Below are 72089 nucleotides of genomic sequence, written 5' to 3'. Positions count from 1 at the left end.
ATCTCCTATATCTTCATCCTCTACAAAATCTTCCACATCCACTCCACGGAGGCCAGGTCCAAAGCCTTCAGCACCTGCAGTTCCCACATCTTGGCTGTTGCTGTTTTCTATGGATCTGCAGCATTCATGTACCTGCAGCCTTCATCTGTGAGTCCCATGGACCAAGGGAAAGTGTCCTCTGTGTTTTATACCTGCATTGTGCCCATGCTGAATCCTCGGACCTACAGTCTGTGGAATAAGGATGTCAAATTGGCCCTGAAGAAAATTCTGGACAGTGGAAAATGTAGATGAATAGACTCAACGTTGGTGTCATATCAAAAATACCTTTTCTGAGATATGTAATGTTTTCACTTTGTTGTTCAAATTTTTGAAATTCAGGATCATTTTCCCATACAATACATTCCCCAAATTCCCTCCAGGCTAATTCCTTTGAGTTTGTGTTATATTGACTATATAAGGAGAAATATCAAGAATAAAGTCACAGACTCTTGAGAATTAAAGAAGTTCCAGTGTACTATAAAAAGAATACAAACAACAAGAATCACTATGATGATCATCATAATGTAATAACATATTACTATTGAGATAGTATAAAATATCAAACTCTGTGCCCAACACTTTATATTAGACAACTTTCTTTAATATTTATGATATTCTTTCAAGGCAAGCCCTAGTATTGTTTTTGTTTGAAAGATGAATAAATTGAAGCTTGTTTAATTTGAGTAAATAGCCATAGTCTCAAACATAATAAAGACAGAGACTAGAATGTCTGGCTCCAAGAACTGTGATTATACCCAAAGTAATCTATTGGCCCCAGGTTACTGTGGGTAAGTGTAAGGCCTTCCAGGTAATTTCTTTCTACACATTAAGTTTCTATCTCCTGTGAGATTGTATTGCTTTTCACTAGATCTCTCCAATGTGATTTTTGATTTTATTTCATTTGATTTAATGAAAATAATCAAAATATTTCAAACTTGTGTTGATCAAGCAAAAAGATCAAATGCAGAGTGACTGCAGAAACTTATAGTAAGACTAATCAAAGCGATTCAAATTATCATGTTTAATGCCAACAATTTTACACAAGTAGCCCAACACATTATTATCTCTAGGGGCTTCCCTGGTAGCTCAATGGTAAAGAATACAGCTGCCAACGCAGGAGACGTGAGTTCAGTCCTTGGGTGGGGAAGATTCCCTGGAGAAGGAAATGGCAACCCCTCCAGTATTCTTGCCTGGGAAATCTCACAGAGAGAGGAGCCTTGTGGGATACAGTCCACAGGGTTGCAAAGCGTCCATCCAACACAATCTTGCCATTAAACTACAACAATAAATTTACGTTAACAACTACTCCTATTATACAGAGTGAAGTAAGCCAGAAGGAAAAACACCAATAAAGTATACTAACGCATATATATGGAATTTAGGAAGATGGTAACGATAACCCTGTATACGAGACAGCAAAAGAGACACTGATGTATAGAACAGTCTTATGGACTCTGTGGGAGAGGGAGAGGGTGGGAAGATTTGGGAGAATGGCATTGAAACATGTGAAATGTCATGTATGAAACGAGATGCCAGTCCAGGTTCAATGCACGATGCTGGATGCTTGGGGCTGGTGCACTGGGACGACCCAGAGGGATGTATGGGGAGGGAGGAGGGAGGAGGGTTCAGGATGGGGAACACATGTATACTAATTAAACAAAAATTTAAAAAAAAAAAAAAAGAAAAAAAAAAGAAAAATATATAACATTCTACTAAAAAAAAAAAAAAAAAACTACTCATAATAACCCCAAATTATGTAAGTTGTATTACTTTCATGAGGTTCACACCCTTTTGCCACATAAATTATAAACAATTGCCATTTCTTGTCAGTTTTATCTTGGAAACATCACTTCTCTCCCCTCATATTGCTCCTTTTTAACTTCTGGTCATTAACATCTGGTAGCTATAAATTCACATGAAACTCTAGATACTCAGTTGTCTTCTGCCTCTTCTCAGTTCAAAGCGTCTTACTCATTACTGACAGATCAAAGTTCTTTGGGTAGTGTGCTGCCTTATTCACCTGTAGTGTCCAAATATATGGCTATATATATATATATATATATATATATATATAAAACATAATTTTATTTACCACCCATGTAGTTCATTATCCACTCATTCATCAATGTCAAACATTCATTTTCAATTATTTCATATTATTTGACTTAATTTTCATATTATTTGTCTTATTATTTTCATATTATTTGACTTAATTTACATCAGTACTATAAAAGAAGGTTAAAATGGTTACAATTACAACTTCTATCTTAGGCATGATTCCTAGTCTGTTATATATAGTCAGAATATGTGTATATATATATATATATAAATCAGCTAAATCATACATAAACCCTGTCAGAACTGAAAGAATGGCTCTATGGGTATCTTCATATGTTTAATTTCTGAATAATTATAGAAATGATCTGTTTACTTCTTGTTTACATTCTTTCTATATCTGACCATTACCAAACTCCAACTCTCTTTCTCACTTCTTTTATTTGGCACACTGAAGCAACTTCAGTTGTAGTCTGTTCACTTATAAGGTGGCATTCCCGACACAGTATTTTTCTCCAAACATGTCAGAATCCTGCAGCCACAGAAAATCCAAAGCTAAAAGATTTTTGATGCATGGGCATGGTGGATTTTCCTTGAATCTGAAAGAACTCTAGTGGGAGGTATTCAAAACAAAAGGTCCTCTAGAACCTTGTTCCTCAGAGTGGTCTACGGATGAGAAATAGTGGCAAAAATCTGAGAAATTTTATTTAAAATGTATAGTCTCAAACCATACACGAGACTTACTATCAGAATCTGCTTTTGATCAAGATCCTTAGGTTATTTCCATGCACATTAAAAGTTGAGAAGTTTTTGATAAATATTGACATCTGACCTCACACCCTAAAATTTTGACTTGATTGGCATAGAGTTCACCCTCAGTATTGAAATTAAAAAAAAGAGAAAAAACTCCCCTGATAATTTTTTAATGAGTTTAAATGAGTATAAAATTGAGAAACACTAGGTTCCCTTGTGGCTCAGATGGTAAAGAATCCGCCTGTAATGCAGGAGACCTGGGTTTGATCTCTGGGTTGGGAAGATCCCATGGAGAAGGGAAAGGCTACCCACTCCAGTATTCTGGCCTGTAAGAATTCTATGAACCCATAGTCCATGGGGTCGCAAAGAATTGGATACAACTGAGTGACTTTCATTTTCAATGTAACACAAGTATAAACTGGTAAAAGTAACTGACTCTTCTTATATTTAACTATAAGATCTCTCCTGACTTGAGTGTGCAATTATCTTGATACAATCATTTCTAAGTATGGTTCCAATTTTCCTATTTTAGAACAAAAAGTGAAAATATAATATATAAGAATAGAAGTAACATGAAACATAAGTGCCTAATAAAATATTTTATATATGTAACTTAGCAACTAGAATCATTAATAGTGAGCACCTAAAAAAGTAAAAAATTAAGTTAATATTCTGAATTCTTACCCCATAACTTTAAATCCAATAGCATATAGATTGGACTTTGAATTAATATGTATATTTTGTATTTACATATAAAATTGATTAAATACATTTTTGTACAAGGATAAATGATTTACCTCATCATATTAAAATTTGTTGCCATGTTAATATTAAGATAACTTGTCAGAATGTTGCCCAATCCTTTAAAACCTTTTATTCACAGAGTGGACTGGGAATTAGTAGCTCTGGCTAGGAGATTGTATGAGATGCAGAATCTCAAAACCTCAAATGCTCCTCAGAACTGCTGGATGGAGATCTGATTTTGAAAAAATATCCAGGTGAATCTGTAAAGAAATCTTAATCACTAATTGATGAGTTTAGGATTGACAGAGAATCCCTCTTGAAGTGAAAAATTAGACAACTGTGGACATGTCAACTGCAACTGCTTCTTTTCTCAAGAGCTTGCCTCTTGAGAAATGGAAATCCTTGGAGAGTATTTGAACTGGCAACCCACTCCAGTACTCTTGCCTGGGAAATTCCACGGATGGAGAAGCCTGGTGGGCTACAATGAGGTCTCAAAGGGTCGGACACGACTGAGTGACTTCACTTTCTTTCTTCTATAGTTCCTTTTGGAGAAGGAAATGGCAACCCACTCCGGTGTTCTTGCCCGGAGAACCTCCTAGACAGAGGGGCCTGGTGGGCTGCAATCTGTGGGGTTGCAAAGAGTCGGACACGACTGAGCAACTAACATACATAACATATTTATTGCCTGGCATATATGAAATCCAGGACACACCTTCATAGCACAGTGATCACAACCACTCAGGGGAGAACTGAGAAAGGTGCAGATGTTTGCTACCTTAAAGCTGAAGAAACATACACTAAGACAGAGTTAGAGATGCTGACCTGTGATGCAGATTGGTTTCAAAAGGGGCTCTGAGACCTGGGCTGTGCTGGCCCTCTCGACACTAAAGACAGCAGAAAGCTGGGTACCTATCATTCCTGACACCAATACAGAGCTATCTTCTGAGTCAAAGGAAGCATGTTGCAAATTAAATTTGGTGTTGAGATTTCCAGCAAGAAGAAAGGTGAGTATATTCATCTCACATCTGTGACTTGAGACTATTAAGTCTGGAAATACTAATGTGAAAATTCAGGCAAATATTCCTCATATGTTCATGCATGGAATTATGTATAAAATCCCATTTATATCCTGAACACTATGCAATTACTTGTTACACAGAGGAGAATAAGTCTGATTCGGTGTATCATCTGACTTAAAGCATATCTCAAGTCTAAAAATGTGCTGTTTAGAAATGACAGTTTTCTGAACTTTAAGTAGGAAGGTTAAAACAATTACAAGGTGTTGGAGAATGTTTTCATGATGATTTCTAACTTAAATAAGATTGAAAAGAAAAGAGAACTTATTTAGCATACAACCGAGAAAAGAGAGTTGGTAGGATTATTTCATGTGAAAAAAATATATATACAAAGACAGACAGCTGCTACCTGCTTCTCCTTTAGCCTTCAATATTCCCCAGCATCAGGGTCTTTTTCAATCAGTCAGCTTTTCACATCAGGTGGCAAAAGCATTGGGGCTTCAGCCTCACCAACAACACTGTCCAATGGATATTCAGGGTTGATTTTTATGGCACACATAGAAAATGGTAAAAAATGATATGGCATCATGGGGTAGACAGATGAGGCAGTTTGTGGCTGAAGGTGAAGAATTAAGAGACTCTGAATGTCACTTTAAATCCCATATATAGATGCCATCTGTATATGTTTATCTATATTTATATGTACACATACATATGTACATATATGGATCTGCATATTTTATGTATGTATGTATTATACTATGACTCACTCATCTATTCATCCGTTGCTGAACATAAATTTAAATTATTTACAATTTTAATTGTTATGCATACAGCTGCCATGCACATTTTAATGATGATAAACATGGCTAAATATTTTAATAGAAAATATATTTATTATATTTGAAAATGAGGCTTTATAAATATTGGATTTAGATGTACTGTGCTTCCATAAATAGACCCAGAGTTAAGTGATTATATAGGTCAAAAGGATGCCTAAACAGTGAATCATTTATATGGAACACTCTACTCCAAATGAAAAAAAAAAAAAAAAGAATTCTCTCCAATGACCATGTTTTTCTCTTTCCCCTCCAGAGACTATGCAGATGGAAATGGCAGCAGAAAATCACTCCTCAGTGACTGAGTTCATCCTTGCTGGGCTCACAGAACAGCCATGAATCCACCTGCCCCTTTTCCTTCTCTTCCTGGTAATCTATGTGGTCACAGTGGTGGGGAATCTGGGCATGATCACACTGATCGGGCTCAGTTCTCACCTGCACACCCCCATGTACTATTTCCTCAGTAACTTGTCTTTTATTGACCTCTGTCAGTCCACTGTCATTACCCCCAGAATGCTGGGGAACTTTATGACAGAGAAGAACATCATCTCCTACCCTGAATGCATGACTCAGCTCTTTTTCTTTCTTCTTTTTATTATTGCAGATGGTTACCTGTTGGCTGCAATGACATATGACCGCTATGTTGCCATCTGTAGCCCCTTGCTGTATAATATTACCATGTCCCATCAGGCCTGTTTCTCCCTCATTTTTGAGTGTATATGATGAGATTGGTATGTGCGTTCTCTCACACAGGCTGCATGCTTAGGGTTCATTTCTGCAAATCAGATGTGATCAACCATTATTTCTGTGATTTTCTGCCCCTCCTAAAGCTCTCCTGCTCTAGTACCTATGTCAACAAATTACTGGTTCTATGCTTTGGTGCACTTAACATCTTTGCCCCCATCCTGACCATCCTTAGCTCCTACATCTTCATCACTTCCAGCATCCTCCATATTCATTCCACGGAGGGCAGGTCCAAAGCCTTCAGCACATGCAGCTCCCACATCTCAGCTGTCACTATTTTATATGGATCTACAGCATTTATGTACCTGCGGCCAACATCTGTGAGCTCCCTGGACCAAGGGAAAGTTTCCTCTGTGTTTTATACTATTGTTATGCCCATGCTGAATCCCTTGATCTACAGCCTCAGGAATAAAGATGTCAATGTTGCCGTGAAGAAAATGCTTAAGAGAATATTTTTGTGACCAGACAATAACTAATTAAAAGGTATATAACTCCATTGCTAACACTAGCAAGGGGGCATTCCCCTTCCCCCTTCTGAAGTCTGTGTCAGAAGTTTTCTCTCTTTTATACTTTAATAAAACTTTATTGCCCAAAAGCTCTGAGCAATCAAGCCACATCTCTGGCCCTGGATTGAATTCTCCTCTGGAGACCAAGTATCCTGGTGTCTTTCATGGTTCAGCAACAACCTTTCAGTTCTCTTATTTCAAAATCCTTACCAGAGCTTAAAATCTGAGTTAAGAACTCCTTCATGCTTTGCAACACTGCTCAAACCAGTATGCCTCTTACAATGCCATTTATTATTTTGGGTATGTAGTTACCTACTTATTGTCCACAATGCTCTGAACTGTAATGTTCATAAAGGTTATCCCCATATCTGCAGGACCTAAGATAGTTTCTGGCACTAGAAAGACCTGGATAATTTTCTTATTTCATTTTAAAAAATATTTAGGTTCATGGGGTCACAAAGAGTCAGGCACAACTGAGCGACTGAACTGAACTGATAAGAAATCATATATATCTCATACAGTCTTTATCCATTAAGTTCAGTTCAGTCACTCAGTCGTGTCCAACTCTTTGCGACCGTATGAATCGCAGCATGCCAGGGCTCCCTGTCCATCACCAATTCCCAGAGTTCACTCAGACTCACATCCATTGAGTCAGTGATGCCATCCAGCCATCTCATCCTCTGCCGTCCCCTTCTCCTCCTGCCCTGAATCCCTCCCAGCATCAGAGTCTTTTCCAATGAGTCAACTCTTCACATGAGGTGGCCAAAGTACCGGAGTTTCAGCTTCAGCATCATTCCCTCCAAAGAAATCCCAGGGCTGATCTCCTTCAGAATGGACTGGCTGGATCTCCTTGCAGTCCAAGGGACTCTCAAGAGTCTTCTCCAACACCACAGTTCAAAGGCATCAATTCTTCAGCGCTCAGCCTTCTTCATAGTCCAACGCTCACGTCCATACATGACCACAGGAAAAACCATAGCCTTGACTAGACGAACCTTTGTTGGCAAAGTAATGTCTCTGCTTTTGAATATGCTATCTAGGTTGGTCATAACTTTCCTTCCAAGGAGTAAGCGTCTTTTAATTTCATGGCTGCAGTTACCATCTGTAGTGATTTTGGAGCCCAGAAAAAGAAAGTCTGACACTTTCCACTGTTTCCCCATCTATTTCCCATGAAGTGATGGGACCGGATGCCATGATCTTTGTTTTCTGAATGTTGAGCTTTAAGCCAACTTTTTCACTCTCCACTTTCACTTTCCTCAAGAGGATTTTTAGTTCCTCTTCATTTTCTGCCATAAGGGTGGTGTCATCTGCATATCTGAGGTTACTGATATTTCTCCCGGCAATCCTGATTCCAGCTTGTGTTTCTTCCAGTCCAGCGTTTCTCATGATGTACTCTGCATATAAGTTAAATAAACAGGGTGACAATATACAGCCTTGACATACTCCTTTTCCTATTTGGAAACAGTCTGTTGTTCTATGTCCAGTTTTAACTGTTGCTTCCTGACCTGCATACAAATTTCTCAAGAGGTAGATCAGGTGGTCTGGTATTCCCATCTCTTTCAGAATTTTCCACATTTTCTTGTGATCCACACAGTCAAAGGCTTTGGCATAGTCAATAAAGCAGAAATCGATGTTTTTCTGGAACTCTCTTGCTTTTTCCATGTTGGCCTACCAAATGCTTAATGCTTTGCATAGATCTGTCTTAGTACACTTATGCCCTGTTCACAGTGGTGGAGTACATGACTTGCATTTTGGCCACTATACTCTCACCCCTAAGATTATTCAAATTAGAATAAGAAAGAATGGTTCCTGGAGTGGGAAAACCTATTGAGGTATAAACATAGTGTGTGCCAAGCAGTTACATCTCTGCCCTGTGTGGTCAAAGTCCAGGGAGAAGGAAGTTTGGACATGAAAACATCAGATCTCAGGTGAAATGATACTGGTCTTCAGATATTTTCAGTTGAGATATTATTAAAAAAGACAGCCCTGACTAATATAACTACTTTCCACAGACTTGTGAATCCTCTATGCATTAATTATAGAAAGCATGCACTGCTATTACTTATTATAAATGAAAGGAAAATTCTATGCCATTCAACATGCATGATATTAATATAAAAACATAGAAACTTGAAGAAAAGATGAGTACTCAGAAACAATACTAGAAGTATTCCTTTGGACTGGCTTTAAAAATTCATAAATTGTTGCTTCTCTTAAACTTCATGAAGTAACTTAATTATAACGTTCTTGAAGTTTATAATTTCTGTCCTAGTTCAATCAGAATAATTGTTTGCCTACAGTAGCAGGATATACTGGAAATTTCACTTCATTATATATGTCCTCTGATGTGATATTAAGAATAATCTCTACAGAATTACTCTCTGCCTCTCATACAGACAAGCACACACACACACACACACATATGTGCATAAATCTTTCTCTCTCTCTCTCTCACACACACACACACACACACAAGTACATTCATTTTCTGTTTTTTAAACTTAAAACCTGCTGAGAAGAAAATGGACTCTGGAAATCACTCCTCACTGACTGAGTTCATCCTCACTGGGCTCACAGAACAACCACAATTCCAGCTGCCCATTTTTCCTTCTCTTCCTAAGAATCTATATGGTCATCGTGATGGGGAACCAGGGCATGATCACACTGATGGGGTCAGTTCTCACCTGCACACCCCCGTGTACTATTTCCTCAGCAATGCGTACTTTTTGATCTCTGTCAGTCCACTGTCATTACCCCCAAATGCTGGTGAGCTTTGTGAGAGAAAAAAATATCATCTCCTACCCTGAATGCATGACTCAGCTCTACTTCTTTCTTCTTTTTATTATTGCAAAGAGTTATATGTTTGCTGAAATGACATATGACCGCTATGTTGCCATCTCTAACCCCTTGCTTTATAATGCCATCATGTCTTATTATAAGTGCTTCCAGGTCAGAGCAGCAGTTTACATCTTGTGAATCATTTAATCAACATCCCATACTTGCCTTATGCTGAGACTCTATTTCTTCAAGGCCAATGTGATTAACCATTATTTCTGTGATATTTTTCCACTTATGGAGCCATCATGTCCTAGCATTTATTTCAACGAATTATTGGCTCTAGTCTGAAGTTCTTTCAATGTCCTGATTCCTGCCTTACCTACTCTTACCTCCTATGTCTTCATCCTCCACAAAATCTTCCACATCCACTCCACAGAGGGCAGGTCCAAAGCCTTCCAGCACTTGCAGTTCCCACATCTTGGCTGTTGCTGTTTTCTATGGATCTGCAGCATTCACGTACCTGCAGCCATCATCTGTGAGCCCCATGGACCAAGGGAAAGTGTCCTCTGTGTTTTATACCTGCACTGTGCCCATGATGAATCCTGTGATCTATAGTTTGTGGAATAAGGATGTCAAATTGACCCTGAGGAAAATTCTGGACAGTGGAAAATGTAGATGAATAGACTCAATGCCATGGTGTTATATACGTATATAACGTATATATACGTTATATATGTTGGCTGAGATACATAATCTTTCAGTTTTACTGTTCAAAGTTTTGGAAATTAAGGATCATTTTCCCATACAATACTTTTCCCAAGTTGCCTCCAGGCTAATTCCTTTGAGTTTGTGTTATATTAACTATTTATGGAGAAATATCAAGGGTAAAGTCAAAGATTTTGAGAATTAAAGAAGCTCCAGTGAGGTACAAAGAAATACAAATGACAACAAGAATAACTATAATGATCATCATAAAATAATAACATATTATTATTGAGATAGTATAAAATATCAAACACTGTGCCCAGTGCTTTATATTAGATAACTTTTATGTTTACGGTGTTCTTTCTAGGTAAGCCTTTGTATTTTTTCCATTTGAAAGATGAATAAATTGAAGTTAGTTTACATAGAGGAAATTCACACAGTCCCAAACCTAATAAAGACAGAGGCTAGAATGTCTGACTTCAGGAACTGTGATTGTACTCAAAGTTATATATTGCCCCCAGGTAATTGTGTGTAAGTGTAAGGCCTTTCCAGTAATTTTCTTCTACACATTAAGCTTCTACCTTTCCTTGAGATTCTATTCCTTTCCGTTAGATATCTCCAATGCTATTTTCACTTTCATTTCATTTGATATAATGAAAATAAAAATATTTCAAAGCTGTGTTGATCAAACAAAAAGACCAAATGGAAGTACAAAATGCTGGAGGAGTAGGTGGATGTAGAGCACATCTCTCTTCACAGATGCAAGAGGAATACACCTTCCGACACAGAAGTGCATGCAGAACACCATCTGAGAGTGGACAGGAGGTCCTGACCAGAGGAAAAGAATATATAGAATCACAAAAAACTCGGTAGGATGAAGGCACTAGGGGGAAAAATAGGAGTGTTAGTAAGACTGGACCTTCCCTTGTGGGTGGGGGAACTGAAGCTGGGGTCCGATCCCCACTTTGGGGCAATTGTCTGAGTCAGAAGGGAAACATTTAAGGCTGAGAGTGAAACAGCTGATCTGTGGCAGCCTAAATAGAATGAGAATCAGACAGTCCTTGCTGGACACATACATACATACATGCCCCAGACAGAGATGTAGGTTGCCTAGAAGGCGCAGTGGCTGGGAGGTGAAGTTTAGGGATTGTGGAACAATCCCAGGGCGAGGGCTGCTCTTTACTGTGGAAAGACTGATCGAGGGGATGTGAGGGAGGAGACTGTGGTGGGAAATACATGTGGAGGAGAGCTGGGGAGCCATGGAAGCAAGGTGATACTGCTGAGTAACACGTAGGGGGTAGAGCCATCACCATAGCCTCTCTCCCCCAACAGGCCAGTATCGGCAGCTGAACAATAGCAAGGCTGGCACATCAAACTCCTGATGCACTGAATTACAGAACAGGAACACACCCAAGGTGCTCCTTTAAGTGACTGATGAGGCAAACTAGAGAGTAGGGCTCCACCCAGGGTGCCCCTTTAAATGCCTGATGTGCTGATCTACAGTGTAGGACCCCAGTCAGGAGGGACCCTCTAAGTGCCTGACACACCAAACAGCAGAGAAGGAATCCACCGAAGGGAGCCCTCTAAGAACCTGCATAAGCGGAGCTGTGGAGAAAGACTGGCCAAAGAGGCCTTCTGATTGCCAGCTATAAGAGGCTGGAAAAAAGACTTTGATATGGCCATAACTCCTGCAGTGGAGGCAGTGCATGTCCCTGCAAACTTGGCACTGCCAGGGTCCCTGCAAGCCAAGCAGCTGTGCCACCTTCACGTTCAAATCTCACTGGGGCAGAGCTGCTGCAGGCCAAAAAGTCTTGTGTCTATGCACGCAGGGTCATTTTGGTAATGTCTGACTCCTTGTGACCCTGTAGACTGTGGCCTGCCAGGCTTCTCTGGCAGGGAGGAAGTTTCTCCGGGTAAGAATACTGGAGTGCATTGGCCAATATTGATTGTCATATCCTTCTAGAGCACTATATTCCCTGCTGCCCTAGCCACTGACTCCCCTGAGTACCTGGTGTTGTCATAACCCCTGTGACCCAAACAGCTGCACTACCTCTGCACCAGGCCCTCACAGGGGCAAACTCACATCCTCCAGGGCAGACTCAGGTGCAAATCTGGGAGATCAACCCACTTACAGAGGTGGAAATAAAGCCACAATTGGAAGCCAGGGGGCAGTGTGGCTAAGAAAGATGACCCAAAACCTTCCCGCCAGCTGTACAAGCTGCAGATTAAATCCACACGATCAACTAAGCAAACTCTGTGTCTATGGAATATACAAAAGGTCATTGAGAGCTCCCACAAAAGAAAATGCACTAGTTCTGATAACTGTGGATATTTGAGGCAAGAACACACAGGTTTAGGACCAGTTTAGAAGCTGAGCTGCCCTCAAAGAAGGTCCAAAGATCAGGACAATGTTAGAGGGCATTCTAGGGAGGTAAGGTGGACTGTGATTCCCAGCGAGGCAAAGGACTCTAACAGCAGTTACTCAACAAAATATTTATTAGTCTTATGTTTTGAATTGTTCTGTAGATTGTTTTGAATTTTTCCTCCCATTTTCTCCCCCTGTGTTCAGTTAAGTTCAGTTCACTTACTCAGTCGTGTCTGACTCTTAGCAACCCCATGGACTGCAGCCTACCAGGCTCCTCCATCCATGGGATTTTCCAGGCAAAAGTACTGGAGTGGGTTGCTATTGCCTTCTCCAAGCAGTTAACATTTAATGTATATAGATCTTCTTCATCTACCTCCATTTAACTTTGCATATCTGGTCTTCCTTTCTTCTTTCTTTCCTTTCCTCTCAACATATTTGTTACTTTTGTTTTCATTGTTTTATTTCCAACTCTGCAACTTGCTTTAGTTTTGTCTTCCAGTTTATGCTTAAGTTAGTTTTATTCTTAACTGGTAAATATAATTTTCTGTTTCCTTTGTTCACTGGGTCAACCTACTGTACTTTATTTTTGTTGGACTCTTTTTACTTTGCTCATGGGTGTATATGTATATGTGTATCAGTTCAGTTCAGTTCACTACTCAGTCGTGTCCAACTCTTTGCGACCCCATGAACCACAGCACAGCAGGCCTCCCTGTCCATCACCAGCACTCGGAGTCCACCCAAACCCATGTCCATTGAGTTGGTGATACCATCCAACCATCTTATCCTCTGTCGTCCCCTTCTCCTCCTGCCCTCAATCTTTCCCAGCATCAGGGTCTTTTCCAGTGAGTCAGCTCTTCACATGAGGTGGCCAAAGTAGTGGAGCTTCAGCTTCAACATCAGCCCTTCTAAAGAACACCCAGGACTGATCTCCTTTAGAATGGACTGGTTGGATCTCCTTGCAGTCCAAGGGACTCTCAAGAGTCTTCTCCAACACCACAGTTCAAAAGCATTCTTTGGTGCTCAGCTTTTTTTATACTCCAACTCTCACATCTACACATGACCACTAGAAAAACTGTAGCCTTGACTAGATGGACCTTTGTTGACAAAGTAATGTCTCTGCTTTTTAATATGCTGTCTAGATTGGTCATAACTTTCCTTCCAAGGGGTAAGCATCTTTAATTTCATGGCTGCAATCACCATCTGCAGTGATTTTGGAGCCCAGAAAAATAGAGTCAGCCTCTGTTTCCACTTTTTTCCCATCTATTTGCCATGAAGTGATGGGACCAGAAGCCATGATCTTAGTTTTCTGAATGTTTAATTTTAAGCCAACTTTTTCACTCTCCTCTTTCACTTTCATTAAGAGGCTCTTTAGTTCTTTGCTTTCTGCCATAAGGGTGGTGCCATCTGCATATCTGAGGTTATTGATATTTCTCCCGGCAATCTTGATCCAAGCTTGTGTATCCTCCAGCCCAGCATTTCTCATGATGTACTCTGCATATAAGTTAAGTAAGCACATGCAATATTTTAAGTATTATTTGCCTGATTTTGTAACTGCCATTTTACTTGGGTTCATCTTTGGTTTCTCATTTATGAAGTTTTCTTTAATCTAACTTAATGCCACAACAAACCCCTTGTGGAATCTTCATTCCTGACCAGAGACCAAACCTTGAGCCTTTGTGGTAGCTTTGGTTCCAACATCCTAGAATACCAGAGAATTAACCCTAGGGAGTATGAAATAGTGAGAACTCACACAAAGGAAACCACTTGAATACAAGACATGGTATCACCCAACCACCAGTAGCACCCTGAGCAGAACGCCTCATCTAAACAAGAAACAAAAGAAAAATACAGCCCAATCATCAGCAGATAGGATTACCATCTCCCTCAGCCTTGTACATCAGAGGAAAAACAAACAAACAAAAACTCACCAAGCAAATCTCAACAAGCTTACAGAAACCACTGGACAAATCTTCGGAGGGCAGAAAGGAAAAGGAAGAAAGAATTCTACCTAGAAGCCCGGGAAAAGGACACCTTAAAAAAAATGTTATATAAATAATGAAAAGGCAGAGAAATACTACACAAATGAAGGGACAAAGTAGAAACACAGAAGCCCTAACAAATGAGGAGGAAATAGTCAACTACTTGAAAAAAAAAAATCAGAATAATGATAGTAAAGATTATTTTTTAAAAATTGCAAATAAAATGGAGAAAATGCAATAAAAATTAACAAAGACCTAGAACAACTAAAGAATAAACACACAGAGACAAACAACACAGTTACTGATTAAAAATACTCTAGAAGGAATCAATAGCAGAATATCTGTAGAAGAAGAACGAATCAGTGAGCTGGAAGATTAAATGGTGGAAATAATTTCTGAAGATTAGAATAAAGTAAAAAGAATGAAAAGAACTGAGAATAGTCTCAAGAACCTCTGGGACAATATCAAACACACCAACATTCGAATTATAAAGGTCCCAGAATAAGAAGAGGAAAAGAAAGGGTACGAGAAAACTTTTTGAAAAGATTATAGTTGAAAATTTGCCCAAAATGAAAAAGGCAACAATCAGCCAAGTCCAAGAGGCACAAAGAGTCCCATACATGATAAATCCAAGGAGAAACATGTCAAGACACATACAAATCAAACTAACAAAGACTAAACACAAAGAAATAATATTGAAAGCAGACAGGGAAAAGCAACAAGTAACATACAAGGAAGTCCCATACTTTTAACAGCTGGTCTTTTAGTCAAAACTTTACAGGCCAGAAGGGAATGGCAGGATATATTTAAAGTACTGAAAGGGAAAAATCTACAACCAAGATTACTGTACACAGCAACTATCTCATTCAAAACTGATGGAGAAATCAAATTTTTTTTTTCTTTCTTTCTTTTTTTTTTTTTTACTTTACAATATTGTATTGGTTTTTCAGACAAACAAAATTTAAGAGAATTCAGTACTACTAAACAAGCTTTACAAGAAATGTTAAAGGGAATTATATAGTCAAGGAATACAAGAGAGGAAAAGATCTACAAAATCAACCCCAAACAATTCAGAAAATAGCAATATGAGCATCAGTCAGTTCAGTTCAGTCACTCAGTCGTGTCCGACTCTTTGCGACCCCATGAATTGCAGCACGCCAGACCTCCCTGCCTATCTCCAACTCCCGGAGTTCACTCAGACTGATGTCCATCGAGTCGGTGATGCCATCCAGCCATCTCATCCTCTGTCGTCCCCTTCTCCTCCCACCCCCAATCCCTCCCAGCATCAGAGTCTTTTCCAACGAGTCAACTCTTCACATGAGGTGGCCAAAGTATTGGAGCTTCAGCTTCAGCATCAGTCCTTCCAATGAACACCCAGGACTGATCTCCTTTAGAATGGACAGGTTGGATCTCCTTGCAGTCCAAGGGACTCTGAAGAGTCTTCTCCAGCACCACAGTTCAAAAGCATCAATTCTTCGGCACTCAGCTTTCTTCACAGTCCAACTCTCACATCCATACATGACCACTGGAAAAACCATAGCCTTGACTAGACGGACCTTTGTTGGCAAATTAATGTCTCTGGTTTTGAATATGCTATCTAGGTTGGTCATAACCCTCCTTCCAAGGAGTAAGCATCTTTTAATTTCATGGCTGCAGTCACCATCTGCAGTGATTTTGGAGCCCCCCAAAATAAAGTCTGACACTGTTTCCACTGTTTCCCTATCTATTTCCAATGAAGTGATGGGACCAGATGCCATGATCTTAGTTTTCTAAATGTTGAGCTTTAAGCCAACTTTTTCACTCTCCGCTTTCACTTTCATCAAGAGGCTTTTTAGTTCCTCTTCACTTTCTGCCAGAAGGGTGGTGTCATCTGCTTATCTGAGGTTACTGATATTTCTCCCCGCAATCTTGATTCCAGCTTGTGTTTCTTCCAGTCCAGCGTTTCTCATGATGTACTCTGCATATAAGTTAAATAAGCAGGGTGACAATATACAGCCTTGACGTACTTTTCCTATTTGGAACCAGTCTGTTATTCTATGTCCAGTTCTAACTGTTGCTTCCTGACCTGCATATAGGTTTGTCAAGAGGCAGGTCAGGTGGTCTGGTATTCCCATCTCTTTCAGAATTTTCCACAGTTTATTGTGATCCACACAGTTAAAGGCTTTGGCATAGTCAATAATATATCAATAATTATTTTAAAGGTAATTGGATTAAATGCTCCAACCACAAGACACAGACTGGCTGTATAGATACAAAAACAAGAACCATATTTATGCTGTCTACAAGAGACCCATTTCAGACCTAAAGACACATATAAACTGAAAGTAAGAGAATGTGAAAACATATTCCATGCAAATGGGAAGTAAAGGAAAGCTGGAGTAGCAATCCTCATATCAGACAAAATAGACTTTAAAATAAAGAAGATTGCAAGAGATAAGGAAGGACACTGCATAATGATCAAGGGATAAATCCAAGAGGAAGACATAGCAATTGTAAATATCTATGCACTCAATACAGGAGAACCTCAATACATAGGACAAACACTAACAGATATAAGGGGAGAAACTGGCAGTGATAGGAAAATGTTTGGAGCCCTTGACACCCCACTCACACCAATGGACCAATCATCAAAACAGAAAATTAATAAGGAAACATAAGTCTTAAATGATACATTAAATGAGATGGATCTCATTGGTATCTTTAGGACATTTCATCCAAATGTAGAAGAATACACCTTCTTCTAAAGTGCACATGAAACATTCTCCAGGATAGACCACATTTTGGGTCAGAAATCAAACCTCAATAAATTTAAGAAAATTGAAATAGTATCAAGCATCTTCTCAGACCACAACTAATGAGACTAGATATCAACTACAAGAAGAAAACTGTAAAAAAACACAAACACATGGTGATTAAGCAACATGTTCCTAAATAACCAACAGGTTACTGAAGGAATCAAAAGGGAAATTTCTAGAAACAAATGACAGTGACAACATGACAACTCAAAACCTATGGGAAGCAGCAACATCAGTTCTAAGACAGAAGTTTATAGCCATACAATCCTACCCCAAGAAACAAGAAAACATTGACTAGACAACCTAAATTTACATCTAAAACAAGAACAAAAAGACCCCAAAGAAAAGAAGAACAAAAAACCCCCAAAATTTGTAGAAGAAAAGAAATTATAAAGATATGAGCAGAAATAAATGAAAAAGAAATGAAATCAACAGTAGTAAAGATTAATAAAAATAAAAGCTAGTTCTTTGAGAAGATAAATAAAGTTGACAAACCTTTAGCCAGTCTCATCAAGAAAAAAACATAGAAGAATCAGATCAACAAAATTATAAATGAAAAAGGAGGTGTTACAATAGACAGTGGAGAAATACAAAGGGTCATAAGAGACTATTATGAATGACTATATGGCAATAAATTGGATAAACTGGAAGAAATAGACAAATTCTTAGAAAAGTCCAATCTTCCAAAACTGAACTAGGAAGAAATGGAAATAATGAACAATCCAATTATAAGCACTGAAATTAAAGCTCTGTTCAAAAATCTGCCAAAAATCAAAAGCCCAGAATCAGATGGCTTCACAGGAGAATTCTATCGAACATTTAGAGAAGAGCTAATGCGTATCCTTCTAAAACTCTTCCAAAAAATTGCAGAGGAAGGAACACTTCCAAACTCATTCTATGAGGCCACCATTACCATGATACAAAAACCAGGCAAAGACAACACAAAAAAAGAAAACTATAGGCAAATATAACTGATGATCATAGATGCAAAAATCTCAACAAAATTTTAGCAAACAGAATTCAGCAACACATCACAAGGCTTATACACCATGATCAAGTTGGGTTTATTCCAAGGATGCAAGGATTCCCCAATAAAGGAAAGTCAATCAATGTGATAAAGCATATTAACAAATTGAAAGATAAAAACAATATGATCATCTCAATAGGTGAAGAAAAAGCCTTTGACAAAATTCAGCACCCATTTATGATTAAAACTCTTGAAAAAGATGGTATGGGGAGGGAGGTATCAGGGGGTGTTCAGGATGGGGAACACATGTACACCCGTGGCGGATGCATGTTGATGTATGGCAAAACCAATACAATATTGTAAAGTAAAAATAATAATAATAAAAAATAGGCATAGAAGAAACTTATGTCAATATAATAAAGGCCATATCTGATTGGCCTACAGTAAATATTATTCTGAATGGCAAAAAACAGAAAGCATTCCCACTAAGATCAGGAACAAGGCAATGGTGTCCACTCCCTGCCCCGCCCCCCGCCCCCCCCCCCCCCCCCCAGTTATTCAGCGTAGTTCTGGAAGTCCTAGCTACAGGAATCAGAGAAGAAAAAGAAAAAAAAAATCCAGATTGGAAAAGAAGAAATAAAATCCTCACTGTTTGCAGTTGACATGATGTTGTACAGAGAAAACCTGAAAGATAGTATCAGAAAAATATTAGAGCTAATCAGTGAATTTAGCAAAGTTACAGGATACAAAAATCAACACAGAAATCACTTGCATTTCTATATAGTAAGAATGAAAATCTGAAAGTGAAATTAAGGAATCAATCCCATTCACCATTGCAACAAAAAAAATTAAGTATCTAAGAATAAACTTACTGGTGTACGAGACAGCAAAAGAGACACTGATGTATAGAACAGTCTTATGGACTCTGTGGGAGAGGGAGAGGGTGGGAAGATTTGGGAGAATGGCATTGAAACATGTAAAATATCATGTAAGAAACGAGTTGCCAGTCCAGGTTCGATGCACGATACTGGATGCTTGGGGCTAGTGCACTGGGACGACCCAGAGGGATGGTGTGGGGAGGGAGGTGGGAGGAGGGTTCAGGATGGGGAACACATGTATGCCTGTGGGGGATTCATTTTGATATTTGGCAAAACTAATACAATTATGTAAAGTTTAAAAATAAAATAAAATTAGGAAAAAAAAGAATAAACTTACCTAAGGAGATAAAAGAACTGTACACAGAAAATTATAAAATACTAATGCAAGAAATCAGAGATGACATAAACAAATGGAGAGATATTCCATGTTCCTGGGTAGGAAGCATTAATATTGTGAAAATGACTCTACTACCAAACACAATCTACAGATTCAATGTGATCCCTATCAAATTACCAAAGACAATTTTCACAGAACTAGAACAAAAACTTGAAACATAAAAGACCCCAAATAGCCAATGCAGTCTTGAGAAAGAAGAATGGAGCTGGAGGAATAAACCCTTCTGACTTCAGATTGTACTTCAAAGCTTCAGTCTTTAAGACAATATCGTACTTGCACACAAAAAAAAAAAAAAAAGAAAGAAAGAACTATAGACCAATGGAACAAGATAGAAAGCCCAGAAATAGACCTATGCACCTCAGTTCAGTTCAGTCGCTCAGTCATGGTGGACTATTTATGACCCCATGGACTGCAGCAGGCCAGGCTTTCCTGTCCATCATCAACTCCTGGAGCTTATTCAACTCATGTCCATAGAGTCAGTCATGCCATCCAACCATCTCATCCTCTGTATTCCACTTGACCACTCACCTTCAATCTTTCCCAGCATCAGGGTCTTTTCCAATGAGTCAGTTCTTCACATCCGGTGGCCAAAGTATTGGGGTTTCAGCTTCAGCATCAGTCCTTCCAATGAATATTCAGGACTGATCTCCTTTAGGATGGACTGGTTGGATCTCCTTGCAGTCCAAGGGACTCTCAAGAGTCTTCTCCAACACCACAGTTCAAAAGCATCAATTCTTCGGTGCTCAACTTGAGTCCAGCTCTCACATCCATTCTCACGTCATTCACTATAAATAAACTAAAATGAAATTCCAAAAAATATCAAGTAAATCATAGGAGGTCAAGAAAGGGAATCAGAGGAAATAGGAAAAAATAAAACATAATAAAGTGGCAGACTTAGTCCTTTACATGCCAATAATCAATTTAATTACAAATGGTCTAATTCATGAATCACCTACTGAATCACTAAAAGAGCAACTCTGTCTGCAAGAAATCTTTTCAAACAGAGTGACATAAGCAGGTGAAAGTAGAAAGATAAAAATTATATGCCATGGAAACATTCTATTTAAAAATAAGGAGTGGATTTATTAATATCAGGCCAAATAGACTTCCAAGCATTAGGCAAAGTATCAACAACAAACTAATAAAGTTCATCTATCCCAGAAAGGAAGAAATAAAACTTCTTAATAGCATGTGATAGTCTATGTAGAAAACCCAACGGAATGTATAAGAAGAACTACTATAAATAGCAATCGACTTTAGTCAGATTGTAGGAAACAAAATCAACAAACAGAAATTTATTATTTTCAATACACTCTCAAAAAACAATAGAAAACTAAATTTCAAAACTACCATTTGCAAAAGCACAAATCTTATCAAATCCTTAGTGATAAAGTTGGCAAAGTATATGTAAGATCTTTATAAGCAAAACCTTGTTGAGAGAAATTAAGGGAGACCTGAATATACCATGTTCCTGTAGCAGGAGACACATTATTAAGATGTCAGTTTTTCTCAAGTTTATTTACAGATTCAATATAATCTCATTCAAAACCCCAGCAGGCATTTTGTGAAGAATAATAAGCTATTTATAAACTTCATAAGAAAATGCAAAAGTCCTAGAAAAAAAAAAACTTTGATAAAGAATGATGCTAGAGGATTTATTATAAACTTCAAAATGCATTATGAAGTTACAAGTAACAAGACAGTGTGATACAGGCATCAAGATAGATAAACAGATCAATGAAGAAGAATAAAAAATTCAAAAATAGACTCACACATAGTTGGCCAATTGATCTCAATAAATTTATAAGACAAGGCCATCGAATGGTGCTAGAAAAGCTGGACATATGATTCAAAACAAATAAAAAATGAAAAGAGAAGAAAAGAAACTATGGATACACACAAAGAAACCATGAGTGAATCTCAAAATAATTATGCTGAATAAAAGAAGTCAAGGTAAGAGTGTATACTAAATAGTTCTATAGGTTTAAAGTTCTTGAAAAGGCAAACTAATCTACAGTAACAGAAAGTGGATCCATGGTTACCTGGCAATGAATGGACGAAGGTTGAGGGGGAGAGATTACAAAGGATGGGGTGAATATGTTCATTCTCTTAATTTTGGTGATGATCTCATGGGTAAACATGTCAAGTTTAGCTAATTATACACTTTAAATGTGCAATTTATTGTATGTCAATTATACCTTGATAAAGCTGCTAACATTTTGAAAATGAAATCAACAGACAATTTATGGAGCTTCTATTGGCTAAAAGACACACATTTTAAATCAGGACTGACCTATGCTTTCCACAGACATGTGATATATAAGGAAAGGCCTTGGAGACCAGGTGACACCTTTTTAAATTATAGAAAAAAAAAATTCACCTATTCTTTTTCTCCATGTGTAATCCTTGAAAACATCTAGAAGAGTTAAGAACAATAAGATTTTTCTATGTTCAGAGATAATGGAATGAGTTTGACTGGATTATAGAAAGTTTTAAATGATAAGGAAAAATTTGATATTGTGTGGTTTTAATAAAGCAATGTAATTTTAACATGATTTCCAAAGTTTGATATTTGCTATCTGTTGTTGTTCAGTCACTCCACTGTGTCCGACTCTTTGCAACTCCATCGACTACAGCACTCCAGGCTTCCCTATCCTTCACCATCTCCCAGAACTTGCTCAAACTCATGTCCATTGAGTTAGCGATGCCATCCAACCACATTATATTTGCTATGGAATCATTATTAATTTTCTTACCACTCATGGAAAAAAAGTTTGATGTTTGTTTTAAACACTCCAGGAATAGGAATGCCACTATACTGCCAACAGACGGATACTTTTTAATTGCTTCTTCCCTATAGAGTGCAACTACTGGGATGACAATGCCCTAAGGGGAATTTACGCTTACATCATCTCCTTAAGGTCCATGTAGATGCAAATAAAATTTTTCTTCAATAACAGAGCACTGAGAGTCAGTAGGATTACTTTTCTTGCTCTGCTTAATTGGTTTTAAGCTGTTACTCGTCGATAACATTTCTTGAATCCTTATGTAACACCAACTCCATGGCTTTTCCAGATTCAGCAAGATTTGGAGCCATAAATGTTTGGTTGTAAAATTATCTTGTGTGTGTGTGTATGTGAGTGAGTGTGCACATGCATGTACTATGTGAGACCAAAGTTAAAACTTATCATATGGGACCAACAACACTTTACCTATTGGTAATATTCAGGTAAGTCATGAAATTCTATCTACCTTTCTTTCACTTTCTTTCTTTAATAAGATATTGTAGTTGAAAACTAAATAATAATAATAAAATAATAATAAAAAATAAGATATTGTAGTTGAAATCAAATTTTGGAAGGCAGTTAAAAATTCTTATCACTGATGCTAATGGGTAAGACTAAACAGGCAGTTGTTGTCTGCTTCTTGACAGGTAGGCATAAAGCATGTAACACATAGAGACCATTTCTTCTCTCACTAGTTCCATACCTGTTCTTCTGACTTCAAACTCTTGACTTCCCGAGTGCTGTCATATTAATAATATCTCTCATTTATATGCAACTTTGAAATTTATAGATAATTTTCATATGCATTAATAATGTAACTTTGAAATTTATAGATAATTTTCATATGCATTAATAATGTAACATCACAAGATTTAGTCAGGTCAGGAATTCCTTTTACTAGAAGGACACTGACATTAACCAATTGATATTATCCAACATCTCTGAGTTAGCAATGGGTCAATTGATAAATAAAAATTCAAGCTCCTGACACTGAGTCTAATTCATAGACTGCTACATTAAGGGTGAAAAATCATGCCATTCTCCACTCTCTGCTTTCCAACAGTGGATTCACAAAGCTAACCTTCAAAATGAAAGACAGGAAGTCCTAGCTTTGTTTCTGACACCTCTATTTATTTATTCTGTCTGCTTATCTCTCCTGGTTGCAATACTAAAATGAGAAACATATCCCAGAACTTAAATTAAGTTAGATGTTTCTAATTTAAAAAAAGGCTCTTTCAAGGCTTAAACATCCCAATCTTCAAAAATTTTCAAACAACCCTATGCCTCAGGGACAGAATCACCCAAGAGTTCCTATTGTATTAGAAGATGTTAAAGGACTTTTGTATCTAATACTTTGTCAAGGAAAGAAATTTTGAACTATCTTTTATTAATGTCACAATCCATACAGGTATATGTTTTTAATATTTATCTGAAATGTATCCAGTTTCTAACAACAGCACTGAATTAAATCTTATACCAGCCTTGGTACTCCTTATTCAGATTTTTCTAAGAAAAGAGAGTAATGCAAAGAATGTAAATGTAACCAAAGAAATTTTTTACAAAAGAAAGAAAACCTAGGTAACTTTCATGTAAATATAGGCTACTGTCTGAGAGTATTGCTTTATTTGAAGACTGAAAAAAAATTAGGGGTAGAAAGCTTGCCAAGGTCACCGTGTTGGTAGAATTTAAAGGAAGAGAGAAAAGTGAACAGTTAAGTGCAGATCTCTGCTAGGTCCTAGGGTCTGTGTTGAATGTCTACAGAGCAACACTGTTGCTCTGTTGGAAAATTCTTAATGTCTAGTTCAAAATATCAGATATAACAATAAAAATGACCAAACCAAACTTTATTGATAACTTTTCACATACCAGGAACTGCTTTAAGGTGTTTGTATGCATCATACCTGATTGATCTCATCCAGTCCCTTGGCTTTTAATGCCATACATGCACTGATGATTCAGCAAATAATGTCCTAGGCAGACCTTGCCTCTGAACTCCAAACTCATACCTTCAGTTTCCTACTCAATATTATCCATTTGGTCATATAAGATGACATCCAATTAAAATATTGAAAATAGAAAACTGCCTCTTAAACCTGCTCTCTACCATGACCATTGATCCAATCTCAGGCCTATATCCTCCATCCTATCTCTGCCACTCTTTCTCAGATGCCCGTATCCAACTTGTAATCCAGTCGCAATTTTTCTGACTACTTCTCGATATCCCCATCATTACTAGTCTGGCCCAAGCTATCATCTCTCAACAGGAGCACATTTTGTCTCCTATCTGATTTCCCTGAATCACCTTGTTCACTCTTCAGTGACCATTCTTGACAGAGCAACCAGAGCCTGAAGGATCCTTTTAAAAATACATCAGAGCACAGAACACTCTGCCTTCTGCAAACTCTCCAGCATTGCCCCATCATAGATGAGATGAGATTCACAGGTTTTACCAATACCTGCAGCCGGCGCATAGTTCCATTTACAGCCTCCACTTGTCTTTCAGGCTTTGTATAGTCCAGCCGCACTGGCCTCCTAGCGTTCCTCCAACACCCCAAGCATGCTCTCTGTCAATGTCTTTACTCTGGGTATTCTCTCTGCACAGAACAATGTTTGGCTTTCAGATTTATCTAGACATACTTGACATATAACACTGTATAAATTTTAGGTGTATAATATGATGATTCAATATATGTATATACTACAAAATTATCACACTAAGTTTAGTTAACATCTACCATTTCACCTAGTTACAATTTTTTCTTGTAATGAGAACTTTAAGATCCAGTCTATTAGCAACTTTCAAATATATAATATAGTATTGTGAACTATAGTCCACCATGCTGTATATCATATCCTCAGGGTTTTTATCTTATAATTGGAAGTTTGTATCTTTTGATGCCTTTAATTCATTTCACTCAGGATAATTTGTCTTTAAATTTTTAATTTATTTTTAGCTGAAGGGTTATTGCTTTACAAAATTGTATTGGTTTCTGCCATACATCAACATGAAGCGGCCATAAGTATACATATGTCCCCTCCCTCCTCTCCCTACCTCCCACCTCCCACTCCATCCCAACCTATCCCACCCCTCTTAGCTGTTATCCAGATACTGACATGGCTGCCCCACTTTGGATCCCATTCATAGAGGGCAAAGAAAGACTGAAAAAAGAGTCAGGTCACTGTGGATTTGTAGGTGGCAGGTTTAATAAATGAAGGAACTTCTGAGGCTTGTCTCTGGTGGCCATATGGCAGTAGAGCTCCACACCTGCCCCCCAGAATCTTAAAGGTTTATTTAATGAAATAAGCAGTGAAAATATTATTGCTTTCAAATTGTGTGATTTAATGCAAATGTTTCCTTAACCTCTTTCTCAGTCTCTCAGTCAAGCAAAAACAAAGAAAAAGTCAAAATATCTTGGAGGAAATAAGCACTTTGCAATTGGAGTCAGAGAAGACCAAATTAAAGATGTTAAAGATGACAAAGCCAAGAGGAGAAATGCAAGAGATACCAGCAAGAGACCAGTTATACTCGGCCTTGAGACATTGGAAGAGAGAATAGATTGTTGCAGACTGGACATCAACAAAACAGGGTGGTAACACTGTACTGTTTCTCTGAAGGTGTCTGAATTACAGAAAGGTAGTTTTCCATTAATTGTTATTGTTCAGTCACCCAGTCGTGACTCTCTCTTTGTGACCCCATGGACTGCAGCATGCCAGGCCTTCCTGCCCCTCACCATCTCCCCAAATTTTCCCAAGTTCATGTCCATTGCATCGGTGATGCCATCCATCCATCCATTAATAGGGGAATCTAAAATTCCATTTGTAAAGACAAAATGGTTTTCACCCCTAAATGTCACTTGAGAGTAGTAAAAACTGAAACCAAATAAAGCACCAACATCTTGATAAATTCTTCAATCAAGAATAAATTTTAGTCTCTTGTTTCCTGAAATTCTGGGTCAGTTAGAAACCATGCCATTCATCAGATCTTGGATTGTTAAATCCTATCAGATGACAATATTTGGCCAATGAGACTCTCTTCCCCAAACCAACTGGGAGAAGAATGGATACAGGAAATCATTCTTCAGTAACTGAGTTCATCCTTGAGGGGTTAACAGACCAGCCAGGACTCCAGCTACCTCTCTTCTTCCTGTTTCTATTGATCTACATGGTCTCCATGGTGAGCAACCTGGGCTTGGTCATTTTAATCAGGATCAGTTCTCAGCTTCACGTGCCCATGTATTATTTTCTCAGTAATTTGTCCTTCATAGATCTCTGCTACTCCTCAGTCATAATTCCAAAGATGCTGGTGAACTTCATGTCAGAGAAGAACTTCACTTCTTTCCCTGAGTGCATGGTCCAGCTCTTTTTCTTCTGCTTCTTCGGTATTAATGACTCCTACATGCTGACAGCCATGGCATATGATCGTTATGTTGCCATCTGTAACCCCTTGCTCTACACTGTTACCATGTCCCACAGAGTCTGTTTCCTACTGGTCACTGGTGTGTATATAATGGGGGCTGTTGGAGCCTCGATTCACACCAGCTTCATATCTAGTCGCTCCTTCTGTGGCACTAATGTTATCCACCATTACTTCTGTGACATCCTTCCTCTTCTGAATATATCTTGCTCAAGAGACTACACCAAGGAACTTTCTGTGATGATTTTGGTTGGATTCAATGTCTTTGCATGTGCTGTAGCCATCTTCATCTCTTATGCTTTTATCCTTCCCAGCATCTTGCGCATCCACTCAGCTGAAGGCAGATCTAAGGCTTTCAGTACCTGCAGCTCCCACCTTGCAGCTGTTGGGGTTTTCTATGGCTCCATCATCTTCATGTATTTTAAACCATCTACCAGTGACACAGTGCAGGAGAAAGTGGCCTCTGTGTTTTATACCACAGTGATTCCCATGCTTAACCCCCTTATCTACAGCCTTAGGAACAAGGATGTCAAAGAATCCATTAAAAAAGTTCTGAAGGGTGGGATAGTTCCCAGGTCTGTGTAGAAAACAGTACTTTTGAAAAGAAATAGCACAAATAGACCTTGTGTTTTCTTTTAGCTTGTTTTTAGCACTAATTATTTTCACATCAAGAGCCATTTTAAATTAAAAGGTCTGAATAACTTATTTTCAGTTACTCTTTAGGTGCCCCTATTCCCAAGTGTCTTTTCAGTTCAGTTCAGTTCAGTCGCTCAGTCATTTCCGACTCTTTGCAACCCCATGAATCGCAGCATGCCAGGCCTCCCTGTCCATCACCAACTCCCAGAGTTCACTCAGACTCACGTCCATTGAGTTGGTGATGCCATCCAGTCATCTCATCCTAACTGTCCTTAGTTTCCTACCTACTCAAGAAACGAACTCTTACCTACATTTCACCCTTTGGTATAAGCTTATAGGTACCTCAGAACTCTCTTTTTGTAATTTTTCTTGCTAAACTGAAAACTCCTGACCAAACTTTCTAAAGTTGTAATATCAAATGATGACTAAATATGTAAATCCCCTTAGGTATTTGCATTTTTAAAACACAACAGAGTTATAGAGGCAATATACATTTTTTTTGGTAAAACTTTTTAAGGAAATCTGTGAATGCTAAGTTGCTAAGTTGCTGCAGTCATGTCTGGCTCTTTGCAACCCTATGTAGTTTCTAGTAAATAAGAAGAAATAGTATTTTCCTAACATTTCTAGCCATTGTTATAACCATCAAAAATAATATCTGTCTTGTGGCAGTCTCAAGCAGGGTGGAGATTGGGATGAGCATGGAATAAAAGAACAAAATTATTTTAAATTTTCACTCTAATTTTAACTTACATATTTTCTTTTTTTTAATTTTATTTTATTTTTAAACTTTACAATATTGTATTAGTTTTTCCAAATATTTTCTTTCCAACTTATTATGTATTTTAAATTGGATCTTAATAAGACTTTCTTCTGGATGACTTCTTTAGTTATTCCCTACTTATTTTCTCACTGTTCATAGTAATTCCTGTGCCCCACCATAGCATTATATCTCACTCTTCCAGTCAGTCAATCAGTTTTTGATGGACAACCATGTGCCAGACAGGCAAAATCCCTACCCTTTTAGGGAACAAATAATGAAAAAGAAAACTTACACATTGCATATAAGGAGGAGAAATTTTAAAAGTGTGCTTTAAACAGGGAAAACAAGTGTCAGAGTAATGGTAGGTGACAAAGGGATGGTGGGGAAGGAAGACAAATATCTGTAGGGCTTTATGGGAAGGTTTGAAAGTTTTGACTGTCCTTCTAAGTGAAATGGGAAGTCACTGAGGGTGTGAACAGAAAAAGACCTGATCTGATATACAGGTGACTCTTGTTCTTTCTGCTGAGTGGGCCTAAAAGCAATGAAATCCAAGTAACAAAGATCATACCTATCATCTAATAATATTTGGATTCTAACTATGACACTCCACTAAAAGAAACCAAGACTTAATGGAGAAGTGGAAGATTCCAAGGTAGGATATCTAAAATTCAGGATGAGTCTAGAGCATCTCAGTATTTCATAGAGGAAGAAAGTGCCCAATAATTATGGAGATGTATCAAAAGGAAGGAGCCCATACTGGACAAATTTAGAGCAATTTAAATATCAGAATGGATGGCTTATGAGATTCTATGAGTCCTTCCTGATATAAAAATAATAACAATGACAATAATAAAATTAAAATAATAGAAAAGGGAAAGTACTTCTTTACAGAATGCTGTCAACTAATGACAGAATGATATCATTCTATATCTGTATCTGATATAAATTTATATATAAACATTATATATAAACATATTTATTAATTTACATAATCATAATTATATATATGTTTATAAATATAAATTCAGATATAAATCTATATCTGAATTATATAATTAGAAACTTATCAAGTTGCAATAACCATACTAATAATTGAATTAGCTAAGAATCATCAATCGAAACTAAAATCAATAGGTTGAAAGTACCTCCCTTTTAAGGGAATAAGAAAAAGACAGACATACAATCTTAAGGTGTCATGTCACAGATTCCTCATTCATAATAAAGTAAAGGGAATACCTCTACAATAGTAAATTTTAATGGAAACCTTTTTTAACCCAATGATTAAATTTAACATTAGCAATAATGGAAAAAATTGATGTCTCATTCCTTCTGTGATTTTCTGAAAGAAATAACACAATGTCACCTGAAGTAGCCATCTGAGCCAAAGATGTTTAACCTGAATTTAATCACAAGGAATTAGACAAGTGAAAACTGAAAGATCATCAAACATAATGAACCATGTTCTTTTTATTTTTTTTTTACCATGTTCTTTTTAAATGCCAATGTCATAAAAGACTGAAAAAGGCTGGGAAAAAGACTTTAAATTATGTATACTAAAGAGAAATGTCAATTAAATATTATGCTTAGTTAGCTCTTTGATAAAAAATAAAACAAAAATAATCTGTAACACACATTATTGGGGACAACTGAGAATTAAATGTGGGTTATATGTTCATCAGTAAAAGTGAATCAATGTTAAGTTTTCTGAGTGTAATAGTTGCATTGTGGTTGTATAGGAGGACATCTCCTTTCCTAGGGGACTTATGCCAAACTGTTTAAGGATAAAGTGTCATGATAGGTTGTGGATAGTAATCTCTCAAATGAGATGGCATTGTGTTTGTGTGTGTGTGTGTTCCCAAATTAAACACAATTCAGTTTTATGGTGACAATGGCCATGTTTTTCTTGTGTGACTTTGTATCTCTAATACCTAGGGTAACAAATGACACACAGTTGTTCAAACAAAATTCACTGAATGACTCAATGAATCTCTGTGAATAAAAGTGATAAGCAGGAATTACATAAATGAAAAATAAGCAGAGGTAATGCATGCAGTCAAACTCCTAGATGCAGATATTTCTCTCCTCTGGGAATAAACCTGTCTAAAATCAAAATAGAATTTTGATTTCTAATTATGTCTGTTTTTCTACTTTATGATTTGTTTCTTTATATATTTTCTCTGGTGCTTTTTCTGCTTTATTAATTTCTTTCTCAATTTTGGAATTAAGAACTTAATTTATATTCTAGTGTTTATTTTTTTTCCATTTTATTTATTTTTTTTTTTTATTTTTAAACTTTACAATACTGTATTGGTTTTGCCATATATCAAAATGAATCTGCCACAGGTGTACATGTGCTCCCCATCCTGAACCCTCCTCCCTCCTCCCTCCCCATACCTTCCCTCTGGGTCATCCCAGTGCACCAGCCCCAAGCATCCAGTATCGTGCATTGAACCTGGACTGGCGACTCGTTTCATATATGATATTATACATGTTTCAATGCCATTCTCCCAAATCACCCCACCCTCTCCCTCTCCTGCCGAGTCCAAAAGACTGTTCTATACATCAGTGTCTCTTGTGCTGTCTCGTATACAGGGTTATTGTTACCATCTTTCTAAATTCCATATATATGCGTTAGTATACTGTATTGGTGTTTTTCTTTCTGGCTTACTTCACTCTGTATAATAGGCTCCAGTTTCATCCACCTCCTTAGAACTGATTAAAATGTATTCTTTTTAATGGCTGAGTAATACTCCATTGTGTATATGTACCACAGCTTTCTTATCCATTCATCTGCTGATGGACATCTAGGTGGCTTCCATGTCCTGGCTATTATAAACAGTGCTGCGATGAACATTGGGGTACACATGTCTCTTTCCCTTCTGGTTTCCTCAGTGTGTATGCCCAGCAGTGGGATTGCTGGATCATAAGGCAGTTCTATTTCCAGTTTTTTAAGGAATCTCCACACTGTTCTCCATAGTGGCTGTACTAGTTTGCATTCCCACCAACAGTGTAAGAGGGTTCCCTTTTCTCCACACCCTCTCCAGTGTTTATTGCTTGTAGACTTTTGGATCACAGCCATTCTGACTGGCGTGAAATATTATTTCCATGCAGTGAAATGAGTAGACATCAAGTAAGCAGATGGATCAGTTTAAAAAATGAACACCCTGTGTAGCCTATACCCCCCCAAATGTAAAATACTTCCATAACTGAGAATGTTCCTTCTTGCCCATTGCTAATCAAGATCCACACCTCCAAATCACTACTATTTTTTATTTTTTAACCATAGATGAGTTTTGCCTGTGGTTGATCTTCATATGAATTTTGGTGACAAGTTTTTCTCTCTGAGATAATTTCCAGTAATCTTAGCTCATCCATGCTCCCTTCTGTTGGTATAAAAGCATGAAATATAATATATTATGTGCTCAGTCGTGTCTGACTCTCTGTGCACCATGGTCTGTAGCCTACAAGGCTCCTGTGTCCATAAAATTTTCCTGGCAAGAATACTGGATGGGTTGCCATTTTCTTCTTCAAGGAATCTTCCTGACTCAGGGATCAAACCCATGTCTCTTTCATCTCCTGCATTGGCAGGCAGATTCTTTACCACTGAGCCACCTTGGAAGCCCAGTACAAAAGCATACTGGCTCTTTAGTGGATATCTTTTTTTTTTAGGACCTTGTGTCTCCTCCCCCATCTTCCTCCTTTGCACCCTTTCCTCCCTTCCCCCTCCCCTCCAATTCCTCTCCCTTTCCCCTCCTGCTCCTTCTTCTCCTTATCTTTCTTCTCAAGCTTTTACATTTACCCACTCACTTTTCTTTTCCTCTTTCAATACAGATTCCAAAAGTTTCCTCTTCCTTCACTTAATTCTCTTTCCCTAAAGTGTTGCCTTTCTAAGGTTGCATCTTTGAGTCTTATGTGAACTCTCTTTACTTCTTTCCTATAGTCAATATTCTAGTCTACCAATACATTTTTTTTTGGTACTTATTGCATTTAAGTCATATCATTTAATTCTAAGAGTTCAATACTTCTTTTTTTAAATTTAAATTTATTTATTTTAATTGGAAGCTAATTGGGGGGTTCAGGAAGGGGAACACGAGTTCAATACTTCTGCTAGAACATAGAGTCATATTTCTACATATAGGTAGATTGAACTTAGTAGTGCTCTCTTTATATAGCTGTGCTGAAGGTGCAGTGATTATGCAGTTTCATTTTTTCTTCTAGTTGATCTATACAACTTTCAGGAGAATGTATGGAGAGATTTCAATTTGCACAGGTGCCATCACCTCAGTTACCTCCAAAGTTCTCAACAAAATATTTGAAATTTTTAAAAGTACAACCAAATAGCCGAATAATAAACAATTAGTCTACATGATTGGATATCAAGGGATTGCATACAATGAGACACTATGACATTACAGCAAAAAGGTTACAATTTAAGAGACTCACAGTACTAGGTGTTGGCAAGAATCTGCAGTAGCTGGAACTCTCAGGCATCACTAGTGGCAGTACAGCATTACCAACTGAGTTGTAATACAGTTTGGCATTATTTTCTAATACTAAATATTAATCTTTATAATCCAGTAGGCATATATTTAAGAATGGGTATATAACCTAGAGAAATGAGGATGTACATCAATTAAAAGATTGGTAAAATAACATACATAAAAGATATAACAGTTCCAAACTGAACACGTTCTTAAGCATTGATCAAACAGGAGAATGAATAATTAAGTGTGTCATATTTATACAATGGAGAGTACACAAGCATGTCACGACACAAAAATGTCTTACAGACAAATTTTTGAGTGATACAAGCTACGCACAGAAGAGTATATACTGTGTGATTCCACTTATATGCAGTCCAGTAAAGGTAAAACTTCCCAAATGTACACTACTTCTCCTTGGAACATGATAAAGCCTTATGATGTGATGCTAATGTTCTATTTATATTTTTATCTGATTAGTCATGAAATGGGTATGAGCACAATAAAAAAATTCAAAGAGCTGTATTCTTAGTACATTTTGTATACATAGATATGTAAAAATTCATTGAGATACCGTGGAAGTATGTCTTGAAAGATGCTTGGAATAGAAGGTAAAACTCCTTCAATTCCCCCGCACTCAACATAGACACATAGAAAATTACTTTAAAATCATCTCTATAACAATGTTCTCATTTATATGCAGGCTATTTAATTATTGCAGCTGGAAAAGAGGAAAAAAAATGTTAGTGCACTTTGAAATTTTCATCCTGTTGAATCATGTATATGAGTGCCATTTGCAAGCAGATCTTTTAAAATTTCTATTTACCTTGAATATATTCACTGTCACGAAGTATAATTTTATAAAATTATTTTAATGACTACTTTTTATTCTATTATATATCTCTACCACATTTTACTTAAGCTTATATTTTTGAGGGACATTTATTTAAATTATTTTTTTCAATTATCAGTAGCACTTTATGTTTGCAGCTTTATCTTTGCCAGTATTGTTTTATTTATTAAATATGAATGACTGGAAATTGAATAACTTGGAAAAGTTCGTATAGAATTTACAATACAATGTATTTAATATATGTTGTTAAACTGTCTTACAGAAATTAATATAGGTATTTGAGTATGTATATCACTATTGTTTTATTTAAATTTGTGTTTCTAACAGAGCTGGAAATGTTTAATGTGCTAATTTGCACTTATATTATTTTTGATATTTGTATATTGAGTGATTTTGGCTTAATTTTCTATGGGCCATCCATTTTTGTGTTAATTTATAAGGATCTTTACATATTTTTATTCTGGTCAATGAAAGTCCTCTTGTTCTTCTAACATCATTCTGACTTTTCTTTCTAAAATCAAAACAGAATAATCCTGATAAGTTTACTAATAAGTGTTTTAACCATAAAGAGGGTTTTGTGTCACTTTGCCTAAATCTTACTTAGGATTTCTCAGTTATAATTTCAATTTTGAGTCTTTTCTAGTTCTTAATTCTATTTTTATCCATCATAGACTTGCTTTTTTTCTAGATTGATTGAAATCTGTCTTTTCTAAATTCTATGTGTGCATGAAAGATGAATGAAACAGCTCTTTCTCATCCCCAATATTCCTTTCATGTAGAGGAACATTAATTACTTCACTCTGGACCCTGTTTTACACCCTTATTCACACCTGGGAAGGTGGAATGACTTATCTGGTAGGTGAGCTTCAAATAAGAAACTATTCTTTTATTGTTTATTTTCTTTCTGAGAGTAAGCATGTTTTCAGAAAGAACATATTCTCATATATTTCCTGTGCATTTCTCCCTGTTCTAGTAGAGACCGGCAGGAATCTAGCACTTCCTGTGATTAGAGTAGTGGGTTGCCTAACTCAGGGCTTGGATTTAAGTATACGTTGTCCAACAATAAAGATGTAATAAAGATATTTGGTCTTCACTTGACAGATTGTTTATTTACTTTTCTATTGGTCTAGAGCAAAGGCTCTGTATTTGACTTCCTCAAAAGTACCTTGTGCATTGGATCAGGGTTATAAAGAAGTTAAAAAGAGAAGATTTGGAAACAAAAAGGTAGCTAATGGTTTTGGGCTTTTGATGGGGAGATGGGAATTTTACTTCAGTGGCATGAATTGATACTTATTTTTATGTTTTTATTCTTTATGGCTTATGCATAACTTTCCACTAACCATATCTCTGCAGGTGGCTATGAGTCTAAACTTCTGACAGTGTGGGATTTTCACCTTCACAGGTGCCTCGTAGTGCAGATTTGTTTAAAGCTGAGTGAATAATTTTATATGGGCACACATTCATTTTTATCCAGATGTTGTACCACTAGTGCTGGCTCTTAAAAAAAAGGCAAATGTCTCAATAAAGGCTCTACTCCTTGAAACACATGAACTAAGTAAGCGTCCACACAGTCATGTGTCTATGGTCCATGATAAATGTGGGTTGGGTAAATTGAGCCAGTCTTAGCGATTGCACAAGCAAGTATTGCTGCAGCTTAAACCTGAACATAGAGATGAAGCTTTTCCCAAGCAGTGGTTTGATTATAATGAAAAGAGAAACGTTCATATAAGTATTGTTCGGAAAATAGGGGGTAGAACAATCATTTGTTGTTTCCAGTCAGTTTTCAGCCCTGTTTTCAAGAAATATGAATTCTAAGACTAGTAGAGCAGGGTGGTTTGGGCTGCTGTACCTTGTGACATTGTTTTTTCATTTTAAATTGCCTTTGTGACCCATACATGGGACTGTAGAGAGCCTAACTGAATTACTATGGGTTGTGCACAGGCTCAAGAAGTAGCTCCTGCCCAGTGGACGCCACTTGTCCTTTGATTTGTTAAATAAGTAAGCTCAGAGCTTACAGGGCTTTGAATTTCCATCTTCTATGTTGTTGTTCAACATATGTTGTTGTTCAACAAGTCAGTCATGTCTGACTCTTAGAGATCCTGTGGACTGCAGCTTGCCAGGCTTCCCTGTCCTTCACAATCTCCTGGAGCTTCCTCAAATTCATGTTCATTGATTCAGTGATGCCATTCAACTATCTCATCCTCTGTCATCCCCTTCTCCTCCGGGCTTCAATCTTTCTCAGGATCAGGGTCTTTTCTAATGAGTCAACTCTTCTCATCAGGCGGCCAAAGTGTTGGAGCTTCAGCTTCAGCGTCAGTCCTTCCAGTAAATACTCAGGACTAATTTCCTTTAGGATTGACAGGTTTGATCTCCTTGCAGTCAAAGGGACTCTCAAGAGTCTTCTCCAATACCATAGTTCAAAAGCATCAATTCTTCGGTGCTCAGCCTTATTTATGGTCCAACTCTCACATCCATACATGACTACTGGAAAAACTATAGCTTTGACTAGATGGACCTTTGTTGGTAAAGTGATCTTCTAATAAGGTAAGGCGCTTCACTTACATGGATGGTAGATTTCATTAATGAGCCAATAAAAATGGGAAAAGGGCTTACCATAAAAAGAATAGTATTTTTTATATTGAGAAAGAGAAACAGCTCAGAGAAATTATTTCTAACCTAACAACTGAGAAGGTAGATTAGAAATCTTGATTTGGAGCACTCTGTTTCTAGGAATTAAGGCTGCTTAGGAAATCAAGTGATTTAGAAATGTTGCCTCAGTCTTATAATAGCAGCAGTAGAAAAAGGAAAGCAAACTAAAGTAAAACAAGTTAATTAAACTGGAATGAGAAAGAGAATGAGAGAATGGAGGTCAATTATAAATCTGTGTATTAGACAGTGGTAATTTGAAGGCCAGGAACCAGTTCCAGGAAACTATTCACTGAAATATTAAAGTCACTGAAAAAGAGTAAGCAGTATACATTCTCCTTAAAGATGGAAAAAGCTTAAGGAATGGTATTGCCTGAGAAGGCAGTTATTATTACCTAGACCCTGAGAAAACATAAAAAAGAAATATATGGAGAAGAAAAGATATATTTAAAGGACAGGTAGGCACAGCAGTGAAAAAAGTCCAGGACCTGGTTAAACAAACTCAGCAGAATAACAAGAATAAAATGAACAAAACAGCATATTTTCCTTGGAACCATTTATTTTTCCCATTTATAAAACCCCAAAGCCAAGAATCACTTCTTCACCAAAACCTTCCAAAATGCTTTCTTCACATCCTTGTTCCTGAGACTGTATATTAAAGGCTTCAGCATGCGGATTACTGTGGAATACAACACTAAGGACACCTTCAGTTCAGTTCAGTTCAGTGGCTCAGTCGTGTCTGACTCTTTGCGACCCCATGAATCGCAGCATGCCAGGCCTCCCTGTCCATCACCAACTCCCGGAATTCACCCAGACTCATGTCCATTGAGTCAGTGATGCCATCCAGCCATCTCATCCTCTGCCGTCCCCTTCTCCTCCTGTCCCCAATCCCTCCCAGCATCAGAGTCTTTTCCAATGAGTCAACTCTTCGCATGAGGTGGCCAAAGTACTGGAGTTTCAGCTTTAGCATCATTCCTTCCAAAGAAATCCCAGGGCTGATCTCCTTCAGAATGGACTGGTTGGATCTCCTTGCAGTTCAAAGGACTCTCAAGAGTCTTCTCCAACACCACAGTTCAAAACCATCAATTCTTCGGCACTCAGCTTTCTTCATAGTCCAACTCTCACATCCATACATGACCACAGGAAAAACCATAGCCTTGACTAGATGAACCTTTGTTGGTAAAGTAGGCTGCAGTCCACAAGGTCACTAAGAGTCGGACACAACTGAGCGACTTCACTTTCACTTTTCACTTTCATGCATTGGAGAAGGAAATGGCAACCCACTCCAGAGTTCTTGCCTGGAGAATCCCAGGGATGGGGGAGCCTGATGGGCTGCCGTCTATGGGGTCGCATAGAGTTGGACAGGACTGAAACAACTTAGCAGCAGCAGCAGCAGCAATGATACTATGTAGCTCAGCTGGTAAAGAATACACCTGCAATGAGGGAGACCTGGGTTTGATCCCTGGGTTGGAAAGATGCCCTGGAGAAGGGAAAGTCTACCCACTCCACTATCCTGGCCTGGAGAATTCCATGGACTGTATAGTCCATGGTGTCGCAAAGAGTTGGACATGACTGAGTGACTTTAACTTTCACTTTCAGTGACACTATGTCACCCTCATATTCCCTGATTTCATCATCTGTAAACCAGTCTCCTATTTCCAGAGGGGGAAAAAGTTTAAATGCTAAAGAAAAACACCAAGAGATTAAAAAAAATTTCATAAAAGTCATAGTAAGAGACCGTGAGGAAAGGAAATTATGCAAATAGTAAGGAAAGATAGAAGATCTACTCTACAAAACGTGGAAACAAATTAAGAGGAGATTCAAATTTCTTTCAACATGGGGAGAAAGAAATAAGATAAGAAGATTGTCAATAAAATTATTATTATTAAAACCAGAACCTTCCTACTTTGTGATTAACTACAGAGACAGTATTTCTAATCAAAGCTACCTACAACTCAGAATTTTTCTCACAGCGAATTTCACATCTTTATTTCTCAAGCTATAGATTAAAGGGTTCATCATGGCAACCACATTGGTATAAAAGACAGAGGAAATTTTTCTCTCATCCAGAGACCCAACAGAAGATGGTTTGAGATACATAAATGCACATGATCCAAAGAAAAGAGAAATAGCAATGATGTGGGAACTGCAGGTGCTAAAGGCCTTGGACCTGCCCTCTGTGGACTTGATGTGGAGGATACTAGAGAGGATGAAGCCATAAGAGACAAATATGGTGAGACTGGGCACAATGATGTTGATGCCTCCCACAATGAAAACTACCAGCTCATTGATGTAGGTACTTGTGCAGGAAAGCTCAAGCAGAGGGAGGATGTCACAGAAATAATGGTTGATGGTGTTTGCATCACAGAAGGTCAGTCTCAGCATGCATCCAGTGTGAGCCATGGCACCAGAAAATGCCATCAAGTAGGAACCAAACATAAGGCTGGAACACACTTTAGGGGACATGGCAACATTATACAAAAGTGGGTTACAGATGGCCACATAGCGGTCATAGGCCATTGATGTCAGCACATAGCATTCAGAAATGACAAAAAAACAGAAAAAGTAGAGCTGGGTCATGCATCCCATGTAAGAAATAATATTCTTCTTTGATGTGAAGTTAATCAGCATTTTGGGTGTAAACACAGAAGAATAACATAGATCTATGAAGGACAAGTTAAAGAGGAAAAAATACATGGGGGAATGTAGATGTGAATTTAGAACAATTAGATTTAGCAATCCCAAATTTCCCATCACAGTCACCATGTACATTCCTAGAAAGAAGATGAACAGGGGGAGATGGAGATCTGGTTGGTCTGTTAATGCCAACAGAATGAATTCAGTCACAAAAGAGTCATTTCCAGGAGCCATTCTTCTCTAAGGGAATCTGTGGACACAAGAGAAAGGGTTCCATTAGAGAACAACTCAGCCCTTGCCACAGTGTCTCATCTACAAGGGAGGGTAAACACTGGGAATGTCAGAGACTAGTCCTACCTGGTCCCACAGAATCTGCCTTTACCTTTATCAGGATAGAGTTTTGAGGACTTGTATAAGCTAAACATAGCAAAGGAAATCACAAACATCAGAGTCAAGGCCAGTGCTGTTACATGCAAATATAACTGCTGGAAAAACAAAGGGCAAGAAGGATAGATCAAGACAGAACCACCTCATGTCTATAAGCATTCTGTGATGACCCTCTAACAGATTTCTCTGCCAATTTCACCTGTGTCTCAGATCTGCACAAAATGAGAAAGAATGGGCATATATTCGGTCCTTATACTTTCATCTAAGCAGGGAATAAGTTTATAAATTAAATTCAGAAACTCACCCTCCTTAGTTCAGAAAACCTCAGGGCTGGCTCCCTTATCCTTGGTTTTTACCCAGTTGGGATTGGAAATGCAATTTCAGGTTCCTGAGCCTTGAGTTCTTTGATTCTGAGAGAAGCTGGCCAAGACATATGTCTGAGAAGCCTTTCTGAACTATTATAACTTCTGATAATTATTTCAGTCCTTTCAAGCAGCAGAGAAAATAAAGCCTTTTATTATCATACTTGCTACTTGATTAGACACAGAAAATTTAATGTGAGAGTCCTGATGTAATACACTTGGTTAAAAACAGGCTAGAAGCTTGCTGACTCTTTTCCCCAGGGTATAGATTTGTATAAAAGGGAATAAGGAAATTATATATCTTGGATTGTGATCAGTCTTTAGTTCCTTAGGGACTCAATCTTTCACTCCTTTTCATTTTAGGTATTATACATCCCTCAATGCAGATCCAAAGTAAATTCCCATCTCCTCATTACATCTACCTCTGAAGGGAAAGCTACTACATTGTTTTATTCCCTTTCATTTCCCAAATGGATATACTTTGTGTAAGGTTCCTATTTCTAGGTTTCCTTATTTCTTTATCTGAAATTTTTCAAGAGTGTTCTTCTCTCTCTTAAATATCTCTAAAAAAAAAATTGCAATGTGATATATTCCTTCACCGAGAAGGCAACGGCACCCCACTCCAGTACTCTTGCCCGGAAAATCCCATGGATGGAGGAGCCTGGTAGGCTGCAGTCCATGGGGTCGCTAAGAGTCGGACACAACTGAGAGACTTCACTTTCACTTTTCACTTTCATGCATTGGAGAAGGAAATGGCAACCCACTCCAGTGTTCTTGCCTGGAGAACCCCAGGGACGGGGGAGCCTGGTAGCCTACTGTCTATGGGGTCACACAGTCGGACACGACTGAAGTGACTTAGCATAGCATAGCATATTCCTTCTATGAGGCTTTCCCAGTGGCTCATGGTAAAGAATTCACCTGCCAATGCAAGAGATACAGATTTGATCCCTTGGTTGGGATGATACCCTGGAGAAGGAATGGCAAACCACTTCAGTATTTTTTGCCTGGAAATTTCATGGACAGAGGAGCTGGTGGGGAGAGTCCATGGTGTTGCAAAGAGTTACGGACTTAGCGACTAAGCAACAACATGTTCCTTCTTTAATTTATACTTTTAAAAAATTTACTTGAAATTTCCGCTTGATTCTCCTGCTGAGCCATTTTCTGTAACATTTCAGGAACCGAGGTTATCAATTCTATGACAATTCTTGTCATAGAAAAGAGTAGAAGCTACGGAGTTAGAGTATTGTGAATATTAATTTCCTATTTACAAACTATAATTCTATGGACAAGTTACTTAATTTTTCTGTTCAATGTGGGAAAATAGGGGTGGTAAAATAGCATTTCTTTCTTTGGGCTACTGTGTTAATCAAATGAAAAAATCCTAAGTAAACTGGTTGAGAAAGTGCCTTTCATATGGTAAATAGTTAAAAATTGTCAGCTGTCATTTATGTTCTCATAAATTAAACTAGACTCTCCACCATAACACTCATCAGAGCTTTTTCCCCCTGATTACCTGTATTCTTCTATAAATTATAAGCTCTATAAAGAAAAACATCTCTTCTATTTTGTTTGCTGTTTGGCTTCTGGATCTAAGAACAGTGTAGAGTACATAGAAGGAACTCAATAAATATTTCTGAAAATCATGTTATTTTTCTCAAAGAGCATTCGGAATATATTCAACATTTCTCTTACCCCAAACACAACCTCTACAACCACAGTGACCTCAACCCATGTCTGTCAACCACCACACAACTTATGGCTTTTGATGTTTAAGCTGAACTACTGTAATATTGAACTTTTAGCAGCTTCTAAAGATTATTTTAGCATTTCCCAACATACTCACTCTTATTTAGCCATAAACATTGTTAATCTCACTCTTATTTAGCAATAGACACTGAAATATGGTCATTGCTCTATCCCACCCTAGTTCAAGTACTTCAGTGTGTCTCCATTACTCATTTGAAAATTCAAGCAATATAATAAAAATATGCTTCTCAAAATTATGTCTTGCTTAAAACTAAATAATAAATTGAGTCAGAGTTATCTTTGATGAGAAACCATGAAAGGACCAGTTTGATTTATGAAGCATTTTGTGCAGATTAACTATTGTACAAACTTTTAACCTTCTCAAAAACCTAAAAAAGACAATTGGAGAATGTTTACTTTTCTGGGAGAATGAAATTGCCTTGGAAAGTTCAACTTATTTTAGAAATATATATGTGTTTGTAGATGAAAAATAAACATATATAAGTATATTTATACACACATTGCTTATATTTAGTGGAATGAGGGGAAGATTATCACTTTGCAATGTAAGAGGCTTCTATGATTAGTAGAAAAGCATCAAGCTGTCAAAAACAGTTTTTAATGTGCTAAAAAAAATAGTTTTCCACACACAAAATGGTAACTTGTGCTACCAAAGTTAGGTGATTTATTTATTTTTTACATAACAACTCCTAAGAAAGAGAGATGGAAAAGACCAACGGGCCCTGAATTTCTAATGAATCAAAATTAAATTTATGCCATTTTAAATTATTGTTTTTTTTCTTTCTTTTGTTTTTTTGTTTTTTAATATATTTAGAAGATGGTAATGATTATTGGGGTTTTGAAACTTTTTCATAGTTCCCTATCTCTTGCTTAGAATCATTCTAATATACTGCATAATATTTAAATCTACTAGTCTAACTAAAATAGATAAAAGAAGGTATGATACAGCATTTTGGAAAATAATTCAGTGTAAAGAAAAATTAATAATTCTATGAACAAAGGTTAAAAATACCCCAGGAAATTTCATAAATGCTTATGATATTGATATTAAATATGAGACACTAGGCTCTCTTCTCGCAGAAGGCAATGGCAACACACTCCAGTACTCTTGCCTGGAAAATCCCATGGACGGAGGAGCCTGGTAGGCTACAGTCCATGGGGTTGCTAAGAGTTGGACACGACTGAGCGACTTCACTTTCACTTTTCACTTTCATGCATTGGAGAAGGAAATGGCAACCCACTCCAGTGTTCTTGCCTGGAGAATCCCAGGGATGGGGGAGCCTGGTGGGCTGCCGTCTATGGGGTCGCACAGAGTCGGACACGACTGAAGCGACTTAGCAGCAGCAGCAGCAGGCTCTCTTTTGGGAAATCCTTGAATCAGTCCTGGCTCTTGATCTCAAGTAAGTCTGATTATACACAATAAAGATTCAAGTGGAAGTTATGATGTATTAAAAGTGACTAAGCTGACTGTGTTTCTGAGACCCTTCAGTTCATTTCAGATGTTCAGACGTGTCCAACTCTTTGTGACCACATGGACTGCAGCACACCAGGCTTCCCTGTCTGTCACCAACTCCTGGAGTTTGCTCAAACTCATGTCCATTGAGTCAGGGATGCTATCCAATCATCTCATCTTCTGCTGTCCCCTTCTCCTTCTGCCTTCAATCTTTCCCAGCATCAGGGTCTTTTCCAATGAGTCACTTCTTCACATCAGGTGGCCAAAGTATTGGAATTTCAGCCTCAGCATCAGTCCTTCAGTGAATATTCAGGACTGCTTTCTTTTAGAATTAAATGGTTCGATCTCCTTTCAGTCCAAGGGACTCTCAAGAGTCTTCTCCAACACCACAGTTCAAAAGCATCAATTCTTCAGCGCTTCACTTTCTTTATAGTCCAACTCTCATATCCATACATGACTACTGGAAAAACCATAGATTTGACTAGACAGACATTTGTTGGCAAAGTAATGTCTCTGCTTTTCAATATGCTATCTAGGTTAGTCATAGCTTTTCTTCCAAGGAGCAAGTGTCTTTTAATTTCATGTCTGCAGTCACTATCTGCAGTGATTTTGGAGCCCAAGAAAATAAAGTCTCACACTGTTTCCATTGTTTCTCCATCTATTTGCCATGAAGTGATGGGACCGGATGCCATGATCTTAGTTTGTTGAATGTTGAGTTTTAAGACAACTTTTTCACTCTCCTCTTTCACTTTCATCCAGAGGTTCTTTAGTTCTTCTTCTCTTTCTGCCATTAGGGTGGTGTCATCTGTATATCTGAGGTTATTGATATTTTTCCTGGCAATCTTGATTCCAGCTTGTGTTTCATCCAGCCTGGCATTTTGCATGATGTACTCTGCATATAAGTTAAATTGGCAGGGTGACAATATAGAGTTTTGATGTACCCTTTTTCATATTTGGAACCAGTCTGTTGTTCCATGTCCAGTTCTAACTGTTGCTTCCTGACCTGCATACACGTTTCTCAAGAGGCAGGTCAGATGGTCTGATACTTCCATCTCTTTCAGAATTTTCCACAGTTTGTTTTGATCCATACAGTCAAAGGCTTTGGCATTGTCAATAAAGCAGAAGCAGATGTTTTTCTGGAACTCTCTTGCTTTTTCAATGATCGAATGGATGTCAGCAATTTGATCTCTGGTTCCTCTGCCTTTTCTAAATCCAGATGAACATCTGGAAGTTCACAGTTCATGTACTGTTGAAGCCTGGCTTGGAGAACTTTGAGAATTACTTTGCTAGTGTGTGAAATGAGTGCAATTGTGCAGTAGTTTGAACATTCTTTGGCATTGCCTTTCTTTGGGATTGTAATGAAACCTGACCTTTTCCAGCCCTGTGGCCACTGACGAGTTTTCCAAATTTGCTGGCATATTGAGTGCAGCTCTTTCACAGCATCATCTTTTAGGATTTGAAATAGCTCAACTGGAATTCCATCACCTCCACTAACTTTGTTGATAGTTATTCTTCCTAAGACCTAATTAAAGATAATGAAAAGTAAAGTCCCTAAGTAAAGATAATGAAGCAGAAAGAGGAGCTGCCAATCCATGATTCATGTGATCAGTACTCAGTTTTCATGTCCTCTAAGTGGCCATATTTGAGTGTGCTTTCATTTCCTCAAAAACTTCCTTAACCAGAAATTTCATAAAAATGAAAGAATGAAATGTAGGATGCAGAAATGTGTCTTAACAAATCCCACAGTGTAACATTTCATGCGTTATTTGAAGAGATGTGCAGTAATCTGTGGTTTACTCTATTTATGGTACCAGCTATCCTATCAATGAACTACTTACAGGAAAAAATTCTTGCCTCTGAGATTTATTAGTTCATAAAATTTCCATACAGTCTACAACATAATAGATGATAGATGAGAAAAAAGAACATTGGGTCTAAAGGTCTTTTTCCTAAAGGGGAAAAGAAAGCCTTCTTATAAATTCCATCTGAAATTTCATCCTGAAAGTAATAATATTCTTCTGAATCAAAACTACCACAGTGTGAAAAATCAATCTCTGATAACTCTCCCTGTTATTAAGGAAGAATGCTATTTGTCTCTGAGTAGGTCTTTGTCAGATAATGTGGATTTTATCATTTGGTAATGTTTAGGAAACACTTTAAAATGTTTTCAAGATAATCTGAGTAATCAGCTCCCATTGGTGGGAATTTTAAGCCTTGGGTAAGATTTGAAATAATTCAAAGCAAAAAGATGCTTTAGGGAATTTCCCAAATTATGGCTATTATGAAAAACTTTAAAAATCAGATTAAGATCCTTGAAATATATGTCTAATATTTTTAATTGCAGAAAACTTTATAATCCTATGGGAGAACAAATTGGTAATTATTTTGCAATATACTTTTACCTCCTCTTTTCTTGCTCTGAGACTTTGAGTCCTTTGGAGGAATTTTAATAGGTAAGGAAAGCAGTTCTTTTTTAAATTTTAAACTTTTTATTTTCTATGGGGGTATAGCTCATTAACAATAGTGTGATAGCTTCAGTTGACAGTGAAATGACTCGGCCACATACATACACATATCCATCCCCAAACTCCTCTCCCATCCAAGCTGTCACATAACATTAAGTAGAGTTCTGTGGTATACCATACAACCTTGTTGGTTATCCATTTTTAACCGTATATATGAGACAGCAAAAGAGACACAGAAATAAAGATCAGATTTTGGACTCTGTGGGAGAAGGCGAGGGTGGGATGATTTGAGAGAATAGCGTTGAAACATGTATATTACCATATGTGAAATAGATTGTCAATCCAGGTTTGATGCATGAGACAGGGTGCTCAGGGCTGGTGCACTGGGATGACCCTGAGGGATGGAGTGGGGAGGGAGGTGGGAGGGGGGTTCAGGATGTGCACCCATGGGTGATTCATGTCCATGTATGGCAAAAGCCACTACAATATTGTAAAGTAATTAGCCTCCAACTAAAATAAATAAATAAATATAAAAATAAATATAGCAGTGTGTTTATGTCCATTCCCAAACTCCCTAATAATTTCTTCTTCCCATCCTTCCCCCTGGCAACCATAAGTTCATTCTCTAACTCTGTGAGTCTCTTTATATTTTGTAAGTAAGTTCATTTGTATTATTACCTTTTAGAATCCAAATATAAGGGATGTCAAAAGATATCTTCCCTTCTCTGTCTGACATATTTCACTCAGTATGACAATCTCTAGGTCCATCTGTATTGCTGTAAATCATATTATTTCATTCTTTTTAGTGGCTGAGTAATATTCCACTGTACATAGGCACCACAACTTCTTCATCCATTCCTCTGTCAATGGACATTTAGATTGCTTCCATGTCTTGGCTACTATGCTGGCTACAGTTCTGCAATGAACATTGGGATGCTTGTTTATCCTTTTGAATCATGTTTTTCTCCAGATATATGCTCTGGGGTGGGATTGCAGGGTCATAAGGTACTTCTATTTTTAGTCTTTTAAAGAACCACCATACTGTTCTCCATAGTAGATTTATAAATTTACATTCCCACCAGCAGTGTAGGAGGTTTCCCTTCTCTCAACACCCTCTCCAGAATTTATTCTTAGTGGAATTTTTGATGATAGCCATTCTGGCGGGTGTGAAGTAATACTCAACCTAAAGTGAGTAGAAGTAAAGAAATCATAAAGATCAGAGCAAAAATAAATGCAGTAGACAAATAAAACAATTGCAAAATCAATGAAAGAAAAAGATTGTTCTTTGAAAAGATAAACAAAATTGATAAACCTTTAGCCAAACTTATCTAGAAAAAAGGGAGGGGACTCAAATTAATAAAATTAAAAACAAAAAATAAAAAGTTACAAAAGACTCCACAGAAATACAAAGGATCAAAAGAGACTACTATGAGCAACTGTATGCCAACAGAATGGACAACCTGAAGAAGTGGATAAATTCTTAGAAAGGCACAGTCTTCCAATACTGAGCCAGGAAAAAATATAAGTATGATCAGACAAATCACAAGCACTGAAATTGAAGTTGTGATTTAAAAACTCCCAATAAACAAAAGCCCAGGACCTGATGACTTCACAGGCAAATTCTATCAAACATTTAGAGAAGAGTTAATACATGTCCTCCTGAGACTGTTCCAAAAATTGCAGAGGAAGGAAAACGTTCAAACTTATTCTATGAGGCCACCAGGACCTGATACCAAAGCCAGACAAAGATAGCACAAAAAAGAAAATTATAGACCAATAGCATTGATGAAAAACAGATGCAAAAATCCTCAACAAAATCCTAGCAATCTGAATCCAACAATACTTTAAGAAGATCATACACCATGATCAAGTGGGATTAACCCCAGAAATGCAAGGATTTTTCAATAGTTGCAAATCAGTAAATATGATACACCACATAAAACTGAAGACTAAAAACAATATGATCATCTAAATAGATGTACAATAAACTTTTGACAAAATTCAGCACCAATTTATGATAATAACTCTCTAGAAAGTGAGCATAGAGGGTGTATGTGCATGTGTGCTAAGTCTCCAGGCACGTCCAACTCTTTGTGACACTATGAACCGTAGCCCGCCAGGCTTCTTGGTCCATGTGATTCTCCAGGCAAGAATCCTGGAGTGGGCTGCCATTTCCTTCCCCAGGGGATATTCCCAACCCAAGGGTCAAAATTGGGTTTCCTGCATTGCAGACAGATTCTTTACCACTGTGCCACCAGGGCAGCACATAGTAATTAGCGACTAACAGAGACCCTTAGGCTTCTGAAAGTCTGTTTATGCCTGGTTTTGAACCAGGGACCTTTGGCATGTGAGGCGAAAGTGATAACTACTACACTATAGAAACAAGGCCTAGAGAGTATATCTCAATATAATAAAGGGCATGTTCAAGCTGGTTTTAGAAAAGGCAGAGGAACCAGAGATCAAATTGCCAACATCCGCTGGATCACAGAAAAAGCAAGAGAATTCCAGAAAAACATCTATTTCTGCTTTATTGACTATGCCAAAGCCTTTGACTGTATGGATCACAAGAAACTGTGGAAAATTCTGAAAGAGATGGGAATACCAGACCACCTGACCTGCCTCTTGAGAAATCTGTATGCAGGTCAGGAAGCAACAGTTAGAACTGGACATGGAAAAACAGACTGTATCCATATAGGAAAAGGAGTACATCAAAGCTGTATATTGTCACCCTGCTTATTTAACTTATATGCAGAGTACATCATGAGAAACGCTGGACTGGAAGAAACACAAGCTGGAATCAAGATTGCTGGGAAAAATATCAATCACCTCAGATATGCAGATGACACCGCCCTTATGGCAGAAAGTGAAGAGGAACTAAAAAGCCTCTTCATGAAAGTGAAAGTGGAGAGTGAAAAAGTTGGCTTAAAGCTCAACACTCAGAAAACGAAGATAATGGCATCTGGTCTCATCAGTTCATGGGAAATAGATGGGGAAACAGTGGAAACAGTGTCAGACTTTATTTTTTTGGGCTCCAAAATCACTGCAGATGGTGACTGCAGCCATGAAATTAAAAGATGCTCACTCCTTGGAAGGAAAGTTATGACCAACCTAGATAGCATATTCAAAAGCAGAGACATTACTTTGCCAACAAAGGTTCTTCTAGTCAAGGCTATGGTTTTTCCTGTGGTCATGCATGGATGTGAGAGTTGGACTGTGAAGAAGGCTGAGCACCGAAGAATTGATGCTTTTGAACTGTGGTGTTGGAGAAGACTCTTGAGAGTCCCTTGGACTGCAAGGAGATCCAGCCAGTCCATTCTGAAGGAGATCAGCCCTGGGATTTCTTTGGAAGGAATGATGCTAAAGCTGAAACTCCAGTACTTTGGCCACTTCATGCGAAGAGTTGACTCATTGGAAAAGACCCTGATGCTGGGAGGGATTGGGGGCAGGAGGAGAAGGGGACGACAGAGGATGAGATGGCTGGATGGCATCACTGACTCGATGGACGTGAGTCTGGGTTAACTCCGGGAGTTGGTGATGGACAGGGAGCCTGGTGTGCTGGGATTCATGGGGTCTCGAAGAGTAGGACATGACTGAGTGACTGAACTGAACTGACAACAAACCTATGGCAACCCACTCCAGTATCCTTGCCTGGAAAATTCCATGGGCAAAAGAGTCTAGTTGGCTACAGTCCATGGGGTCACAAAGAGTAGGACACAACTGAGTGACTGTGCACAAGAGTCATTTAAGCATTTTAGAGTATCCGTTTCCCCATATTTTGTTAAAAAGAAAGTAATCCAATGTCCTATTTGAGAAAAGTCATAACTTGAGTTAGTCACCAAATATATTTTTCAAACTATCGTTCTCTAACAGCAATTTGAAGATTTTATACCTTAAAATCCAAGAGGAAGTAGCCAACAAAATGAGAAGTGATTTAGTCTTGTCCAGGTTAAACACAGTGTTGGAGGTTGGTTCATTTTTTTTTTTAATTATCAAATAAGTTTTCATCCTACCCATAGAAATCTTGTGATCTTCATAGTTCTAGGTCTTCCAGAAAAAAGAGGAGAATCATAAAAAAAAAAGAGGCTTTTATTTTTTAAAAATTTATTTCCTAGATTCTTTATCCCTATGTTTTAATCACTAACAGTTATTTTATCTTCAGAAAAAAAAAAAAAAAAGAGTTCTCTAATCTTCTCCTCACATGTAGCCACTTCTCTACCTTCATTTCAAACAACAGTACTATTGTATAGTCACTTTGTATCATAAGTTTATGAAAACTTTATGGACTAAATATTTAATGTTCTAGATGGAATAGGTTAAAATAAAATATATTTAAAGGCAGTTCCTAAGCCTCATGAGAAATCACCACAAAAACCTCTTATTTATTGACAATGTGGCTTGTTGAACTTTGGCCTCATGCCTGGATTCTGGACTCTAATCTGACAAGCTCTTTTCCTTGAAGTGAAAATACCTGCAAATGTTCAATTTTTTTTTCTTAATTTTTTGGAAGAAATAATATCCTTACTTAAGCAAGTCATCTCCCTAGCATCCAGGTCCATAAGGCCTCTGATTTCCCAACAATGACAAGAACAAAATAATTATTTTCATAAACTAAAAACAACACTAAAAATAAATACCCACTCTGAGAAAAATTCATGTACCACCCAGGTACAAAGCACAGTCAAATTTTATATTAGAATATTTTCTTCTTTTCCATGTTTACTGAAACAAAAATAATGAGATAAAGTAGAAGCAAGTATACCGAGAATAGCAGACTTTAAATCATAATACTGAATTTAGTCTATAAGTTTTCATTAAAAGATATGCAACTGTAAATAAAGCAACAACACTCTGAGTTATACTTTCCCATCCAGGCAGTGTATGTTTATAATCTGTTATGTGCAGGACTAGCTGTGAAAAAGTAAGAAAAATCTTTGTCAAGAAAGCAAAATGTGCGTTACTAACAAAAGCAAAATTGTTTATATTGAACAATCATTATGTAACCTTATATGTCAGGGATTAAATGAAATATATTCTTGCCCAAGGAAGACTGGAAGGAAGAGAAGAGAAAACATTGTCTGATTCCTGCTTCCAATGGCAGATGTCAGATAAGACAACCGTAAAGACACCACATCAACCTATTGTTCCCCAATTTGATCATCAGTAGACCAGTCTTCTATTTCAACAGGGAAAAAAGTTCAAGATGATTAAAAAAAAACAGATTTAATACATTTTTCTGAAGAGTATTAATAAATGGGAGAAAGTGAGGAAAGGAAATTGTGCTAGTGGTAAGAAAAGAGAGACGGGTTCTTTTTTTTTTTTTTTTTTTTTCAGTCCAGGTTCGATGCACGATACTGGATGCTTGGGGCTGGTGCACTGAGAGACCGATTCTTAAAAAGTGGAAATAAATTGTGAGATGATTCAGATACCCTTCCACACGGTGAAAAAGAAATAAGAAGATTGTCAATAAAGTTACTATGATTAAACACAGAAACTTTCCTGTGCCCAACTGCACGGGCAGATACTCTATCTATTCAAAATTATCTCCTACTCAGGGTTTTTCTCAGAGCAGTTTTCACATCTTTGTTTCTCAAACTATAGATTAAAGGGTTCATCACAGAAACCACATTGGTGTAAAAGACAGAAGAGATTTTTTCCTCATCCATAGACCCAGCAGCAGATGGTTTGAGATACATAAATGCACTTGATCCAAAGAACAGAGAAATAGCAGTGATGTGGGAACTGCAGGTGCTGAGGGCTTTGGACCTGCCTTCTGTGGACTTGATGTGGAGGATGTTGGTAAGGATGAGACAATAAGAGACAAAGATTGTGAAACTGGGCACAATGATGTTGATGCCCACCACAATGAAAACTACAAGCTCATTGACATAGGTACTTGTGCAGGAGAGCTGGAGCAAAGGGTGGACATCACAGAAATAATGGTTGATGGTGTTTGCATCACAGAAGGTCAGTCTCAGCATGCATCCAGTGTGAGCCATGGCACCAGAAAATGCCATCAAGTAGGAACCAAGCATAAGGCTGGAACACACTTTAGGGGACATGGTAGCATTATATAAGAGTGGCTTACAGATGGCCACATAGCGGTCATAGGCCATTGATGTCAGCACATAGATTTCAGAAATGACAAAGAAACAGAAGAAGTAGAGCTGAGCCATGCACCCCATGTAAGAAATAATATTCTTCTTTGATGTGAAGTTAATCAGCATTTTGGGTGTAAACACAGAAGAATAACATAGATCTATGAAGGACAAGTTAAACAGGAAAAAGTACATGGGAGTATGCAGATGTGAATTCAGTGCAATTAGGATTATCAATCCCAAATTTCCTAGCACAGTGACCATATATATTCCTAGAAACAGGAAGAAAAGAGGGAGTTGGAGATCTGGTTGGTCTGTTAATCCCAACAGAATGAATTCAGTCACGAAAGAGTTATTTCCAGGAGCCATTCTTCTCTAAGGGAATCTATGGATAGAAGAGAAAAGGGTTCCATTAGAGAACAACCCAGCCCTTCCACAGTGTCTCACCTATAAAAGAGCTCAGTTGTTTTTCTTGTTTAGTCACTAAGTTGTGTCCAGCTCTTTTGGGACCCCATGGACTGTAGCCCACAAGTTTCCTCTGTCCATGGAATTTCCCAGGCAAGAATACTGGAGTGGATTGCCATTTCATTTACCAGATGTTCTTCCCAACCCAGGGATAGAACCACATCTGCATTAGCAGGAGTGTTCTTTACCACTGAGCCCCAGGGAAGCCCAGCACAAGAATATACACACTGGGAATGTCTGAGACTGTACCAGCCTTGTCACATAGAATCTGACTTTACCATTATCACGATACAGAGTGATGTGAGCGTGCCCTTTCTTAGAGCTGTTATAAGCTAAATATAGAAAAGTACATCACAAACAGTCTACAGAGGGAAAGCCAGTCCTGTCATATGCAAGCATTCCTGCTGGAAAATCCAAGGGGAAGAGAGATGGAGTAGGATACAATTGTCCTATTGTCATCTCTACATTTCCTCATTTGAACTCTTCCCTCACCACTATAACTGGAGGCAGTGATCCTAGCAACCTGGCACTGGCTTCTAATGCAGGTTAGCTGTGATGTGATCCCAATGAAAAACATGCTTTCTAATCCAAAATGAAGGGCCCAGAATCTATGAGTTAAGTTACTGCACTTGTCACAGAGTAAAAAGCCATAAAGGTAGAAGAGTGAGAGTTGCACCTATTTAAAAGAAACTTCCTGACTGATATGTCCTTTGAGCCCCCTCGTGTCTCTGAACAGTCTCTGACCCCTCTCCAATAGATTCATTCACTAGTTTCACTTGGCTCCCAGAACTACACAGAAGGAGAAAGAATGGACCCTGGATTTTCATCTCAGAACAAGCAATAAGTATTGTAAATGGAATTCGGCATGTAAGATGAATTCAGAAACCCACCCTCCTTAGGGCAGAAAACCTCGGGGCTGGCTCCCTTGTCATTAGTCCTCACCTTGTTGGTACTGGAAATGTAATGTCAGGTTCTTGAGGCTTGATTCCTTTGACTCTAAAATGAGACAGCATTGACGTATACCCTCAAAAACTTTATGAACTACCATAATTTCTGTTTATTTTCAGTCCCCTCAACAAGTAGAGGAAAATAAAGCATTTTGTTATCACACTCACAACTTGATTAAACACAGAAGATTTAATATGAGTGTGGTGATGTCATGCACATGGTTTAAAACAGACTAGAGGTTTGCTCCAACAATTCCCCAGGGAGCAGATCGTATGAAAAAAAAAAAAAGAAGAAGGAATGTATATACATGGTTCATTATCTGCCTTTAGGTCCTTAGGGACTCACTCTTTTAACCATTTTCACTTTACTCTAGGGACTGAACATCCCTCAGGTGGATCAAAGTAAAATCCCGTCTCCCTCATTATCTTCACATCCGAAGGGAAAGCTACTCCATTTCCTCATTCCCTGTTTTGTCCGTTTCTTAAGTGAATGAGTTTTCTCCAAGGTCCTACTTTCAAGTTTCCTTATTTCTTTATCTAATTTTTTTCAAATGTTGAAATAACTCATTTCAGTTCTCTCTGTAGGGTATCTCTGAAATAATTTCCAATACTCTATGTCCCTTCTATGGGGACTTCCCTCATAGCTCAGTCGGTAAAGAGTCTGCCTGCAATGCAGAAGACCCTGGAGAAGGGAATGGCAACTCACTTCAGTATTCTTGCCTGGAGAATGCCATGGGCTACAGTCTATAAGGTTGCAAGAGTCGGACACGACTAAACATACAGCACAGATGTCCCTTCTATATTTTATATCTTTAATAAACACCTGAAATTTCTACCTGTCTCTCCTGTTGGGTCAATTTCTGTAAAATTTCAGTAACTGAAGTTATCAGTTTCTTATCATAGAAAATAGTAGGAGCTATTGAGCTAGACTGTTGTGAATCTTGCTTTCCTTATTCCACCATTACAAACTATAACACTTGTATTCTTTAGTTGCTCAGTCATTTTTTCTGCAATATTCTGACAGAATGACATCTAATATGAAAGAGCATTTACTTTTTCTAAAAATGAAAAATATTTAACTTCTATTTTGAGGTTTCTCAAATGGAAGACTTGTGAGCGCTGTAACACAATTTTGGCACCTCAAATAGTGGTAAAATGCAGAACAGATTGCATGCACTTCTGCAGTGCGTGTAACAGTTCCCAAATAGTGTAATTATTATTTACTTCTTTAGATACACTTCTTTATCGATAAGGAAAACAAGCTTATAAAAAGGGATAATATGTAAAAGAGAAAAAATATCTAACTAGGTCAACTATTTTGTATACCTATAGACTTTGGCATGTGAAAATTATATATGTTTGTATTGAGATCAGGGTCTGTGGTATGAGTGGTCATTTAAAACCATAAGTCAAGAATATAGCAAGGAGGAAAAAAAAAAAAGTAAGTCAATGCTGAACATCTAAAAATCTATACAAGCAAACATACCAGTGTTGCTAAATTCACAATATCTAACTCTTGAAATAAGATTAGAAAACATGTAAAATCAAAAATATTATTAAAATTACCTTTAAAAGTGTTGAAATTGTCGCAATTAAGGTTTATGAATTTTAGACTATTTTCCATATTTTCTCAAAAAAAAAAAAGAAATACAATAACCTATTCCAGAAAACACATTATTACAACTTGAGTTATCCACCAAATATTTCTTTCAAATTATCATAGTTCTAACTGCAAATTGATTTATGGTTTTATACCTTAAAATTCATAAGGAAGTAGCATATAGAAGCCAACAAAAGCAGGAGTGATTTTATTGTGTCAAGTTTACACCAAAGGAATATAGATTTGTGAGTTTAGCTTTTTTTAATATCAAAAGTTTCTGTTTTTATCCTATCCAGATAAATCCCATGATCTCTATAATATTTCTAGGGCTGTCCAGAAAAAGGAGACTAATTTTTATTAGTCTATATACTATATACTAAATAATACTAATTGTTAGGAGACTAATAAATATAGATTTAGTTTTCTATCATATTTTCTAGATTCCTTCTAATTTGAGCTTTAATTACTACTCACCATTTTATGTCATGAAAAATAGTCTTATTTGTACCTGTTTTTCCCCAGTTCTGATCATAGGTTATTCAACTTTGTTCACCTAATTCTACTACTGTATGGCCACTGTGTACTATAAGTTTAGAAAAAACTTTATGGACTGGATATATTTATTTCACCAAATGGAAGAGAATAAACTTCCAAACTAAAATGCAGGACCCAAGCCCCACAACCACGCTCCACAGGGAGCATCTTATTTATTGTGTTTGTTGATGCCCAGCCTCAGGAGAGGCTTCTGGGCTCCTTTCTCTCTCATGACCTGTTCTCTGAATTGCAAACACTTGCAAGCATTCCAAATCTATTTTGTTTTTTTTTTAATTTTGTAAAAGAAGGAACATTCTTACTTGACCAATCATCTCCCCAGTATACTGGCCCAAGAGGTATTATCTTTTCAATAAATAACTACAACAAAAAACGCCCTAACAAACTCTTCTTAAAAAAATAAAATAAAAGAGCAATACTCACCCTGAGAGAAATTCATGTACCACTGTGAAACAAAGCACAGTCAGCTTACAAGCTAGATAGTTTTTTCTGTGCCATGTTTATTTAAACAAAATTAATGAAATAAAATAGAAGCAAAGGATACTAAGGAGATTAGAAACTTGAAATCTGAACCCTAAATTTATTCTAGATTTTTTCATTAAAAACATATATGAATGTAAATAAATCATTGGCTACTCTGAGCTTTATTGCACTGTCCATATAATAAATATATTTTGACAAACCGTTGTGTGCAGGTAAAAAAAAATACTTTGTCAAAGGAAGTATAATGCAGTGTTTAAAGATGCAAAGTGTGTTATACTTAACAGTGTCCTGAGATCTTCTACTTCAGGAATTAAAGGTGTTATAATCTGGGGTCCCAAAGCATCAGACAAGACTGAGTGACTGACCCGAACTGAACTGAGTCTTGCTAAATGAAGCCTGGAAAGATGGAAAGAGGAGAAATTCTGAGATTTATGCTTCCAATGGCAATTGGCAGATAAGACATCCCCAGTGACATTACATCACATTAATGTTCCCTGATTTGATCATTTGATGGCCATCTTATATTTTCAGAGGGAAAGGGAAGTTCAAACTAATGGAGAAAAATGTTTTCTAGAAAACAATATAATAAACAAATAAAATGTATTATAACAAATAGTAACCTGTGCAAGCTCATTCACTAAGTCATATGTGTTTGTGACCTCATAGACAGTAGCCCTCTAGGGTCCTTTTTCCATGGGATGTCCCAAGCAGGAATGCAGGAGTGGGTTGCTGTTTCCTCCTCCAGAGGATCTTCCTGACCCAGGGATTGAAAATGCATCTCCTGCAATCTCAGGCATATTCTTTACCAATGAGCCAACTGGGAAGCCCATAAATAGTAAGTTCAGTTCAGTTTAGTCACTCAGTCATGTCGGACTCTTTGCAACCCCAGGGACTGCAGCATGCCAGGCTTCCTTGTCCATCACTAAGTCCTGGAGTTTACTCAAACTCATGTCCATTAAGTCGGTGATGCCACCCAACCATCTCATCCTCTGTCATCCCCGTCTTCTCCCACTTTCAATCTTTCCCAACATCAGGGTCTTTTTGAATGAGTCAGCTCTTTGCATCAGATGGCCATAAGTATTGGAGTTTCAGCTTCAACATTAGTCCTTCCAATGAAAACTCAGGACTGATCTCCTTTAGGATGGACTGGTTGGATCTCCTTGCAATCCAAGGGACTCTCAAGAGTCTTCTCCAACACCACAGTTATAAATAGCAAATAAGATAGTAAATTTCTTTTTAATAGTACTAATAAATCAAAATGTGTGAGAAAAGGAAATTATGCAAATGATGAATAAGGAGAGAAGTGCTCCTGTATGATAAGTATAAATAAGTTAAGTCTCAAATTTCTTCAATATGATAAAAATGAAATAGCATAAGAAGATGCTAATAAAATGATTATAATTGAAAAGAGAATCTTCCTATACTTTGAATATCTGCACAAAAAGACACTGTTTCTAATCAAAACTGAATTCCACTTACAGTTTTTCTCAGAGCTGTTTTCACATCTTTATTTCTAAAGCTGTAGATTAAGGGGTTCATCATAGCAACCACATTGGTGTAAAAGACAGAAGAGATTCTTCTATCATCCATAGACCCAGCAGAAGATGGTTTGAGAGACATAAATGACATTGACCCAAAGAACAGAGAAACAGCAATTATGTGCGAACTGCAGGTGCTTAGGGCTTTGGACCTGCCTTCCGTGGAGCTGATATGAAAGATGTTGGGGAAAATGAGACCATAAGAGACAAAGATGGCAATACTGGGCACAATTATATTGATGCCTGCCACAAAGAAAACTACAAGCTCATTGATGAAGGTACTTGTGCAGGAGAGCTGGAGCAGAGGGAGGATGTCACAGAAATAATGGTTGATGGTGTTTGCATCACAGAAGGTCAGTCTCAGCATGCATCCAGTGTGAGCCATGACACCAAAAAATGCCATCAAGTAGGAACCAAGCATAGGGTGGAACAAACTTTAGGGGACATCACAACATTATACAAGAGTGGGTTACAGATGGCCACATAGCGGTCATAGGCCATTGATGTCAGCACATAGATTTCAGAAATAACAACAACAACAACAACAAAAAAAACAGAAAAAGTACAGCTGAGCCATGCACCCCATGTAAGAAATAATATTCTTATTTGATAAGAAGTTAATCAGCATTTTGGGTGTAAACACAGAAGAATAACAGAGGTCTATGAAGGACAAGTTAAAGAGGAAAAAGTACATGGGGGTGTATAGATGTGAATTTAGCAAAATTAAAATTATCAAACCCAAATTCCCCATCACAGTGACTGTATACATTCCTAGGAACAGGAAGAACAAGGGGAGCTGGAGATCTGGTTGGTCTGTTAATCCCATCAAAAATGAATTGAGTCACAAAAGACCCATTTCCTGGAGCCATTCTTCTCTAAAGGAATCTGTGGATAGAAGAAAGGGTCCATTAGAGAACAACTCAGTTCATTCAGTGCCCCATTCTCCAAAACAGAATACACACTGTGAATGCCTGACACTATCCTGACCTGGTCCCATACAGTTTGCCTTTTCCATTATCAGGATATAGAGTGATGTGGACTCTCTTAACTAGAGTTTTTATAAGCTAAATTTAGCAAAGGATATCACAGTCACACTAGAGAGAGAAGGCAAGAGCTGCCATATGCAAATATACTTTCTGGAAAAACCCAGGGAAAAGAAGGATGGACAAGGATGCAACTCTTCTACTCTCTTCTTAACATTCCCTCATTCCTGTGAACTCTTCTCTCACCAGTACAACTGGAGGCAGCGACCCTAGCAACCTAGCACTGGCTTCTCATGCAGATAGACCTTATGTGGCAGGAACCAAGAACACTGTTTCTAAACCAAGATGAGGGGACCTGAGTCTAGGAGAATTGTTACCAACCTTGTCACAGAGTAAAAATCATAAAGGAAGAAGAGTGAGAGATCTACCTATTTAGAGGAAACTTCCTGACTGATATGTCTTTGAGCCCCTCTAATATTCTCTGATTCCTCTCCAATAGATGCTTCCAGTAGTTTTATTCGAGTCTCAGCTGCACAAAATGAGAAAGAATGGATATATAATAGGTCCCTGGACTTTGATCACAAAACAAGGAACAAGTATTGTAAATTAAACTCAGAAACTCACCCAACCTTTATCTTAAAACTGCAGGACTGTCTCCCTTACCCTATGTCTTTACCTTGTTGATTCTGAAAATGTTATTTCACATTCTCCAGGCTTGATCCATTTGATTTAGGGAGAGAAGCTAGACATTAATTCACCTATGCCCTGGAAGCATTCTGAGCTTCTATAATTTCTGATATTTTCAGTGTTCTCATGTGACAGAAGAAAGATAATCCTTTCATTATCATCCCTGCTACTTGATTAGACACAGATTTAATGTGAGTGTAATGATGTAATGCACTTAGTGAAAAACAGGTTAGAAGCTTGCTTGGTCTCCTCCCCAGGGTGTAGATTATATGTACAATATGAAATAAGGAAATTATGGATCCCGGTTCTTGATCTGTCTTTAGCTTCTTAGGGACTCATTCTTAGTCATTTTTGTTTTACTCTGGGGACTGTACATCCCTCAGGTAGATCCAAAGTGAATTCCCATCTCCTTATTACCTACACCTCTGAGGGGAAAGCTACTACATTGTCAAATTCCCCCCTTATTCACATTTACTAAATGGACCTATTTCCAGAAAAGACCTACTTTCAGGTTTATTTCTTTATCTGAATACATCAAATGTTGCAGCAACTCATTACAGTTGTTCTCTTTCTGAGATGTCTGTGAAAAAATATGCAATATAGTATATCCCTTCTATAGTTTATACTTTTAACATATTCCTGAAATTTCTACCAGACTCTCCTCCTGCCTAATTTTCTGTAACATTTCAGTAACTGAAGTTGTCAATTCTTCTCATCACAGAGAAGTGTATAGTTATAGAGTTAAAGTGCTGTGAATCCTACCTTCCTTCTTCCACTTTTACACACTATAGCACTTTGGACAAGTTATTGAATCTCTTGGTTCTCCTATGTAAAATAAGGAATGTAAAAATAGCTTCTCTTTCATTAAGATGTTGTGTTAATCAAATGAAAAAAAAAAAAAAAAACTAAGTAAAATGGTTGGACCAGTATTGGCATATGAGAGTCAATAAACGTCAGCTGTTATTACTAATTTTCTCATAAATTTCAGTAGATTCTCTTTCATAATACTCATTAGACTTTTCCTCTTTATTTTGTGCTTTTCTATAAACTGTATATTCTATAAGAATACACATTTATTCTATCTTGTTAACTATTTGGATCCTGAAACTAAAAACAATGCCAAGTACACAGAAAGAATTCAATGAATACTTCTGAAACTCATCGTATTTTCATCTAAGAGCTTTTGGAATACATTCAAAACTTCTCTTATGCTAAACCACAACACCTACAACCACAATGACCTGCACCCACCTGTCCCCAGCCACCACACAACTTCTGGCTTTATGATTAAACTGAACCAGTGTAATGTTGAGCTATTGAGGCTCCTAACGATTGTGTTCACATTTTGCCACATATTTACTCTTATTTGGTCATGAATAATGCTGCTAGAATAAAGTCTGAAATCGGAGCTGTCCTCCTCCCTAGTTCAAGAACTTTCAGTGCTTCTCCATTACCCACTTGGAAATTGAAGCAATGTAGTAAAAACATAATTCTCAAAACTATGATTAAGGCTTGGTTAAAATTAAAGAAGAAATTGAGTCAGAGTTAACTTTGATGAGAAGCCATGAAAGTACCATTCTGATTGATCGAAGTATCTGGCACACTTTATTTTTTGTTGTTGTTGTTTTTTTAATTTTATTTTTTAAATTTACAATATTGTATTGGTTTTGCCATATATCAACATGAATCTGCCACAGGTATACATGTGTTCCCCATCCTGAACCCTCCTCCCACCTCCCTCCCCGTACTATCCCTCTGGGTCATCCCAGTGCACCAGCCCCAAGCATCCAGTATCATGCATCGAACCTGGACTGACAACTCATTTCATATATGGTACAAAACTTTAACTTTCTCAAAAACATATAAAAGAAAGTAAGAGAATGTTTACTTTTCAAAGACCACTCAATTTTCTTGGGAGATTCAACCCATTTTAGAAATATTTGTGTTTTTGTGTGAAAAATAAACCTACATGGGTCTATCTTTAAACACACTACTTATATTGAGTTGAAGGAGGAAGAAGAATATCATTCTATGATAGTAGAGTGTTCTCTTATTGATAGAAAAGCATCAGATACTCAAAAATATGTCTTCAAAATGCCCCCCAAAAAGAGGTCATCCACAAACAAAATAATGACTTGTGTAGCTATGACAATTATATAATTGTTTGTTTGTAGTGGGGTAAAACTTAAAATGGAGATGGAAGAAACTGCTAAACACTGAATTTCTGATGAATGAAAATTAAAATAATGCCATGTGAAATTTAAAATGTAGGCTTCTTTGAAACATCTTCGTAGCTCTCTAGCTCTTGTTTAGAATCTTCCCAATATATTGTATAATATTTAAAATCACTAGTCTAGCTAATTATTTAAGAAAATGTATATTAAGGATGCAACCTTTTGGAAAAGAATCCAATTTCATACCAATTTAGAAAGAGCTCTGTCCTGGTTGATGGGCATAGGAGAAACCCAGGGCTTACAAGTTTGACTCCAAGATTGAACACCTTCGGCAGAACTGTAACTTTCCTCAAAACCTGTCGGTGCCAATCACATAACTCAAGAAAGGAAGAAATACAAGGATATCAAACTGGTCAATCCTAAAGGAACTCAATCCTGAATTTTCACTGGGAGGACTGATGCTGAAGCTGAAGCACCAACACTTCGGCCACCTGATGAGAAGAAATTAGTCATTAGAAAAGACGCTGATTCTGGGAAAGACTGAAGGCAGGAGCAGAAGGGGATGACAGAGGATGTGAGGTTGGATGGCATCACCGAACAGATGCACATGATTTTGAACAAGCTCCCAGAGTTGGTGATGGGCAGGGAAGCTTGGTGTGCTGCAGCCCATGGGATTGCAAAGAGTCAGACACTACTGAGTGACTGAACTGAGCATTTAAGATATTCTGGCTTGATTCCCCCTCTACTTAAAAGAAGTGATGAATATTATTAACAATATCTTAGGAAATGATTACAGCATCACTGATAACAGCATATTGAAGATTTTTAGGTAGCACATCTTTGCTTTCAAAAAATAATCTAACATTCTTGTTGTAACTTGCTTTATTCTCCAAATATTTCTTCCACATTGTCATTATTCTCCCAGCTGTAATTTGATGTTTCTGTACCTAAAATTCCACATGAATGTAGCACACAGAAGCCAACAAAACCAGAAATAATCTATTTGTTCAAAGGTCATCTAGTCCTGTTGGTTTAATGTTTTAAATCATAAATAACTTAAGCTTTCATCTGATATAGAGAAATTCTATAATCTCAATAGTATCTAGGTTCTTGAACAAGGAGTGAGTCTGTAGGTAAAGGTTTTCATTATCCAACAGTTTTTTGGGTAAATTACTTCTTCCTTTCTTAATGCAATTACTCCTCACGATTTATCTCCTGTAACTGATGCCTTCTCTCTATTCACATCCCCAAATGAAATCACAGCTCTTCCACTTTCATTCTCCAAAACACTAACCAAGTGTGCTCATTATGCAAATAGTTTTATCAAAGATTTATGAATAGTGAAATATGCAAAACATGAAACAGTTTCAGAGTGAAAGTGAAAGTTACTCAGTCATGTCTGATTCTTTGTGACCCCAGGGACTATACAATGCATGGAATTCTCCAGGCCAGAACTGTGGAGTGGGTTCCCTACTCCAGGGTATCTTCCCAACCCAGGGATCAACCCAGATCTCCTGCATTGCAGGCAGATTCTTTACCAACTCAGCCACAAGAGAAGCCTGAGTCTCTAAATCTCATGACCACATCCCACACTGGGACATCTTATTTATCGACCATATGCCTCCTTGAGTCCTGACAGAATTACATGTTTCTGAGCATCCTTACTACTCGTGTCCTGCTCTCTGAAGTACAAACACTTGCAAGCATTCCAAATTCATGTTTTTAATTTTGCAAAAATAGTAATTTCCCTTTTTGAGCAAATCATCTCTATAATATATGAGCTTAAAAGGCTTTCTGACAACAACAGCAAAAGACAATCAAAATGTTTTGCTAAAAAGAAAAGAAAGTAATACCGAGTTTGAGAAAGATTCATATGTCATTCTGAGACACAGGAGAGTCAACTTTAAATCAGGAATGCTTTCTTATATTTCATGCTCACTGAAATAGAATAACATAATCAAGAGTATGTAGAGTATACTGAAGAATAATACACTTGAAGTCAGAATGATAACAAGTTAGTTTACAATTTTTTTTTCTACACCCATGGCGGATGCATGTTGATGTATGGCAAAACCAATACAATATTGTAAAGTAAAAAAATAATAATAATGATGATGATAATAATAGAATAAAAAAAAAACCCACCTAAAAAAAAAAAATAAAGTTGTGTGACTTTAAGTAAATCATTATCCAGTCTTGGCTTCACTTTCCCACCCATGCAAAACATGAATTTTGATGATTGGCTATGTGTCAATTTGACTTACAAAGGTGAAAAATAAACTCTTTGCCAAAAGAAGCTTAACACTAAATGTTTACAGATGAGAAATGGATATCTTTGAGACTCTTAGAACCAACAATCTAAAGAAGGTATTTAAAGAGGGTATATTATTGCCATGTGAAATATGGAAGATAAGAGTAGAAAGAGTATCTTATTTATCATTCTTATTGCAAGTTGATAAATAAAAACAACCCTAGTGATATGTTTTCAACCTAGTGTTATGCAATTCCTTATGTGGAGAATATTCATCTTTTCCCAGTATAAAAATAAATTCAAAATGATAATGAAAAGAGATAATATATTCATTATTTAATATTATTACTATTCAAGAAAAAGAGATGATATGTATTTTGAAAACAGTGAGAGAAATACATAAAAATGGAAATAAATTACTCAAACAGGACTCAAATTTCTTTTTTTCTAAATATAAATTTATTTATTTTAACTGGAGGTTAATTACTTTACAGTATTGTATTGGTTTTGCCATACATCAACATGAATCCACCACAGGTATACATGTGTTCCCCATCCTGAACCCCCCTCCTTCCTCCCTCCCCGTACCATCCCTCTGGGTCATCCCAGTGCATCAGCCCCAAACATCCAGTATCATGCATCTAACCTGGATTGGCAATTTGTTTCATATATATTATACATGTTTCAATGCCATTCTCCCAAATCATCCCACCCTCTCCCTCTCCCACAGAGTCCAAAAGACTGTTCTATACATCTGTGTCTCTTTCGCTGTCTCACATACAGGGTTATTGTTACCATCTTTCTAAATTCCATATATATGTTTTAGTATACGGTATTGGTGTTTTTCTTTCTGGCTTACTTCACTCTGTATAATCAGCTCCAGTTTCACCACCTCATTAGAACTGATTCAAATGCATTCTTTTTAATGGCTGAGTAATACTCCACTGTGTATATATACCAGAGCTTTCTTATCCATTGATCTGCTGATGGACATCTAGATTGTTTCCATGTCCTGGCTCAAATTTCTCTAAGATACTAGATATAAAAAGATAATAAAAAATATGGCGAGAAGGTTGTCACTAATATTAAACACTCAACATCTCACTGTCCTATAATTCATGCACACAGACAGTTCTAATCAAAACTGTCTCCTACTTAAGGTTTTTCTCAGAGTACGTTTTAACATATTTGTTCCTCAGGCTGTCGATTAATGGGTTCATCATGGGAATCATATTGGTATAAAAGACAGAAGAGATTTTCCCTTCATCCACAGACACAGCAGAAGGTGGTTTGAGATACATAAATACCCCTGATCCAAAGAAGCGAGAAACAGCAAAGACGTGCGAACTGCAGGTGCTGAAGGCTTTGGACCTGCCCTCTGTGGAGACAATGTAGAAGACGTTGGTGAGGATGAGACCATAAGAAACAAAGATGGTGAGACTCGGCACAATGATATTGATGCCTCCCATAATGAACACTTCCAGCTCACTGACATAGGTACTTGTACAGGAGATCCTGAGCAGAGAGGATCTCACAGAAATAATGGTAGATGGTGTTTGCAATCATAGAAGGTCAGTCTCAGCATGCATCCAGTGTGAGCCATGGCACCAGAGAATGCCATCAAGTAGGAACCAAGCATAAGGCTGGAACATACTTTAGGGGACATAACAACATTATGCAAAAGTGACTTACAGATGGCCACATAGTGGTCATAGGCTATTGATGTCACCACATAGCATTCAGGGATGACAAGAAAACAAAGAAGTAAAGCTGTGTCATGCACCCCATATAAGAAATAATATTCTTCTTTGATTAAAAAAAAAGTTAATCAGTATTTTGGGTATAAATACAGAAGAATAACAGAGGTCTATGAAAGACAAATTAAATAGGAAAATGTACATGAGGGCGTGTAGGCGTGAATTCAGTGCAATTAGCATTATCAATCCCAAATTTCCCAGCACAGTGACCATGTACATTCCTAGGAACAGGAAGAATAGAGGGAGCTGGAGATCTGATTGGTTTGTTAATCCCAATAGAATGAATTTGGTCACAAAAGAGCCATTTCTAGGAGCCATTCCTCTCTAAGGTGATCTGTGAGCACAGAAGAAAAAGGTTACATAGAGAACAATGACTCAATTTTCACACAGTATCTTCTCTCACAAGTGTGGTGTTTGGGCTGGAAATATCTGAGAGTAGCCCACCCTGGACTCACAGAATTGTCTTACCTACTATCTCATGGAACTGTGTTACCATTATCATGAAATGGAATTTTTGCTTTTTTCACTTCTGATGTGATCACCAACCTAGAGAAAGACATCCTGAAATGCAAAGTCAAGCGGGCCTTAGGAAGCATCACTATGAACAAAGCTAGTAGAGGTGATGGAATTCCAGTTGAGCTATTTCAAATCCCAAAAGATGATGCTGTGAAAGTGCTGCACTCAATATGCCAGCAAATTTGGAAAACTCAGCAGTGGTCACAGGACTGGAAAAGGTCAGTTTTCATTCCAATCCCAAAGAAAGGCAATGCCAAATAATGTTCAAACTACCGTGCAATTGCACTCATCTCACAGGTTAGCAAAGTAATGCTTAAAATTCTCCAAGCCAGGCTTCAACAGTACGTGAACCACAAACTTACAGATGTCCAAGTTGAATTTAGAAAAGTCAGAGGATGCAGAGATCAAATTGCCGACATCTGCTGGATCATTATAAAAGCAAGACAGTTCCAGAAAACATCTACTTTCCTTTATTGACTAAGCCAAATCTTTTGACTGGGTGGATAACAACAAACATGGAAAAATTCTGAAAAAGACGGTACTACCACACCACTTGCCCTGCCTCTTAAGAAATCTGTATGCAGGTCCAGAAGCAACAGTTAGAACTGGACATGGGATGACAGGCTGGTTTTAAATAGAGAAAGAAGTATGCCAAGGCTATATATTGTCACCCTGCTTATTTAACTTATATGCAGAGTACATCATGAGAAACGCTGGGATGGATGAAGCACAAGCTGGAATCAAGATTGCTGGGAGAAATCTCAATAACCTTCAGATATGCACATGACACCATCCTTATGACAGAAAGTGAAGAAGAGCTAAAGAGCCTCTTGATGAAAGTGAAAGATGAGAGTGAAAAAGTTGGCTTGAGGCTCAACATTCAGAAAACAAGATCATGGCATCTGGTCCCATCACTTCACAGCAAATAGATGGGGATACAGTGGAAACAGTGAGAGACTTTTTTTTTTTTTTTTTGGACTCCAAAATCACTGCAGGTGGTGATCGCAGTAATGAAATTAAAAGACACTTGCTCCTTGGAAGAAAAGTTATGACCTACTTAGACAACATATTAAAAAGCAGAGACATTACATCACTGACAAAGGTCTGTCTAATCAAAGCTATCGTTTTTCCAGTAGTCATGTATGGATGTGAGAGTTGGACTATAAAGAAAGCTGAGCGCCAAAGAATTGATGCTTTTGAACTGTGGTGTTGGAGAAGAGTCTTGAGAGTCCCTTGGACTGCAAGGAGATCCAACCAGTCCATTCTAAAGGAGATCAGTCCTGAATATTCATTGGAAGGATTGATGCTGAAGCTGATACTCCAATACTTTGGCCACCTGATGCCAAGAAGAGACTCACTGGAAAAGACCCTGATGCTGGGAAAGATTGAAGGCAGGAGGAGAAGGGAACGACAGAGGATGAGATGGCTGGATGGCATCATGGACTCAATGGATATGAGTTTGAGTAAACTCTGGGAGTTGGTGATGGACAGGGAGGCCTGGTATGCTGCAGTCCATCGGGTCACAAAGAGTGACTGAAATGAACTGAACTGGGTCTTTGTAAACTAAGTAGAAAGAGTATCAAAACTTAGCTTACAGAAGGAAGGAAACCACTGCCCAGTGCAGACTTGACTGCATAGGGAAAAAAAAACAAGGAATGGATAAAAGAGGGGTTTGGACCAGGATTGACTCACTCTTCCCACATCTCAATTTTTTTCTAGTCACTTGAAGTCTCCCCTCACCAGTAAGACTGTAGGCAAAGACCTAACACTTAGGTGCTGGTCTCTAAAGGAGATTAGACCTGGTGGGGTGAGAACAAAGAAAATTGTTCCACTAACACTAAATGGCCAGAGTCTATGAGAGGTTAACTCTTCACCCCACATCACGGAGTAAAAGTTGTAACTATAGATGAGTGAGATTTCCATCCATGGAGAGGGGACTTACTGACTGTCTAATGAATACTTTTAGGCCCCTAGTATCTCTGAGCATTCACTGATTCGTGCATTGAATAAGTTTTGTGTGAGCCTCGGGAAGGAAAATTGGGAAATAAATTGTCATATCTTAGATCCTTGGACTTCCATTTGAAACAAGAAGGACACGAATAAACAGAATTCAGAAACTCACCTTCCTTTCTCTAGAAAACCTCAGGGCTTTCTTATCATTGGTTTTACCTTCTGGTCTTAGTAGGGCAACTACAGGTTCTGAAGTTTGGTTCCATTGATTCTAAGAGAATGCAGCCAACATGTATTATTTGATTTGACTTCAAAATCTTTTAGAAATATAGATCACAATTTCTGTTTATGCCTTTCAGTCCACTCAAGCAGCAGAGAAAAACAAACATTCTTCATTATTATTATTTTCGTCACTTGGTAAGTCACAGAAGACTTAGTGTAATATAATGCACAAGAGAAGACTCTACACATGGAAATCACCAATGGTTAACACCAAAATCAGATTGATTATATTCTTTGCAGCCAAAGATGGAGAAGCTCTATACAGACCGGGAGCTGACTGTGGCTCAGATCATGAGTTCCTTATTGCCAAATTCAGACTTAAATTGAAGAAAGTAGGGAAAACCACTAGACCATTCAGGTATGACCTAAATCAAATCCCTTATGATTATACAGTGGAGGTGAGAAATAGATTTAAGGGACTAGATCTGATAGATAGAGTGCCTGATGAACTATGGACTGAGGTTTGTGACATTGTACAGGAGACAGAGATCAAGACCATCCCCATGGAAAAGAAATACGAAAAAGCAAAATGGCTGTCTGGGGAGGCCTTACAAATAACTGTGAAAAGAAGAGAAGCAAAAAGAAAAGGAGAAAAGGAAAGATATGAGCATATGAATGCAGTGTTCCAAAGAATAACAAAAAGAGATAAGACAGCCTTCCTCAGCGATCAATGCAAAGAAATAGAGGAAAACAACAGAATGGGAAAGACTAGAGAGCTCTTCAAGAAAATTAGAGATACCAAGGGGACATTTCATGCAAAGATGGGCTCAGTAAAGGACAGAAATAGTATGGACCTAACAGAAGCAGAAGATATTAAGAAGAGATGGCAAGAATACACAGAAGAACTGTACAAAAAAGATCTTTACCACCAAGATAATCACGATGGTATGCTCACTCACCTAGAGCCAAACATCCTGGAATGTGAAGTCCAGTGGGCCTTAGAAAGCATCACTACAAACAAAGCTAGTGGAGGTGATGGAAATCCAGTTGAGCTATTTCAAATCCTGAAAGATGATGCTGTAAATTGGCTGCACTCAATATGCCAGCAAATTTGGAAAACTCAGCAGTGGCCACCAGACTGGAAAAGGTCAGTTTTCATTCCAATCCCAAAGAAAGGCAACGCCAAAGAATGCTCAAACTACCGCACAATTGCACTCATCTCAGATGCTAGTAAAGTAATGCTCAAAATTCTCCAAGCCAGGCTTCAGCAATACGTGAACTGCGAAGTTCCAGATGTTCAAGCTGGTTTTAGAAAAGGCAGAGGAACCAGAGATCAAATTGCCAACATCCACTGGATCATGGAAAAAGCAAGAGAGTTCCAGAAAAACATCTATTTCTGCTTTATTGACTATGCCAAAGCCTTTGACTGTGTGGATCACAAGAAACTGGAAAATTCTGAAAGAGATGGGAATACCAGACCACCGGACCTGCCTCTTGAGAAACCTATATGCAAGCCAGGAAGCAACAGTTAGAACTGGACATGGAACAACAGACTGGTTCCAAATAGGAAAAGGAGTACGTCAAGGCTGTATACTGTCACCCTGCATATTTAACATATATGCAGAATAACTTATATGCAGACTACATCATGAGAAACGCTGGACTGGAAGAAGCACAAGCTGGAATCAAGATTGCCGGGAGAAATATCAATAACCTCAGATACGCAGATGACACCACACTTATGGCAGAAAATGAAGAGGAACTAAAAAGCCTTTGATGAAAGTGAAAGAGGAGAGTGAAAAAGTTGGCTTAAAGCTCAACATTCAGAAAACGAAGATCATGGATCTGGTCCCATCACTTCATGGGAAATAGATGGGGAAACAGTGGAAACAGTGTCAGAATTTATTTATTTATTTTTTGGCTCCAAAATCACTGCAGATGGTGACTGCAGCCATGAAATTAAAAGACGCTTACTCCTTGGAAGGAAAGTTATGACCAACCTAGATAGCATATTCAAAAGCAGAGGTATTACTTTGCCAGCAAAGGTCCGTCTAGTCAAGGCTATGGTTTATCCTGTGGTTATGTATGGATGTGAGAGTTGGACTGTGAAGAAAGCTGAGTGCCAAAGAATTGATGCTTTTGAAGTGTGGTGTTGGAGAAGACTCTTGAGAGTCCCTTGGACTGCAAGGAGATCCAACCAGTCCATTCTGAAAGAAATCAGCCCTGGGATTTCTTTCAAAGGAATGATGCTAAAGCTGAAACTCCAGTACTTTGGCCACTTCATGTGAAGAGTAGACTCATTGGAAAAGACTCTGATGCTGGGAGGGATTGGGGACAGGAGGAAAAGGGGACGACAGAGGATAAGACGGCTAGATGGCATCACCGACTTGATGGATGTTGGTTTGGGTGAACTCCGGGAGTTGGTGACGGACAGGGATGCCTGGTGTGCTGCAATTCATGGGGTCACAAAGAGTCAGATACGACTGAGTGAATGAACTGAACTGAACTGAAAGACTCAAATTTCCTTTACCAGGTTAAGGAAAAAATAGGATCAGAAAGGTGCAACAAATTATATATAATTGAAGCACAGAATCTCATTGTCATATAACCCACTGCACAGACAGATACTCTTGATCAAAACTATCTCTTATTCAGGGTTTTTTTCAGAGCAAGCTTAACATCTTTGTTCCTCAAGCTATAAATTAAAGGGTTCAGCAAGGGAACGGTATTAGTATAAAAGACAGAAGAAATTTTCCCCTCATCCTTGGACCCAGCAGAAGATGGTTTGAGATACACAAATGCACCTGACCCAAAGAACAAGGAAACAGCAATTATGTGGGAACTGCAGGTGCTAAGGGCCTTGGATCTTCCTTCCATTGACTTGATGTGAAGGATGCTGGAAAAGATGAGACCATAAGAGACAAAGATGGTGAGACTGGGCACAATGATATTGATGCCCACCACAATGAAAATTACCAGTTCATTGACGTGGGTACTTGTGCAGGAGAGTTGGAGAAGAGGGAGCATGTCACAGAAAAAATGGTTGATGATGTTTGCATCACAGAAAGTCAGTGTCAGCATGTTTCCAGTGTGAGCCATGGCACCAGAAAATGCCATTAAGTAAGAACCAAGGACAAGGCTGGAACACACTTTAGGGGATATGACAACATTATACAAAAGTGGGTTACAGATGGCCACATAGCGATCATAGGCCATTGATGTCAGCACATAGATTTCAGAAATAGCAAAAAAGCACAAAAAGTAAAGCTGGGTCATGCACCCCACGTAAGAAATAATATTACTCTTTGATATAAAGGTAACCAGCATTTTTGGTGTAAACACAGAAGAATAACAGAAATCTATAAAGGATAAGTTAAAGAGGAAAAAGTACATGGGGGTGTGTAGATGTGAATTCATCCCAATTAAAGTTGTCATGCCCAAGTTTCCCAATACAGTGACTGTATATATTACTAGGAACAGGAAGAACAAGGGGAGTTGGAGATCTGGTTGGTCTGTTAATCCCAACAGAAGGAATTCAGTCACAAATGAACCATTTCCAGAAGCCATTCTTCTCTAAGAGAATCTGTGGACAGAAGAGAAAGAATTATACAGAGAAAAATTCAACTTCCCCACAACATCTGTTCTCCAAAGAATGTTGTATGCATTGGCAAGATCTGAGACCTGACCAATGTGGACCATAGTCTATTTTACCATTATCATGAAACTGAGTGACTTGGCCATTCTTTCATTAGTCTTTATAAGCTGTATGAGTAAAAACTATCAGAACTTAGCCTGTAGCATGAAGCACTTTGGTTCCATATGCAAACATGACTGCTGTAAAAACCACAGGATTGTGGAGAAGTTTGGATCAGGACATAGTCACCCTTCTGTCTTTCATCAATTCTTCTTTCACATGACCCTTTTCTTCACAGTAAAATTGGAGGCAGCAACCCCACCAACCTGGTACTGACCAACACAGATTAGACTTTGTGGAGTAAGAATCAAGTAGATTTTCTAAACCAAAACTAAGGGACCAGAATCTAGGAGGGATTAAGTTACTGGTCCATGTCACAAAATAAAAAAACACAAATATAGAAGAGTGAGGTGTCCTTTGATGGAACTAATTGAGATAACACATTCTCTGAACGAAATAATGTCTTTAAACTTTCCCGACACCCTTCCTTTAACATATTCTTCTGCCAGTTTCACTGAATCCCAGGGCTACAAAAATAAAAGTCATCTATCTTAGCTCCCTGAACATCCATCACAAAAGGAGGGCATTAATATCAGTGGGATTCAGAAACTCACCTTTCTTAGGCCATCAACCTTGCTATTTCCTTAATCTGATTTTTTACCCCCATGTCTTGGAAGAGCACTTCAGGCTCTGAGGCTTTATTTCCTTCGTTTCTAAGAGGATGCAGCCTACACTTAATGTCTGATATACCCCATAAAATTTTCAGAACTACAGCTCATAATTTTTGAGCAAATTGAGTTTTTATAATTATCATCTTTGCCAGTTGGTAAGTCACAGAAGATTTAATGTGAGTGTAATGATGTCATACACTCAGTTATCCCAGGGCAGAAGCTTGCTCAGACACTTCCCCAAGGAAACATTCTAAATGTAATAGGGACCTGAGGGGATTTTATTTACAAATATGACCATTT

At 37.8% G+C, this 72089-nt stretch overlaps 4 protein-coding genes and 5 pseudogenes across 4 annotated transcripts; 4 read left to right on the top strand and 5 right to left on the bottom strand.

Moving 5' to 3' along the window:
* The window catches only part of LOC147342341 (olfactory receptor 8G3-like), a 935-nt pseudogene extending 644 nt beyond the window's left edge, over positions 1 to 291 (top strand).
* Positions 292 to 5695: 5404 nt separating this feature from the next.
* LOC147342340 (olfactory receptor 8G1-like) lies at positions 5696 to 6651 on the top strand (annotated as a pseudogene).
* Positions 6652 to 9215: 2564 nt separating this feature from the next.
* LOC147342339 (olfactory receptor 8G3-like) lies at positions 9216 to 10150 on the top strand (annotated as a pseudogene).
* A 16250-nt stretch (positions 10151 to 26400) lies between these two features.
* On the top strand, positions 26401 to 27342 carry LOC147342338 (olfactory receptor 8D2-like). The gene has a single exon (XM_086385839.1). The coding sequence runs from the start codon at positions 26401 to 26403 to the stop codon at positions 27340 to 27342; it is 942 nt and encodes a 313-aa protein (XP_086241965.1).
* Positions 27343 to 38077: 10735 nt separating this feature from the next.
* LOC147342337 (olfactory receptor 8B3-like) lies at positions 38078 to 39028 on the bottom strand. Its single transcript, XM_086383973.1, has one exon. It carries the CDS (start codon positions 39002 to 39004, stop codon positions 38078 to 38080), a length of 927 nt encoding a protein of 308 aa, XP_086240099.1. The 5' UTR covers positions 39005 to 39028.
* An 11713-nt stretch (positions 39029 to 50741) lies between these two features.
* Positions 50742 to 51740, bottom strand: LOC147342336 (olfactory receptor 8B3-like). The gene has a single exon (XM_086384042.1). It carries the CDS (start codon positions 51666 to 51668, stop codon positions 50742 to 50744), a length of 927 nt encoding a protein of 308 aa, XP_086240168.1. The 5' UTR covers positions 51669 to 51740.
* A 5064-nt stretch (positions 51741 to 56804) lies between these two features.
* Positions 56805 to 57753, bottom strand: LOC147342335 (olfactory receptor 8B3-like; annotated as a pseudogene).
* Positions 57754 to 64117: 6364 nt separating this feature from the next.
* On the bottom strand, positions 64118 to 65054 carry LOC147342334 (olfactory receptor 8B3-like; annotated as a pseudogene).
* Positions 65055 to 70064: 5010 nt separating this feature from the next.
* LOC147342333 (olfactory receptor 8B3-like) lies at positions 70065 to 71502 on the bottom strand. Its single transcript, XM_086385092.1, has one exon. The coding sequence runs from the start codon at positions 70989 to 70991 to the stop codon at positions 70065 to 70067; it is 927 nt and encodes a 308-aa protein (XP_086241218.1). The 5' UTR covers positions 70992 to 71502.
* Positions 71503 to 72089: the final 587 nt, after the last annotated feature.

This window comes from Bos grunniens, chromosome 29 (assembly GCF_055505025.1).
Source record: "Bos grunniens cultivar Pamir isolate PY7600 chromosome 29, Bosgru_T2T1.0, whole genome shotgun sequence".
In the NCBI taxonomy this organism is placed as follows: domain Eukaryota; kingdom Metazoa; phylum Chordata; class Mammalia; order Artiodactyla; family Bovidae; genus Bos; species Bos grunniens.
The sequence above is the reverse complement of the archived record's forward strand: the minus strand, read 5'-3'. Positions and strand labels throughout refer to the sequence as shown.

Coding starts and splice junctions, on each gene's coding strand:
- LOC147342338 (XM_086385839.1), top strand. CDS start 26,401: ATGGATACAGGAAATCATTCTTCAGTAACTGAGTTCATCCTTGAGGGG.
- LOC147342337 (XM_086383973.1), bottom strand. CDS start 39,004: ATGGCTCCTGGAAATGACTCTTTTGTGACTGAATTCATTCTGTTGGCA.
- LOC147342336 (XM_086384042.1), bottom strand. CDS start 51,668: ATGGCTCCTGGAAATAACTCTTTCGTGACTGAATTCATTCTGTTGGGA.
- LOC147342333 (XM_086385092.1), bottom strand. CDS start 70,991: ATGGCTTCTGGAAATGGTTCATTTGTGACTGAATTCCTTCTGTTGGGA.